General features: G+C 46.1%; 2 protein-coding genes, 1 long non-coding RNA gene and 1 other non-coding gene across 5 annotated transcripts; 2 read left to right on the forward strand and 2 right to left on the reverse strand.

Moving 5' to 3' along the window:
- Positions 1-10,185: 10,185 nt before the first annotated feature.
- Positions 10,186-35,764, reverse strand: LOC105609418 (uncharacterized). 2 transcript variants are annotated; one of them, XR_006059593.2, is made up of 3 exons: positions 35,536-35,764; positions 29,755-29,834; positions 10,186-14,510 (listed from the first exon to the last, which is right to left on the reverse strand). It is a non-coding gene; the product is annotated as an uncharacterized LOC105609418 (long non-coding RNA). The 2 variants fall into 2 exon arrangements; XR_009600329.1 differs by lacking the exon at positions 35,536-35,764 and adding an exon at positions 31,288-31,371.
- On the forward strand, positions 10,469-10,541 carry TRNAE-UUC (transfer RNA glutamic acid (anticodon UUC)). Its single transcript has one exon. It is a non-coding gene; the product is annotated as a tRNA-Glu (tRNA).
- A 14,513-nt stretch (positions 35,765-50,277) lies between the features above and the next one.
- DLX6 (distal-less homeobox 6) lies at positions 50,278-55,624 on the forward strand. Its single transcript, XM_027969101.3, has 3 exons — positions 50,278-51,124; positions 52,375-52,568; positions 54,395-55,624. The coding sequence occupies exons 1-3, from the start codon at positions 50,710-50,712 to the stop codon at positions 54,644-54,646; spliced, it is 861 nt and encodes a 286-aa protein (XP_027824902.2). The 5' UTR covers positions 50,278-50,709; the 3' UTR covers positions 54,647-55,624.
- Positions 55,625-64,973: 9,349 nt separating this feature from the next.
- On the reverse strand, positions 64,974-69,307 carry DLX5 (distal-less homeobox 5). The gene is made up of 3 exons (XM_015095203.3): positions 68,775-69,307; positions 66,656-66,840; positions 64,974-65,676 (listed from the first exon to the last, which is right to left on the reverse strand). Exons 1-3 carry the CDS (start codon positions 69,127-69,129, stop codon positions 65,347-65,349), a joined length of 870 nt encoding a protein of 289 aa, XP_014950689.2. The 5' UTR covers positions 69,130-69,307; the 3' UTR covers positions 64,974-65,346.
- Between the last annotated feature and the right edge of the window lie 1,555 nt (positions 69,308-70,862).

Raw genomic sequence — 70,862 nt, forward strand, 5'->3', positions numbered from 1 at the left:
TTTTTTAACCCTGAAAACCAATTATTAGAAATGCACTTGTCTCCTGAATTTGAATGCCCATTCCATGGGGAGTAACCCACTTACCTGGAAAACAGGAGTTTTCAGTTTATCCTTTTGGATTTGTAGTGTCTTAAAGATAATGTTTATTCCAGATCATCTTGGGGGATCAAAACCATTGTAGCATGGAGTCTTGGCACATAGTAGGTACACAGTAAATATTTGTTGAATAAATGAAAGACATGTACTCAGCAGAATAATTAATTTTAAAGAAATATGAATATGTAGAAAATCATATATTTGTTTTTATTCAACTCTTTCTAAATAGTTACATACAAGTAATAAAAGTACACAACTGGAGTCAACAATTATTTTGCATGCTCTTGGAACTCACAGCAAACAAGCTGGTTGCTATTCAGAACTTATAGAAGAGACAGTATCTCTCTATAGATCCTGCAAGCTTAACAGATGAAACACTTTGTTTTGGTATAAAAATAAAATAAAACCTATTTTTTCCACTTAATTGAATTATTCTATCCCTCCCATGATTAGGACAGCTATCCTAGAGAAGGGATTTAACAATGGTGTTGAAGAAAGTTTATCAATGACTTGGCAAGAAGTAAGAGATGAAGAGTTCTGGAAGCCTGTGTAGAAATGCTCATAGAAGAAAACAGGTAAAACTTGAGGAAAAGACATGAAGGAACTAATAATAATTTTTTTTAAAGGATAGTTATATCTGATGTAATTTCAGAGAAAAGCTGGGTAGAGGATACATGACACTTCCCTGTACTAGTTTGCACAGTTTGTGAGTCTTTGGGCAGTCTAATTATTTCAAAATAAAAGTTTAAACAAAATTTTTAAAAAGAAAACAAAGTGAGAAAGTTGAGATGGAGACGTAAATTGTCTTAAGACAAATTTCATGTACTTTGAATATGCTAAAGGAAACTATAGTGACTCTTTCAATATTCTTTACTCAACATTCAAGAAATATCTTGTGAGTACTTTTCTCTATAATAATCACTTTTCTGAATGTTGAGGAAACTGTGGTGAACAAAATAAAGCTCCTGTTCTCGAGGAGCTTACATTCCAGGGCATATATATATAACATGCAAACAATAGTCAAATAGGGGATGTGGGTTTGATTCTGGGGTCAGGAAGATCCCCTGGAGAAGAAAATGGCAACCCACTCCAGTTTGCTTGCCTGGAGAATCACATGGACAGAGGATCCTGGAGGGCTACAGTCCATGGGGTCACAAGGAGTTAGACAGGGCTGAGCAGCTGAGCATGAGTCAAATAGATATATAGTGCTTCAGATTATAGTAACTGCTCAAAATAAATAAATAAATAAGGAGTAAAGAGGCACAGTGAGATAGGCAAGTACTGTTTTATAAGGGTTGAAGGAAGGCGCTCTGATAAGGTGACATTTGTGCAGAACAAAAGGAGGGAACAGCCATGTGGATATCTGAGAAAAGAGCTTTGCAGACAGATGCTACAGCAAGTGCGAATGTCCTGAGGTGGGAGCATTCCCGGCATGTTCAAAAAGCAGCAGGGAGGTCAATATGGCCTGAGAACAAGGAAGGGGGTGATAGAGGATGAGTTCAGGGACATAGATAGGGAGAACTCAGGAAGTATTCTAGGCTTTGAAGACAAGGAGTCTGTAGGTTAGGGCCAGGTTGGGGTTTGGACATAAAACTTGAAAGACATTAGCATGGAAATGATACTCAAAGTCAAGAGGCTAGATGAGATCACCAAGAGAAGAGTTTAAATAGAGAAGGCAGGTTGACACAAGAACTGAGCCTTGAGCAGTACTGATACTTCAAGATGAAGAGGATAAAGAAGAAATGAAGAAGCAGCAGATTGTGAGATAGAAGTAAATCCAAGAAAGGTATCCAAAAAGCCAAGAGAAAAGACTGCTTGAAAAAGGAAAAGGTGATCAACTGTAACCAGTTAGTTGAGAGTTAGAGAAAATGAGGATTAAAAATTGACCATTTGATTTGGGAAGTAAATGTTGTGACATTTACTAGATAATTGAGGGAGAATGTTAAGGCTGAAGGCCTGAGAGGAGCAGTTGTAAGAATGACTGGGTGAAAACGAATATACTGCCCAAAACAATCTATAGATTCAATGCAATCCCTATCAAGCTACCAATAGTAGTTTTCACAGAACTAGAACAAATAATTTCACAATTTGTATGTAAACACAAAAAAGCCTCAAATAGCCAAAACAATCTTGAGAAAGAAGAATGGAACTGGACAAATCAACCCGCCTGACTTCAGACTATTCTACAAAGCTACAGTCAACAAGACAGTGTGGCACTGGCACAAAGAAAGAAATACAGATCAGTGGAACAAAATAGAAAGCCCAGAGATAAATCCACCCACCTACGGACACCTTATCTTTGACAAAGGAGGCAAAAATATACAATGGAAAAAAGACAATCTCTTTAACAAGTGGTGCTGGGAAAACTGGTCAACCACTTGTAAAAGAATGAAACTCGAACACTTTCTAACACCATACACAAAAATAAACTCAAAATGGATTAAAAATCTAAATGTAAGACCAGAAACCATAAAACTCCTAGAGGAAAACACAGGCAGAACACCCTCTGCAATAAATCACAGCAAGATCCTCTATGACCCACCTCTCAGAGTAGGAAATAGAAGCAAAAATAAACAAATGGGACCTAATTAAACTTAAAAGCTTTTGCACAATAAAGGAAACTCTAAGCAAGGTGAAAAGACAGCCTTCAGAATGGGAGAAAATAATACCAAATGAAGCAACTGACAAAGAATTAATCTCAAAATATACAAGCAGCTCATGTAGCTCAATACCAGAAAAATAAATGACCCAGTCAAAAAAATGGGCCAAAGAACTAAACAGACATTTCTGCAAAGAAGACATTCAGCTGGCTAACAAACACATGAAAACATACTCAACATCACTCATTATCAGAGAAATGTAAATCAAAACCACAGTGAGGTACCATCTCACACCAGTCAGAATGGCTGCTATCAAAAAGCATACAAACAATAAATGCTGGAGAGGGTGTGGAGAAAAGGGAACCCTAGGACATGGAAGCAACCTAGATGTCCATCAGCAGACTAATGGATAAGAAAGCTGTGGTACATATACACAATGGAGTATTACTCAGCTATTAAAAAAGGAACACATTTGAGTCAGTTCTAATGAGGTGGATGAAACTGGAGCCTATTATAGAGTGAAGTAAGCCAGAAAGAAAGACACCAGTACAGTATATTAACGTATCTATAAGGAATTTAGAAAGATGGTAATGGCAACCCTGTATGTGAGACAGCAAAAGAGACACAGATGTAAAGAACAGAGTTTTGGACCCTGTGGGAGAGGGAGAGGGTGGGATGACTTGAGAGAACAGCATTGAAACATGTATATTACCATGTGTGAAATGGATCACCAGTCCAGGTTCGATGCATGAAACGGGGCACTCAAAGCCAGTGCGCTGGGACAACCCAGAGGGATGGGGTGGGAGGGAGGTGGGAGGGGCTTTCAGGAGGTGGGGAAACATGCATACCCATGGCTGATTCATGCTAACATGTGGCAAAAACCACCACAATATTATAAAGTGATTAGCCTCCAAATAAAATAAATACTTAAAAAAAAAAAAAAAGAATGAATGGGGGTGGGGGAGAGTGAAAGTGAGGAGAGGAAGTATCTTTACAAAAGGAAAGGCAGATTTTTCAAGGAAAAGTCATGTAAAGGAGTATAGAGAAATGGGGAAAGTATTTGGAGAAGATGTGGAGTTTAGAGGTCAAATGGAGTTTTCACCACTAAAACCAAGCAAACAAAATAAAACAAATATTTGTTTGAGACTAGGAGAAGACTCTTGAGAGTCCCTTGGACTGCAAGGAGATCCAACCAGTCCACCCTAAAGGAGATCAGTTCTGGGTGAAGCTGAAGCTGAAACTCCAATACTTGGGCCACCTTATGCGAAGAGTTGACTCATTGGAAAAGACCCTGATGCTGGGAGGGATTGGGGGCAGGAGGAGAAGGGGACAACAGAGGATGAGATGGCTGGATGGCATCACTGACTCGATGGACATGAGTTTGAGTAAACGCCAGGAATCAGTGATGGACAGGGAGGCCTGGCGTGCTGCGATTCAGCGGGTCACAAAGAGTCAGACACGACTGAGCGACTGCACTGAACTGAGAGCTATAGCATATCTGTATGCTGATAGGAGTGACCTAGAAAGCATAGAAATTTTCTTGAAATAGGTGGTTAGATTTAATCCGAGTTTGAAGTCTCTAAAGTAGGAATGAGGAGGATTCTAGCTGCATCATTCTAGATTGATTTAAAGGGCAAATTGAGAAACTACCGCTAGCATTACTATCATTTCTTGGTCATGACCTTAGCTGGGCCCTGCTCAAAAGGGGGAATGTAGGAGAGCAAAGATAAAGGAACAGAAGGTTCAGCAAACTTCAGAGGCAAGGTCAAGGAAGAGATCTGAAGTCAATCTGTGGAATGTAAAAAACAAAAAATGGCTGACTGGAAGGGCTATTCTGGGAAATTTTGATTATAGGTGTGTAGAAGTCAAGTGCAATCCTTTTGTTGGGTTTATAAGTTTATACATTATTGTGAATTAGTATGTGCTCTGTGTAAAAAAAAATCAGACAATATAGAAATACACAGGACAAAGAAAATGAAAGCATGCACACACACTCTTCTCATATTCTACTCTTTAGGGGGAACCACCGTTAACAATTTGATGCATATCCTTAGAGCTGCGTATGGGTGTAGTTATACACATACATGTATGTATGTGTAATTAATTTACAAAAATAGAACCATATACTATCCATGCTATCCTGCAACTTGCTTTTTACACCTAACAATATGTCTTTTGTATTTTTCCATCTCAATAAAAAAGGCTTCTACCTCTGTCTTTATAAAACAAATATGAGCATATAATACAGGAACATGATACATTATATAAAAGGGACAACAGGGTATATATAGAATCTCCCTGCAATCTCCCAGTGGTTTCTCCCGGAGGCAACCACTAGTACTATATCTTTAAATGTTCTTCCACAGCTGGGTATTGTATATAAACATAGATATGTTGTATTTATATAAATGGTAAATTATCGTATACCTCATTGTATATCTTGCCTTTAAAATTTTAACTATATATCTCGGAGATCATTCCACTTACAGCTGCCTCATTCTTCTAAATTGCAACATTGAATTCTATCTTTGCTTAATCACATCTTATAACTGATATTTCTACCTTTTTGCAATGGAGTGAAATCAACCATAATGAGTAAAATTTAGAATTCATTCATCAAAAGAAAAGAGAAAAACCAAAATATAGAAAGACCAAAAAAAGGCATTTTACACCATGAAGAATTGTAGATTAAAACTAAGTCTGGGGCCTTGTCTATGTGGCATTAAAATAAATTCTTGGAAAGCAATTTGAAATTCTAGGTGCTAATACTTTTATTTTCAAAAAGGAATTAATCTTTTTAGTATGTTCAAGGATATAAAAATGAGAGCATCTATTTGTTTTGGATGCCTAAATCCTCTTAACAACCCTGATGAAGCATTTTTCTGAGACGAGTCAGTGAAGTTCTAGAAAGTCATTTTTGTTCATAAAAATGCCTGGTTAAGAAATCATCTTCCTCCATTTGATATTTGTCAATGGCTATTACAGTTGATACTATTCAGAGAGGCTGGCTTTACAGATATTCTGAATAAATTAATGTCACTGAAATGACACATCCGCTAGGAAACTCCAGGGGTATTTTTCCTTGTATATAAAATACACGATTAATTGAATTGTCTAAAGGACAATGTCCTGTGGTGGCTGGAGTCTCAGAATAGGAGTCCTCCTACTGTTCTGTGACCACTAGGTGTGTGAAGTTGCATTACCCAATTCTCTTTGCTTCAGTTTCCCGTTTGGAAGACAAGAGAAATAACTGTGTCTGGCGCCTCTGCCTCCCCACAGGCCATGCTGAGAGAAGCAGAAATGAGAGCTGCCACAGGACGGGAAGTTTTCCAGTAAGGTACTGTTTCCGTCATCACGTCACTGTGATTCTGACCTGGTGATGTTTCAGAGTAGGTTTAGAGGCAGAGAAATGCACATGCCAGAATCGACTGGGGAGAATTTTCCAAGCCACTCCCTGCATTGCTCCTTCCTTCCATCACCAGTTAAGAACCGCTGTAACTGAAGAAAACTTCAGTGGCTGGTTCCAGCAGGTATGGGACATAAGTATTAGATGCATGCTGCTGCTGCTGCTGCTGCTAAGTCGCTTCAGTCGTGTCCGACTCTATGCGACCCCATAGACGGCAGCCCACCAGGCTCTGCCATCCCTGGGATGGGGAATCCCTGGGATTCTCCAGGCAAGAACACTGGAGTGGGTTGCCATTATATGCATACACGGTCATTAAGGTCACGGACTTCTGTTTCAGGAAGAGCTAAGTTGAATGTTGACCCCACCCCTTCACTAACTATAATCTATTCCACCTTTGGAAGCCTTCACATCCTCACCCGTAAAACACCTGCCTTTAAGGTCGGTGTGTGGCTGCCAGGTAGCTAGTTACTGCTCAGTAAATACTGCCGTTGGTAACTCCAAACTTCACTGTCCACTCTGAATCATGGATTTAAGGTTTTATTATAAAGGTTTAATAGAGGTAGGATCGTTATACATCTATACACTTAAATGTAGAATTTTAAGGCTGGAAATAACTTTAAAACTATAAAGGTGACCCTCACCAAACTCTCAATTTGTGGATGGGGAAACTGGAGGCTCAAAAAGGCAAGTGATTTATCCAAGATTACAGAGACGTTGAAAGACAGGGAAGCCTGGCAGGCTATACAGTCCATGGGGTTGCAGAGTTGGACACGACTTAGCAACTGAATAAGAGAGATATGTAATAGAAGAGTCAGAACTACAGCCACATCTTCCGCCTTTCCATCCAGTACACCTCACTTCCTGCCTCTCGAATCACACATTTAATAAACATAAAAAAGACTTGCTTTAAAAAGTTAATGATGAGAATGCTGTTTCCTTTCAATGGCAGGGTCAGTGACATCATCACATAGAACAAGAAGAATCCTGTGGAATGGCCCTCATCCAGGCAATAAAATTAATAGCGAGGAAGGTGAGGAAAACTACATCTTATTACTGCAGAGGTGGCATCCAAGACAGAGAGGGGTGAGTGACACCCTGAGCTCTAGGGTCCAGAGACTTGAACTGTGAGGGGAGAGATTGGGAATGAGGAGGCGAGCTTCCAGTGTTCCTTGAGGCCCGGAATCTGCTTCCCCAGACCGGTCCTGAACTTCAAGCTTCTACGTCTCCCTTGAGGAGTCACATAATTTCCAAAATCTTCATGTTTTTTTCTCGTGGCTGCTTTTTCCTAACGTTCTCGACTCCTACTCTTTAACTAATACAGACACCAGTGTATCTGCAAACACGCACTGATACAATTTCCCTGCCCTGGGTGGACCACACCCACTGGGAGTTCAGAAAGCAGAGCAGGGGCAGTGACTAACACCAAGAAACCTTACATTCAAGTCGGCAGATGAAGGTAACAGATCAAGTCTGTGCCTCTAAAAACAGGCCTGAAGGATCTTCTGGGCTCCCTCAACAGGGCGGGGCACCAAGACAGACTGGGGAGCCGAGCTGTGAGTCTGATTCCCCAGGACCAAGCGCAGTGGAGGGGAAGGTCACAGAACTGGAAGCACACCCAGTCCAGTTTTGGACACCAGCCTGTCTGCCCACGAATGACCACTGCGGAATCTGAGGCAAGCGGACAGCGCCCAGAACCCCGCCTGAAGTCTCTGCCTCTGAGCGCGGCCCGGCCCTGCAACCACAGCAGTCTCCATTCCAGCTCCGGTCACCATCAGGAAGGCATCTGTTACCTCCTGCGAGGCCTCCCATTCTGTGGTTGCCAGTGTAACCCAACGGCCATAAATTTCAAACTCGGCTACATGTTGCCCTACTTCTAACTCTTAACTGCCTGCAACTCGCCCTTTGAGAAAACAGCTTTACTCCTGAGTGCTCTCTGCTAAATGAGTGCCACCTTGTCTCTTTCCTCCACATCATCATTATAATTAATAAGCAACAATATCATCCCTGGTGGTTATGTTCTTATTAGGTGTTAACTGGCCTCGCATCATTATCTCATTAGGCCTTTCCACCTAAATTACTTTATCAGCTTCCCTCCGAAGGGGGTCTGGTACTGTCTGGCTGAAAGGAATCCACTGTACAAACATGAGAAAGCGGAACGATAATCACAGGCATTTAAACCTAATCCAGATATTAATCTTCTTGAAAAATTAATGCTATTTCTACTACTGGGAATACTTTACATTGCTCTAAACCCTCTCATCCAATGTGTTTCAAGCAATATCCAGAAGCTTTTTAACTTAATCTCACTCGCTTTATGAGGAAAAAAAATGTTGGAGAAGATATATTCTAAAATACTTACAACAGTTAACACCTCTCCGTCCCCCGCCCCTCTGCCATCATGGCCCACATTTCTATTTGGATAAATTCTCTCCAGTTTTTTTTTTTCATTAAGAGGCTGAATTTCAAAATTTTATATGAAAGACTGTGAATAGCTTGGCTCACTGAGTCTTCACTTCAGTTGTTCTAGATACAATCTTTTCTTCAAACTCCCCTAACAGTGCTTAGCTTTCCTTTCCTTCAATAGCACTCATTTTGTAATTCAACATTTGGTAAAAGTAAGTAGAAGTAGAGTCGCTCAGTTGTGTCCGACTCTTTGCCACCCCACGGACTGTAGCCTACAATGCTCTTCTGTCCATGGGATTTTCCAGGCAAGAGTACTGGAGTGGGTTGCCATTCTACTCATAAATGGATGGAGAACCCAGACTAATACATTTCTCTAGAAATGAGTTCTTTCCTGAAGACTAATAACACTTCCTGCTTCCTCTATTGTCCGCATGATTTCACGTTAATCCTGAACTCTTTTCTTCTTTTCCTCCTTTATTTCTAGGTTAGGCATTTTCTCCAAAGGTCAGGGTTCATGTCTGCCCTTTCCATCTATTAATCATGCTTTGTTTCCATCACAATTGCCTCCTCTCTTCTTTGCCTTCCTGTGTCCCTCAATCTTCTCCCATGTAATTCATCATTCATCCTCACTTTGCATAGTAATTTCCTATTTTTAAATGTCTTATTATCTCATATTCCTCATTACCTACTTATCCTTCAAACTCTATTGTTCATTTAATTTTCTCACAGCTTGTGTAGTTATTTGGTTTGCAGCTTTCATTTCCATCCCTTCCTACTCACCCATCCATCAGTCATTTCTTTCCCTTCTCCTTCCTGCATTCCAAGTTCCAGGCTCTTTTTTTCTGATGGTGTGGATCATGATTTGAAATGGTGGCAATGAATCTTAATGTCCCCAGACTCTCTATTTATTAATTGTTAATATCAAATTATTCCATGGGGAAAATCCAGGTTTATAATTCTCAAGACTTCCCACAGAGTCAAATTCACTAAATCCCTTATTTTTTCTTGATTGGGGCTAATACAAATCTCAAATAGAATACTGCACAGTTAGTTGGTATTTTTCTGACATGTGCTGATCATTCTTTTCCCCCTTTGCAATTGAAACCCAGTATCGTGGCCCAAAGACCCGCTAATGTCTTTTGCATCTATGTCATATAAACCTTTCCTCTTAGAAAGTAAACCCCTTAATTCAAATCCTGCTGTCATCAAACTGGCTGTTAATGCCCAGCCTCTCCTCCAAGAAAAACATGATTTTATTTTTTAAACTTTCTGTTTGCATTTTGTTTTGTTTTCAGAACTTCACAGCCTTCAGAGCCGCCTTCCCTTTCTTCCTTCTGAAATCTCAGGATAGTTAATTTCAGCAAACTCTGGAGACATTTGTCCTTCCCTTTATTTCCTCTACTTTAGGATCCTGCCTCACCTCATCCTTTTCCAACAGATACCTTCCTATTGCAAGTGTATGACAGGGACCAGTTCTTGTCTTTGCACAGTCCCACCGTTACGTTCTTTCTCACTCCCCCTCTATCGCTTTATTTTACTCCATTCATGCACTCTGTTCCCATCCGTGAGCATAGCCAACAGTTTGAGTGGCTGCTGAATTTCTCCCAGCCTGTCTCCCTGGTCAGAGGGCTGCTCTCTTGTTCCCACGGTGCCCCTCGAATGCCAGCAAGAGAAAGGCACTGGGATCATCAACTTTATTATTGAGAACACCAAGGCAACTCGAGTAAACATACTGACCAAGGACAGTGCATTACACCATGATTAAAGAAAGAATTGGGCCAACGTCTCAAATCCTAACTACTTCTATATTGTACTTCTCTGGAGATCTGTGTTCATTTTCCAGTGGATGCTTATTGGATTTTCAATTCCATCACAGGTATATGATGGAATAAGGTTGTAACCACTGAAACCTAGCGTGCATTTCCATATAATTATGACTTTCATTCTAAGCTAGTCTGGGAAGTCCCTGGTGGTCCAGTGGTTAGGACTCTGCTCTTTCACTGCCGAGGGCCCAGGTTCAATCCCTGATTGGGGAACTAAGATCCCACAAGCTGGACTTCACAGTCAAAACAAAGAAAAGAAAACATCCTAAGCTAGCCAGAGGTACAGATCACTTGTGCATGGGAAATCCTGCTCATTGAATTACTTTATTTCTTTGAAAAGCATTCATTTCCTATGAGTTAATCATTTTTCATATGACCCAAACTATCTACTCTTTTTTCGAAAACATGACCCCTTCCCCATCACTGTTATATTACAATTTACACACGATTTCTCTTGAGGGTACAATATAATCTAATTTTCTTTATTATTCAGTTTGGATCCTGTTAAGTGAGACAGACATTCACTGATAAGAAGGAGCATTTAAATTTTGGCAAATAAGTTCATTTGTATTCTGAAAACTCTGCACCCCTCATATTTAATAAACTTTCCATTACAGAACATCACTTCCCTGGTGGCTCAGACGGTAAAGCATCTGTCTACAATGTGGGAGACTTGGGGTCGATCCCTGGGTCGGGAAGATCCCCTGGAGAAGGAAATGGCAACCCACTCCAGTACTATTGCCTGGAAAATCCCATGGATGGAGGAGCCTGGTAGGCTACAGTCCACGGGGTCGCAAAGAGTCAGACACGACTGAGTGACTTCTTCTTCTTTCCATTGCAGAGTAAAGGAACGCTGCAAAAGTCAAACAAATTTGCAATGGGGCCACTAAGAGCACGTTCAACTCTGATTCAGAGATGTTTCCGTTTATCTGTTCTCTGTCAATCATGAAATAAGAAAGATGAAAAATACAATTATGTACAAGGAGACAGAACTCCTAATTCTTTCATCCTAATTGAAGCAAAAGAATTTTAATTGCTTGAAAAACACAAGATTTTTGTTTCCTCTCAAGAAGGACAGAGAAAACAAATGTAAATTGCCTTAGCATCAATGGCTTGGAGCTACAAGACTTCAGACTAGGCAAATGAGAGGTAGTCCATCATTTGCATTTTTTCTTCACAATGGCCAGTATCCAGATATTTGGAAATATGAGATGTTTGACAAAATATTCCTTTTTCTGCTACAGCTCCTCCAGCATGTAAGAAAAAAAAAATGTTCCCTTTTCATTAGAATGTTTAGAGTCACATAGGTTTACTGATACCACTTCCACTCAGTGACAGAAACACTGCACTACAAAATTTGAATATGCTGCCAATTATTCCAGGGTCGATTTTCCATTGATGTGAGTTGTCATGCCCTTTGTTTCTCTCCTAAGTCCTTTTAGTCATCTGATCTTTAGTATATTTACAGGAGGGACAGTAAGAACAAGGAGAAGAGATGAAGTATTTGTCAATCCATTTAGTAATACAGTAGAGCTGCAAAAAACTGAAAGCGATAGAGAAAATTATGCTCTTGGCCACAGAGAGGTATAAGCATTAACTAGAGGTGTCAGTACAATCCTCGACCTCAAATGGGAAGAAAAATTGAGTCAAGAGTAATTAATTCAAGCATTTAAGCCAGACATTGAACCCCTTAAAACTATTTCCCAGGATAAAAATCTAAAAAAAAAAAAGTTTATGTCAGCAATTCTGAATGTGAAATTCCATTGATTTATTTTTTCTATATCTATATTTAGAGATATCTTTCAAACAGAGTTGCTAATGTTGGAAGAAACAAAGATGAAGAAAAGTTACTTATATAGGATTCACAATGAGGCAAGAATCTATAACAAAATCTTTTGGTCTGATTAGTGTTTTCCCTTTCCTTTTTAAAGAGGCCACCAGTCATAGTGAATATATGAAACACAATATACATGAAAAATGTCTGTCTATTGAGAGGGTTGTTTTGCTTTTTTTTAATTTTAGGAGCTAGTTAAGAGTCTCCTCACCTGAGCAAAGATGTATTGCAGAGAATGGGGTAGACAGTGACAGGACTGTATAGAAGATTATCTCAGATTTATCCCAAGAAGTAAAAAATCATCTCTTTATTTTATCTGGACATAGATCTTTTAGTGGTAACCCTGAGACTAGAGAATTACCTGGATGTGTGTTCCAAAATTGCTTGGGCAGAATGGGGACTCTGCCTGTAGCTGTTTACCCACCAGCACACTCCCCTGGGACATCTTCCAAAGGAAAGCCAGCAGATGAAAGGAAGGAGGATTTTGTCTCCTCTCCTGTGAAAGCTTTTGGAGTGTGGGAAGATGTCAGGTTTACCCTGTATCTCCAAACTTAGCTCATACCCAGCACCAAGTGTGTGGTATGTGCTCCATAGAGATGTGATGAAGGAAAGGATAGGGAGGAAGGCAGCAAGAGAAGAGAGGATGAAAAGGGGGATAAAGCCTCTATGAGTTCTACAGGATATGCTTCTAGAGCCTTCTCAGTTCCAAAGGGGAGAGACAGACTCACCATGTACTACAAGGTTGATAAACACCCCTCCAAAAAAAATAACAAACGACAATTGCAGAGCTATTTGACCTAACAACTTATGAACAGTTGGATTAGAAACTAGCCAGTTGTCCTGTAGTCTGGGGCTTGATGCTAACGTGTTCAAAGCTGGAAGGGATCTTGAAATCATTCAAGACAGCTCCAGGTAGACTGTAGTATGTAACTTGACCATGGTTACATAGCTTGTCAGTATTGGAATAAAGACTAAAACCTGGGTCTCAAAGTTTCCAGCCCAGCATGTCTCACACTGCAGGTTTCCTGTGTAAGGCAGAAGCAATAGCTGGTTTTATCCCTTCATATTTCCTGACCCAAGTCACTTAATATCTTCCCTTCCAGAAGTCCTACTAACCTTAACCCTTTCACTTAATACCATGGGACTTTAGCTTGCTAGGGAAACAGTTTGCAGTGGTTCACATAGATAGCATTTATAGAATGCAGACTTAGAACTCTTATAAAAGCTTGCTCACTAGGCATGATTAAGGCAACAGAAAATCCTCTATTAATTGGAACCCTGGACTTGAGAATACTTTTGCGCCCATTTGTTTTCCATAGCCAGTGCTCTTCACACTTAAGAGAAGCTAGAATGTAAGTTCCATGAGGGTAGGAATCATGCTTATCTTGGTCCTAAGTCTCCACAGTGTCCAGTAGATACTTAACTATCTTTTAAATTATTAAACATAACCACAAGTTCTATATTTCATTATTCCAAGAACATTTCTTGATGTCCTCATTTGCAAATAACTGACAATATCACCCTTCAGTGAAATGCTTTTGAAAATCTCAACTCCACTTGGTCTCCATCTAATTAATTGAACACAGGATCTGATCACCCAACCCACAAGAATTCAAGCTCCATTTGTCCTGATCTGCTCTGTTAATTAACAACCCTCACTCTGAGTGAGTGAAGACACACTAAGGGCTAATATTCTAGAACTGGAAGAGAAACTATCAATGACTGTATCTTCATTTCCAAGCCCTAGAGTTCAGAACAGAGATGAGCAGGCTAATAAATTGGTGTGTTTTTCAAACCACTATTTGTAGGATCTTTATTGTAGGACAGACTGAGTTCTGTGTGAGGAAGAATTGAGCAGGACCACTGCCCTCCATGGGCAAACAATCCAGCTGGGGCACCCAATTTACATATCTCAGTAGGAAAAACAGGAGCCCTGCAGTAAACCATCCCTCTGTTCCTCTATTCTGATTATTCCTGAGGAACTTAACAAACCATTTCTTCCAGCCCCAGAGTGCTCCCTAAAAGAAGTGCTGGTATATTTTCCTGGTTATATAAGCACACTGTGACCATTTTAGTATCCTTATAGGTTAGTTTTCCAAGCAGCCATCCAGCTGGTCCATCCTTAATCTGACCCTGACGGCAGCCATCACTTGAAACGAAGAAGGCAGTCTAGTTAGAAACTGCAGTTGAAGTTCCTCCTGTCTCAGTGGGGATAGGTAGCTCATCCATAAGGCCTTCTTGATGGTGGTGTCCAGGCGCCAGAGTTCAAGAAGCTCAGAAGCAGCGGTGGGGAGCAATATAAGAAAAGGCCACGCTCCTCCGAAGGAGTAGGTTTTCTGTCTCAGCAGCTGTAAAATTATAAATCAAAGATTAAAAAGTTAAGCCACTGCTCAAGTGAGGATCTTGGTAAATACAAGGCTTAAACAAAACCCGATGACGGATTCATTGGCATCAAAGTGAAGTCTGTGGTTTTTCAGACAATAGGGCAGAGACTACAGGAACACACAAAGGATGGCTAAGGATTCTCTGTACCTTTGTTTATTTTGCTATACCAAAGAAAGAGGAAAAACTGTAATGCTATTAAATACAAGTAAATCTGCATGTAGAATGGATGTAGAATGAGTGTGCTAGGGAGGGACGAACCAGGGGAAAAGGAAAGAGAGCCCGCAGAATCCCAAACCAGCCACGCTTTCTTCACAGTGTTTCACAGGGCTGACCTGAATGGAGTTTGATTTTGTGGCCTGAGTGAGAGCTGAGTAACAAATAGTATTTGGGGATAAACTTGGATTTAAGATGCCTTGCAAAGTGAGGAGTACAGTGACCCAAGCTTTGCCCCGTTCCTGGGCAACCAAAATGATTGACTGCCAGTGTAATTAACAAAATAAGAGTGAAAAGAACCGTACCCAGAGGTGGTCCAGGTGAAGCATCACTAGTGTAGGGTGTCTCTGCCCAAAACATCACAGGAAATGGATTGTTGCACCACTCCTGCAAGGTACTAGGCACAACTGCCAAATCAATGACTACCTTTGACTGTCATCCCCTCCCATACTGTGCCACTCTGTACACTTGCTCAGGCTCCAGGAACCCAAGTGCATGTGCTAGTACCCATCCACTGAAATTTTTTTAATCCCACAAATACTGAAGAGGAAGTCTTCTAGTGTCTAGATTTGAGCATTTCATAGCAGCGTGTTAACAACTGTTGGCTTTAACATTCCTATGGGATGTTTGCAATTTAAAAACAGACTTATGTATATGAAGCTCTTACTTAGTGTAATATGGGAAGAAGAGAGAGAAGGGCATGAGTGAGCAAGGAAAGGGGCAGGGCTGACCATGCTTCTTATCTAATCCCACCACCATTCCACACAAACCCCCAGCCTCCAAAAGTGGGTTTCTTCAACTTTGCCTCCAGTGACACTGAACAGTCGCTAACTCCAGACAGAAGCAGGTCCGTCCTCAGAGCACATGAAGGAAAGGATCCTTTAGAGCTGACATCCACACCTACAGAGAAGCCTCCTGCAGACACCAGTGATCATGGCTGCATTCCAGATGTCTCTCCTGGCCCAAAGCCCTTGCTTTACAAAGAGGCAAGCTGAAAGGTAAGTGGCTCATCCACTGTGACACAGAGACCAACTAAACAGTAGGGCCAACACTAAGTCTAGATCTCCAAATCCTACCCTACCCACCGCCCCACCCACATAAATCCCCGTGAGCACAACCCATTCTCTCTACTCCAAACACAGATGGGAGGATGAGGTTCTTCAAACTCTAGAGCAATATCTGGGTAGTGTCTGAGTAATAATTTCCCCTTCCTGGAAAACAGTCTGGTTCAGTGGGTCTCGGGGAGGCACAGGAATGTCACCAGGTGCCCTGGGAGATTCAGATCTGCGAGGTGTAGGAACCACCTGCGCTTCTGTTGTCAGCACCATGCAGATAGCTGGAAAGCCCCCCGGAGGGGCAGTTCTGGGGACACCCTCTGGAGCCCAGAGATCAAAGGGCTCTTGACCACTGGGGCACAAGTCAGAGCCCTGAAGACAAACACCAGCCTTGGAATCTCTAAGAAAGAATGCTCAGAATGTGCCAGAACATTCTCCTCTGAGGCCCTGTTGACTTTAATGTATTTGTGGCCAGTAGTATCCCAATGATACCCTCAAGGTTCTTGTATAACCAATCTTCTAAAATGTGCCGAGCCCCTACGTTGTGGATCACTGTGCAGAGGGGCTGAGATGCACAAAGAAAAGGAGATCAACAAGCATACGTAGGAAGAGCATCAACAATGCAGGCTGTATCATTGCAGACAGAACCAAATAACGCAGATCAGTATCATACAAGCATGTTCCATGTAATTCAGTAATTTCCCAACATACTACCTGGTAGAAGCTTTTGGCAGTTCCTAAACTGCCATCCTGGAGATTCTGACTCAGTGAGTCTGAGGACAAGCCCAGAATCTGCCTTTTTAACCAACCCCCCGGTAGATCCACAGATGGGCATTTGAGGTTCTTCTATCCTTTTCGAGGGCTGACTGTGAAGAATCCAAAGGAATCTAGCTTGGTTGCTTTTTATAGTCATGGTTTATAACGTCTCAGCATTCCTAGCCTACTCAGATTGACCCTTGGATGCATGTTTGTATGGCTTTGCTCTTCTTAGCTCAGTGTTGGCTTATACTATCTTCCTCCTTTTTTCCTCCTGTTTAGAGCTTCCTTCTTCCCGGTAGGAATTTGTTTTCTGGTAAAGGGTGCAGCTTGATTCTTTAGGGAAACACATGGGCAAAAGCCGTATGCTGTATGATTGTATTTTTATGAAACATCTAGAGTAGGTAGATCGATAGAGATAGAAGCCAAATTAGTGGTTGCCAAGGGCTGGGGGCAGAGGGTGGGGAAGTCTGAGGGATGACAGCTAACAGAGATACAGGGTTTCCTTGGGGGGATGATATAAACATTCCGGAATTAGATAGTTGTGATGATTGCACAACTTTGTGAATTTATCAAAACCCACTGGACTGTACACTTTAAGATGATGATTTTTATGGCATGTGAATTATAACTCAACTATTCAAAGGTTCGTGCAGGGACTTCCTTGACAGTCCAGTGGGTAAGACACTGTGCTTCCACTGCAGGGGGCGCAGTGCAGCCAAAAAAAAAAAAAAAAGAGCTCATGTAGAAGGATGGGCCCCACAGATCACACCCAGGTGGCTCACCTGGCTCCCTGGGACCTCACGACTATCAAGTAACATCTCGGGGAAACAAAGGCAAAATTTTGCCAGGGTAGCTGATGACAATAATAGCACCACTTACCACACACTTGCTATGTGGCAGATACCATAATATTAATACGTAATACATGGCCGTCTCAGATTACCAAAAATGTGAGTACTGTTATTATACTGTTATTGTCAACATTTTACAGACGATAAAATGGAGGGACAGCGGGATTAAATAACTTGACCAGGCCCATAGCTGCTGCTGCTGCTGCTAAGTCGCTTCAGTTGTGTCCGACTCTGTGCGACCCCATAGCCGGCAGCCCACCAGGCTCCCCCGTCCCTGGGATTCTCCAGGCAAGAACCCTGGAGTGGGTTGCCATTTCCTTCTCCAATGCATTAAAGTGAAAAGTGAAAGTGAAGTCGCTCAGTCGTGTCTGACTCTTGCGACCCCATGGACTGTAGCCTGCCAGGCTCCTCCATCCATGGAGTTCTCCAGTCAAGAGTACTGGAGTGGGGTGCCACTGCCTTCTCTGAGGCCCATAGCTAATAAGGGACAAAACTGAGCACTAGGAAGGTATGGTTAAATACGCACCAAAAGACTCTGCCCAAAACCATGTCCCTCATGGATCTGATATTCCCACCATTAATATTTGGGGAAAATAGAATCATAATAATAGTGATAAGAATGTAGTGAAGAATTATTGAATGCATTTCATGTTCCAATCCCTCTACTAAATTCTCTACATCAATTATCTCATATAATCTTCATAAAAACTCTGTGAGGTAGATGCTAATGTCATCCCCAATTTACAGAGGTGGAAGTAAGGCAGAGAATGCTTAAATAATCTGCCCCAAACCACACAGCTAGTAAGTGATGGAGCCAGGATCTGAACACAGATCCTTAGTGCCAAGTTATTTTGTCAGAGATCCAAATTTAGATTCCCACAGGGTCTGAGGATGAAAGAATGAATTGGGCTCCATATGTTTCTTGAAATGCCAAACAGTATCTGCTGCTGCTAAGTCGCTTCAGTCATGTCCGACTCTGTGCGACCCCACAGACGGCAGCCAACCAGGCTCCTCTGTCCCTGGGATTCTCCAGGCAAGAATACTAGAGTGGGTTGCCATTTCCTTCTTCAATGCACGCATGCATGCTAAGTCGCTTCAGTCATGTCCGACTGTGCGACCCCATGGACAGCAGCCCACCAGGATCCTCTGTCCACAGGATTCTCTAGGCAAGAGTACTGGAGTGGGTTGCCATATCCTTCTCCAAAACAGTATCTACCCATCTTTTATTTATCTATCAATAAGTCTATAGATACAGAGACATGATACAGTTTTCTCTTAATATTGTTAATATTGTTAATCCTTAACACTCTTATTTCTTAAACAGTCCGAAGAAAAAGAGTAGTGATAATGGCAAATGACACTTTGCTTCAACATTGGGGACATAAAAAGGAGTGTCGACAGCAGTCAAGTTGGAGGAAGAACACGCTTCATCTAAAGGGGCAGCCACCCTTCAACTCTTTGTTGCCAGGTGGGTAAACAGTGCAGTAGCGCCCTATTTTCCGAGAGAAATTTTAAAAAGACTTTTACATGAAATCTTTTGGTTTTTTAAAAATGGCAAAGAATTCTGAAGACTGTAGTTGGCCTGTAGTAGTCCACTCTCAACCTCCAAATAAAGTAAATTACCTCCGCCAGCAGCTCTATGTGACTGGAATTCAGGATAAAACAGCGACAGGATGAGTCCGGAAGGGTGAACAGGGCCATGCTATGAGAATCCTTGATGCACACCGGGGGAAGGTAAATCTCATTCTACAGGCTAGGGAAAGCAGACGCTGTGTTGTTTTGTTTTAGACAAGAAGTGGACTAGATCAGAAAGACATTTCTGAGAACCACGAAGGACAAAATATGTGGGGAAGATAGCTGAGACCAAACTGATGACAACCACAATTGTAGCCCAAACCCAAAGTGGTGCCAATGAAAGCAGAAGAATGACTTAAAGCGACTAAGCAAAGACCTTCCTTAATAAATGATGGATCCCCTTATATCAAAAGAGCATATCCATATGCTCTCATGCAGCTATAGCATCACTTCATAAAGAAAAGACCATCATCAAGAAGGAGGAGAAAGCAAAGAGAGCTATGGGAGAAATAAGAGGGGTTTCAGGATACAACTTGTTTGAGGCTGGGTTTGGCATGTAAAAAGGAAAGAAAATGTTCTTGGCTAGCAGGGAGACAGTCTGAAAACTGCCTAGGAAAACAAAAGAGAACAAGAAAAAAAGAACACATACAGGAGGAGGTTAGGTCTTTAAAAATTAAGAAGATATAGGAAACCAGCAGGGGAAAACGAATCAGGCAATGAAGACCAGTGAAGGTCCCTAAAGTCCATATTTAATACAGATGACAGAAATCAGGCAAGGCATTCTTAAAAGATACTGTAGTAAAGGCACCAAGGAGATTGCTTTAAGAGAGACAGAACTCAAGAATAGAGACCACAATATAAGTATTCATAGGGAATAGAAGCGGAGAAGGCAATGGCACCCCACTCCAGTACTCTTGCCTAGAAAATCCCATGGATGGAGGAGCTTGCTAGGCTACAGTCCATGGGGTCATGAAGAGTTGGACATAACTGAGCGACTTCCCTTTCACTTTTCACTTTCATGCATTGGAGAAGGAAACGGCAACCCACTCCACTGTTCTTGCCTGGAGAATCCCAGGGACGGGGGAGCCTGGTGGGCTGCCATCTCTGGGATCGCACAGAGTTGGACACAACTGAAGTGACTTAGCAGCAGCAGCAATAGCAGGGAATAGAAGAGAAGAAAAGGAAGGCCAAAACACAGGGAAGCATTTTAGCTACTAGAGATCAATAGGGAAAGATGAATTTTAGAGATGTCAGAAAGGAAAATATGACAGGATTTTGGAATATTCTCAGAGAGAAAATAAGAGCTATTCTGTAAAAAAAAAAAAAAGAAAGAAAGAAAGAAAAGAAAAAGATCCAAAGTTCTCTCTCCACAATTGCTTAAGAAGCAGCCCTAGTATGGCCAAAGATAATACCAAAGCCACATTCCAAGGGCATGAGGGGGAGAATGCAGCTATCAGAAAGTTCCAAATGGGAAGGGAATGAAAAATTTCATCTTTACCAAGCTTGCATTTCATTGGTTATAGCGTGGCCCAGACCAGAATAAAGTGTGCCCCAGAACCAGCTTCTTCAGAGGTGACTTTCTGATAGTCCAGAACATTCTGAAAGAACTGCAGCTGTCACAGAGGCAGAGTCTTTAAAAGGAGGAGCCTTCACCAGAATCACGGTCCAGAGATTAAAAAGGCCCACTACCAAGAAAGATCTTACTTCAAAGCATGAAGGTGTACATTAAAGGGGTAGAAATACAAGGAGAAAGGAAAGAGCAGTAAAAAGGGACTATCACTGATGTGTGGGTCATATAATACCTGGCAGCTTATGTACAGTATTTAAATCCCACATCAGAGAGGCAAGGTTACTCCATTTGGCAGGAGAAAGTGTAAAATGCACTATTTACAATAGTTACTAAAAGCCACATAGATGATAAGAAAATCTTACTGGATTTTCCAGCCCATGCATTCTCCACTATACCACACTGTTTGACTATGGGCCATCTTCCACCCAGATTACTGCAAAAGCCTTCCCAACAGGCACAGCTCACCCTCTCCATTCCACATCCAATATAGAGCCCAGCAAGAGCAATCATTCAAAACCACAAATTTCATCGTGGCACTGCCTTGCTCAAGCCCCATTAAATTCCCTTTGATTTTCAGTGAAGTCCAAACTACTTAGCATTCCCTACAAGGTCCCTTGGGATCTGGCCCTGCTCACCTCCCAGGCCTCATCTCAAGCTCCTCTCATTGCAGGTGACAATTCAATGATTCTGAATATATTTAAGTCTCTGGAATGCACCATGGATCATTCTCACCTCCAGATCTTTGCACACTGTCCCTAATGCCTGGAGCACTCTTCTCCCTGACCTCCTAACCTCTCCTTTTAGGTAGTCTAGATAACAGTATACTATTTTCTCACAAAACTTAACACATTTTATTGGCATTCTCTCTTATCTGTTCTGAGATCCCTGTACTGTATCCTCCTCTGTGAGTCCTCTCCTGTCAATTAGCTGCAGGAGGAATCACCCTGTATCTATCTTTTTCACTCTTGAATCCACAACACCCAGCTTGTTCCACCAGGTGCTTATCAAGTACTAAGCACGTATGTTTTGAAGTGGATAATCATTTGATAAGGCAAGGGCCATCACTAGTTGCTAAGTGAAGTTACATCAGTGTAAGCCAAACCCCAAAAGCCCTACTCTTGGCATTTGCAATTTATTGTCCACTGCTGAAGATTCTTAGACATTCTGAAAATTTCACTGATATTTTTTGGAACATATGACCTCTATGCTTCCTGTGCCCAGGGCTACAAATAATTCCAACAACAAGGTTCACTTCTTGCCCTAAACAAGCTTACCGTCTAGTGGAGGAGGTTTCATTTTCACCAACATGTTGCAACACACGTTCTCTTTAAATCCTTCTAAGGCCCAAATGACTTGGGATTATCAAGTTTATCAAGAATTTGGTAATTGCCATTTGACCCCTAGAGGTTCACAGCAGGCTTGAGGACTGAGGCCAAGTCTTACTCATCAGTATCATCCCAGTGGTTATATAGGGCTGAATATATAAGAAGAGGTTTACAAATCACCAAATGAGTGAAAGAATACGTGGACAAGCGAACAGTCAAATAAGTCAAGTCTTGGAATAAAGCTTTGGGAACTGGGTCCGAGTCTTAGTTCTTCTCCATCACTAAACAGATAAATGACTTGGTGATAAGTCCCCCTTATCAAGAACCAGCCCATCAGACACACATAGATACTGACCAGCCTGCAGAGTCAGTGGAGCATGGGGGCAGGGAAAGAGGAGCAGGGTAAAATTTTTTAAATCGTTCCCTTCTGTTCCCTCAGGTTCAGAGCGGAGATGCTGTGGGCAGAAAGGGCCCATGTAGGGTATTGAGATGGCTTCACCTGGCCTGCTACAACTCCAAACCTGCTCCCTGAGGCAGGCGATAAAGGTCAAAAAATAAATATGTAGATAGATCAACACAGTGTTCACCACACACTTTCACTACCTGGAAAGAAAACGCTTTGGTGGCATATTAAATATATTAATAATCACCAACATGAATAAATATCCAGTTGAAACAGACATTTGCTAGTTTCTGTACCTTTCAAAATTAGAACCAAAAATCTGAACAGTAACAGCTATCTAAACAGTATCCTTTTCACACACACACGCACATTCCTGAAATTTTCCTCCCTGTTGCCATCTTGTTAGTTATTTGAATAAACATTATTTCTGCCACTCGTTTTAGCACCAAATAATATGTTGTAGTCAGTTAAAAACTTTCATCAAAGGAAAGAGTATGGTACTATTTTGACACCAGACAGTCCTTTGCTTTTATGTGAAATCCCTGTGTTGCCTGAACACTGTAAGATTTTGCTTTTGTGCAGACAATCAGCAGGTCATTAGCAAATCCCATACAAATCACCCTGGACTCAGGATGGAACCCTGGGGACCTGAAGCCGTAAAAGAGAGAAGATACGGTGTTGTTTGCCTCTGATGACTGTTTAAAAAGTATGATTGCAACCACAGGACAGCTTAATACAGTAGAGCTCTGAGCTGTCCACAGGGCAAATTCTGATTAATGGTATCAATAATCGTTACAAATTTTTAAGTTTTGGTGGAGCACTCCATTGTATCCTACTATTACAGGACAAGACCAAACAAGCTCTTTTATGAAATGACCGTGTTTACTGTTACTTTACTGCCTCTGGTTTTGCCTGTTGGTGAACATGATACAACCTATAGTTTATTCAAATAGAGGGTGGGCAGGAGTCCTGCTGCATATTTAGAAGTCACATGAAGACATTTTTGCATAAGAAAGTGAGGGTGAGATAAACTGAAATTCAGTTTATGAGCCAGAATTCGTCACTTTCACACATGCACATCTGCGTGCTGAGACTCATACATGCACAGGATAAGGTCTATTTCACTACATCCACATCTGGCAATGATGCAGGCATAGTGAAAAGATTTCATATTCCCTCAAGAAAGCCCTTAGGCTACAAGAAAAATCATCCCACATCTAATAAACCCATCCGAGATATATCTCCCATATGGTAAAGCCTTATTTTGTTTTATTCCAACAAATTGGTCCTTGGATTCCTCTCACAGCTGTTGCTGCTGTTGTTGAAGCTGTGTTGAGCCCTGCAGTGATCATGATGTTGTGAACAACAGCCAGATCCCTGTGTCACTGGACTGTGCAAGCATTAAGTGATATCACCTGTGAGGAGTACTGAGCACTCAAGATATTTAAAGGCCTGATACATAAAAAGGGCTTAACAAATGGGGGTCAAAAGTATTTTTTGATCAGAATATTCTGAGAGTTTAGTCTCAGGAAAAAAAATGCAAGTAGATTCCTAAACCAGATTACCAAAAAAATCAGAAAGCTGAAATAAGCCAACATAGAAAAAAGCTTTCTCCTTCACTATTCTCTATCCCAGTTCAGTTTGGCACGAGAAACGTTGGTGTGTGCCACCGGGGACACAAAGGCAAACGTGGCCACTCCCTGACTTCCTGCTAGAGGAATAGCACTCCGGGGCTCTTTCTCAGTGTGTCTGTCCCCACTGCAGTGGCATTTAGAAGGCGTATGCATGCCTGTGTGCTCAGCTGCTGCAGTCGTGTCCGACACGTCGCGACCCTATAGACTGTAGCCCACCAGGCTCCTCTGTCCACGGGGTTCTCCAGGCAAGAACCCTGGAGTGAGTTTCCATGTCCTCCTCCAGAGGATCTCCCCGACCCGGGGATTGAACCCGCGTTTCCATGTTTCCCTCACTGGCAGGCAGGTTCTTTACTACTAGCGCCACCTGGGAAGCCCAGAAAACTTATTATATAAAGCTTATAGATAATATAATTCTATAAAAAGAAAACATGTGCTCTTCTTAATAGTTTTTCCCAGCTTTATTGAGGTATAAGTTACCAATAAAATTATAAGATATTTATATATTGTGATGATTTGATATACGTATAGGTGGCTCCGTTGCTAAAGAATCTGCCTGCAATGCAGGGGATCTGGGTTCAATCTCTGGGTCAGGAAGATCCTCTGGAGAAGGCTATCCACTCTAGTATTCTTACCTGGGAAATTCCATGGGTAGAGGAGCCTGGCAGGCTATAGTCCATATAGTCCAAGAGTCAGACATGACTGAGCGACTAACACTTTTCATACATATCTTATGCAAGCATTCCTCCATCTAGCTAATTAACACATTCTATCACCTCATATATTCATCTTTTTTTTTGTTGTTTTGGTGAGAACATTTAAGTTCTTTAAATATCTCTGCTGCTGCTGCTAAGTCATTTCAGTCGTGTCCAACTCTGTGTGACCCCATAGACAGCAGCCCACCAGGCTCCCCTGTCCCTGGGATTCTCCAGGCAAGAACGCTGGAGTGGGTTGCCATTTCTGTCTCCAACACATGAAAGTGAACAGTGAAAGTGAGGTTGCTCAGTTGTGTCCGACTCTTAGCGACCCCATGGACTGCACCCTACTAGGCTCCTCCTTCCATGGGATTTGCCAGGCAAGAGTACTGGAGTGAGTTGCCATTGCCTTCTCCGTTAAATATCTCTAAGAGATGGCAAATTTTAATTATACCACACAGTGTTATCAATTATAGTGAATATGTTACACATTAGATCCCCAGACCTTGTTACCAACCCTTCCCTATTTCCACCACCCTCATCATAACTTGATTAGTTTTTTCCTATTTGAGGGGGTCTCCTCCTTCATTTACAGCTTCCATAAGTAGAGGAAATATCTTTTTACTTTGTTTTGACTACCAGAATTGGTGGATGTTTCAAATGTTCTCAAAATAAGTGTGAACTAAATGTATGCTCAATTAAAAAAAAAGTTTATTACAGCAAGACTATAGTTATAACGCTTACCTTATATATAAAATACATTACAGCTATCACCAAAAAAAAAAAAAAAAATTCACCCATATCAGGAGATAGTTCTAATCCTTTTGGTCTACCTGCATGGATCATCTGCAGACATATGGCCAGATTTCCTCAACACTTTAAATTGTTCAATATAATCACTTGTCTCATAGGTGAGGTTTTCGCACTCTCAAATTTTCCTTTCAATTTTCATCCAATTTCAGCACATTCCTTTCTGAAGTTTAAGCAAGACAAGAGGCCTTGCCTGTTCTGGGTTAACTCTGGGCCATTCCTGGCAAACTTGGGACGCGGGGCAGCACAGCTCCTCCTGTCCATCTTCTGCGCCTTACTAGCCTTGTTGCCCTCTGTTTTACTTTCCTCTGAAGTTTTTCCCCACTTTTTGAGGATGAATTTAAAAGCCCCCCTTTTCCATGCTCTAAGACGAGGAACAAAGAGAGAAAGATAGGGCTAGAAGGGTGAACAAAGAGGGAAACACAGGAATGTTGAGGCTCCTCAGGCTTTACTTAACCTCAGTTTCTTTTCTTGCAGATGGCCAGAAATGGATGGACATTTTAGAAAGACTAACAGGGAAAAATTACTGGGAGGAGAATGTTGTAGAGATGCTAGGAGAAGAGACATTGTTAAGGAAGTAACCTATCTTGACTTCTCTTCCGCTAATCTCTTTCCACAAGTCACCTGCTAGTGGGACTCCTGGTGGGGCTGAACCCTTTGAAAGCTCTGGGTAGATAGAAAGGATGAATGGCATGAAGCAAAAATTCCACTCTTAAAAAAAAAAAAAAATCCAATGTCCTTAGGGACTCTAGATTCATTGCTCAAGTGCTTTCCACTGCGCCCCACCCACTCTCCCAGGTCAACACACACCACCAGGCCATCCCACACCTGAACTTCTGGTTGAGCCAGAAGAGCACTGGAAGTTTGGAAGCAGGGCCAGAAACTCAGCACAGCGCTGGCCTCAGCCACCACCTCTACAGTGCCGGGAATCCACCATCCGCAAAACAACCTCCAGAAAGCTCTGGGGGAGGAGCAGCCAGGAATGTCAGGAGCAATTTGGGTTGGCACCAGGGAAGCCTCACCCACTTTCCCACAGGGCTCCAGTCTTGGCTACGTCAGAGAGTGCAAGAGTGTCCTGACCCTCCTCCCAACTTCCAGTTAAACCAGAAGCTGGACATTCAGGGGAAGGGCCAGGAATGCGAACAACCAGGTACAGGGACATCATTGCCAGTTTCCATCATGGCTCACAAGCACAGCCCAGGCCATACACGTGTGTTTGTTGAACAGAAACATTCAGAGAGTCTGTTTAAAAAGGAAATATTCTACAACAGACTTTGAGCAATAATGGCTGTCCTTTGTTGAGCCCTTATGGTGTGTGGGCTAGACTCTCTATGCAGTAGGTCATTGACTCTAACAAGCACTGTAAGTCTCTCCATTTTACATACAAGGAAACTGGGGTTGAAAAGAGTACAGCAACTTGATTCAAGCTACTAAAGAGACAGATCCCATGATTCCATTCCACATAGATCTGACTCCAAAGCCCATGTTTTTGATCAGTGTGTATAGAAAACCAAAATTCTACAGCTCTAAGAGTACTCTTCCTGGATAGGACTTTAAGGCATTTTGACTTTGTTTTGTTGGAGGAATAGAATTCAGTAGCCAGATAGCACATAGTATCCTCTATCTGTCAGTGCCTAAGGCCAGAAAAAGATTCTAGTAAGTCAGATAAACAAGCATCAGAGATAACCCACTCACAAAACAAAACTTGAGGGACTGTGTGGGAGGGAGTGTGAATTCTGGGTTCAGTCTGGCTCATAGTTAATTTATCACAAAGGTAAAGTCATTCCCTTGTCTTTCAAGGGCAGCCAATACCTGAAAATAGACCTACCATGAACTTCACTCACAGCTCTAAATAAACAGGCAGCCTATTAACATGCGACAGGAGCGCTTCACTTTCCAAGTCACATTTTTATGAAAGATACTGATGAACTGACACCAAGGAGAAGTATATCAATGCACTTAGCAAAGTTCTGGAAACTTCCTGAAGAAAACAGTAGATGCAAAAACGGAGACAAAGTGAACACTGCCTTTATGTCCGAGGGCCCCAGCTCCTAAAGTAAGAGCACCCTTATGATTTTACAGCAGTTTCAAGAATAAATGTAATTGATAACATAATTATGAAATAAACATGTGGAGACACTTTTTTCACCTTGAGAATTTTCAAGATGATGACTTTGCAGATACTAGGACTATTTATGAAAGATTCTAGTCAGCCCACACTGCTATTATTATTCCTCACGCCAAGTGCCCAAGGATTCCCAGGAGGTTCCTGTTTGTATACGTGGTTATCAGGGGAGTGCCCCCTGCTAGTGGAGAAAGAATGACCACAGAAACCAATCAGTTAACATCCCCACCCTCTCAAGACCTCCTGACCCATTGTCACGACTGCTTTTCCTTCCGTGAACTAAGAGCTAACAGCAAGCGTGCACTTTCTCACCCCTTGCTATCCTACAGGCTCCTTCCAGGAAAAAGGATGCCCTTCTAAGAACAACGGTCCTATGAAACAAGCAGAATGAAGAAAATCAACACCATGTCTACTCCAAACTCTCTCAAAAACACAGATACCTAAGATCATACCACATAGGGCCAGGCCTACAAAGCAAGCCAGCTCCTCATGTGATATAACTTAGAATCAAAAGATTCCAGGGTATATATAACAAGCTACTTTCATTTATTTATTCGATCAGCCAATATTCATCAAGCACCTGTGTGGAGAGTGTCTAGACGGTAGAGACACAACAGTCATAGGGATGCCAGATTTAGCGAATAAAAATCTCATATTTTAGCTGGCAACTCCAAATGGTCAGCAAGAGATAATGCCTGACCACAATGCATTTATAATCTAGGGTCCTCTGTGACACGTGTGGTGTGAAAGTTGCTCACGTGTGAAAGTTTCTCACGTTAAAGTTGCTCAGTTGTGTCCAACTCTTTGCAACTCCATGGACTATACAGTCCATGGAATTCTCTAGGCCAGAATGCTACAGTGGGTAGCCTTTCCCTTCTCCAGGGGATCTTCCCAACCCAGGGATTGAACCCAGGGCTCCTGCACTGCAGCTGAGCAACAAGGGAAGCCCTATGCATTCCCTAAAAAACTTTAAATCCATGAACTCTTTAATGCACAAGCTGATTTTTCTGATTAGCTTCAAAGTACACAAACAGATGGAATAATATACAGAAGAGGTTTGTTTTTAAGGGAAAAGAAGAGTTAGAAAGGTTCAAGGCAAGGCACACAGGAGTAGATGTCACAGAGGAAGTAACAATGATTGACCAGAGATAATGCAATGACTCTGCGTCCCCAGTTGGGTGGCAGAACGTCATGTGAAAGGATCCGAGTGAAGAAATTATTGCTGAGAACTCAGCTTGTTTCACCTGCATTCCAAGTTAGTGACGAGTTAGCTGAAAATGTTGTCAAGGTTGGTAAACATTTCAATTAGACCTGAGCAGAGAGCATAGAGTGGGATCCCATGCCAACTTATGGTTTGGGGTGGAAACCATACAAAATGTGGTGGTTTTATAGGGTTTGAACCTGAAAGCAAGCAAAATGTGGTGGTTTGAGCAGTGTTTTTCTTGGAGTTTTTTTAGGTACTCAGGCATAAAAATTCACAGTCAAGCTTGGGAGGTCCAATCTGAAACAATAAAAAGTTTTCACACTATCCTTTCAGCAACCACAAGAAATAGCCTTCCAAGAGAAGTTGTTGACTCTTATTTTAATATCTTTTAAATATGGTTGGTAGATGAACCCGTTAGGCCATATTTATGTAGCAAAAACTGACTTTGATATTTGAAGGAAGGAAAGAGGCTGTCTTTTTCATATCATCTACATAGGAACAAGAAAGTAGGGGGTTTTATGCATGCCATTGTGTTAATCATAAAGTCAGTGAATGACTAATTCTCTTGGCAAAAGTTTCTCGGTCAGCCTGCTGTGAGCAACTCCATCACTTGAATCTGGCGTGAAACCGGGAGGAGTAAAATATTTGTTTGTTTTATATGTCAGTTATTAAAGTCACTGCAAATTCTTCACGGAAATATGTGGAGCATAAATAAATAGGAAGTGGCACAAAAGAAGGGGCAGAAATGGAAGGGTCCACGTGCATGGCAAATCTCACCATCTCCCTTACTTGTGATTTAAAGCTCCATGGCCTCTTTAAAACTCAACATCATTTTATGTGTGATGCAAAAAACGAATTTCTGTCTCTCCATTTTCCCCCCTTTCCCTGATCTCCTTTGTCTGGGCAGGTAACTGAAATGCCTCACGGGAATGTGTGAGTGTGGGGTTAGGGCTGCCCTGGCCTTTGAGTAGGACAGATGGCATAAGAGTACCTTGCCGGAGTGCAAGAAAACAAGCTGCACGACCTTTCCCAAGCTTTTCTGGCAGCATCTGTGAGGCTCCTTCTCTGGACCTGCAACCAAATAAAAACATTTACTCTGTTCTTCAGTTTAGAGCTAATATCCCTTCATCATCATCTATTGTTCTCACAATGGTGTGGAATTACTTTTTTTATTTTTAAATTTTGCACTCTTATTTTATTTTTGAGGGAGCTATAGGAAAGATTATAAACAATAGTTGCGGTTTACCTGAGCAGAACAGCAGGAATCATCATTATTATCATTTAACCCATATATTTATTGTTATTCCAGGAAAATCTAGTTAATTTGGACCTTGTGTCTTTAAAATATCTGATAATTCCAACATGGCGAATCAGCTTAACTGTTCCTTTGGTGGAGGAGAGTTTACAAATCTAATTAAGTAAGCTTTGCAGGGGGTGATTAATCTTAAGAAAACAAACTGCTTTCAAACACTCCAGTAATAACTGTTTCTGACAATTAATGAAATGATTACAAAGAATTCTGACCTACTCATTGAAGCAGACCCAGTTATGAGCGCTCAGCTGCACAGTACTGGTCCCTGGCTTGTGTCAATATTTTCTATATCATAGGTTACAATATTCTGTGTTCTTATATATCATAGTTTATACTGCTCTTCCATCAGATTAGCCTTCTATAGTGAGGGTTTCCCTGGATTTCTTTTCAAGAGTTGTTGCAAAGATATCAGTAAAATAAGCCTGGATGGTCTTTTGAAGATGTTTATGATCCCTGATCCCTCCAATCTCTATTAATGACTTTTTCTTATACATATGTCCTCTAAACTAAGGAAATAACTGGATTCATTGGGAGCCCACTTTACCAGGGCATCGTGAGACTTAAAACCTCATCGTTAACACCTATATAGATAATCCATATCACTATTCAAGGAACATGTCGTATGGTCAAATGCGTAAGGATTCAACAGGTAACCCAGCTTGTCCAGGAGTTTGTCAGTTAAAATAGGAAATTTATGAAGATATTTTGTCCTGAAAATGCTGACAATTCACTACAGAGTTTCAGGTAAATTCTTCATACAGTTAATTATGGGAACAAAAGTTATGTTCCTTTGAGCACTCTCCTTGAGGGATACTAAGTGAAAAACTAAATATAGAAGAATTCACCCAATTATAACTCATTTACAAATAAGAAAAACAGGAAGAAAAGGCTGAATATTTATTCATTAAACACACACACACATATATATATGGCATATTTACTGCCCATCAGGCTCAGTTGTGAGCTCTGAGAAAGAAAGATAAATATGATATTGTGCTTGCACAGCTTGTAATCTAATTAGGGAGACAGATAAAGCAGCAATGACAATAGAATCTACAAAACAGAGGCATAAAGACAGACACCTAATTTCAAACATCAGAGAAGACTCCCGGTAATATCGGTCCCCAGCTTGTGTAAACATTTTCTATACCATACGTTACAATATTACAGCATTACAAATAATATAATAATATACAGTATTACAAATAATACCTAAGGTGGAGAGGTGAGCAGTTAGCCAGGGTGAGTTTTCTGGAATAAAGGGATGCCATATGCAGACACAGAAGCCGACGGGCCTTGTTAAGCTTTATATGACTGTCAGTGTTAAGCATTAACTAGTATTCTTCACATACCCGCTTTTCACAAAGCACCTTGTTAAACATTTTATAGGCAGTTCACATAATTCTACCATCGCCAGATAAGTCAGTTCTATTGTTTTTCTAGTTACACAGAAAGGAGACTGAGGCTCAAGACTATCCAGCAGTCGGACTCAGAGCCCTCCGTGGCCACCCTAGGCTCTGAAGCCTCCTCAGATACAGCAGACTACAGAGTGTGCCTTTCCTCTACAGGCAGTGGAGAGCCCCTGGAAATTTTAGGTGAATCTCCCAAAAAAGTAAGGCTAACAGTTTTTCATAAGAAAAAGATCCCCATTCTTTGCCAAGTGTTGTGGGTTTTTAAAATCTGTTGAATCAATACCTTGATTACATCTAGCTGAATTTGATTTCTACCTTGTTTAGAAAAAGATCAGTGACTTTAAAAGGTCCTTTTGTGCATCATAACCCCAGAATCAGGAAGTAAAAATGATGCTGCCTCCAACAAGCAAGAATGGCTACTGCCACATGTTACTCTGACACGCCACACGGAAATCCATGTGAGTTATCACACAGCATATACGGCAGACTCCATCATTTATTCCTATTCTTGTGGGGGTAGGGTCAGATTTCTAAATCCAAACACTTTAAATCTGAATACTTCTTCTTTGCTTTTAATTGATGGTTTTTAAAGGGCAAGATTTGCTTAGAACCATGTTAAAGATATAAGACTAGAGGCACAGTGACCTAAAATGATCTAATTTTCTAGAAAATTACTACTTTCTACAAACTGTATAAACTTTAGTTTAAAAGACAAGGAGGTCTATTCTCTCTTTTTACACCCATGAGACATGCTAGGCTCTTAGGATTTGGGAAAAAGGAAAAGAGCAGATTGAAGAGATTAGAATTTTTGGCAAAATAAATAGAATTAAGAAACAATGCTTATTTCCATCTTTAAGGACTGACAAGTAATCCACATTTGTTGATTTTCCAGAGAGAAAGTATTTTCAACTTCAGAATACGTGTAAAGTAAGCTTACAAATGAACCACAGAGGCAGGTTAAGTCATAAGTAAAATGTACAAATCAGCTCATATGAACATGACAATATATTTTTCAGCTAAAATCACCAAAATGAGCATTCCTGGGATGCTTGATGCAAGCATCTTTATGTATCTGCATCCAATAAAATATCTCTAATATCTTGTCAAGAAATAGTATGGTAGCTTCCACAACAAATTTTCTAGAACTTGATTTTAGTAGTTGCAGAATGAGATTAGAGGCATGGATTAGGGAAAAGGGAGGCCACCAAGGTGAGAGCAGACAGTGAGTCTGAAAATAACCTCGACAACTCACAGTATACAATCTATGGCCACTAAAGAGTTCTCTGCTTAAATAATCACTCCTGGGTTTCTTTTTCCTTCATCTACTTTCTCTTCTTGCTCTCTTCCTTCCTGAACTCTCTCTTCCCATTTCAGTCCTCCTTTCAAGCTGTGCTCCCAAGCCAGTTGTCTAAAATCACTTTCAAAGGACACATTTGATGCAAAGCAGTCTAAAGTACTTTGTCCTACTTATAAAAGCATTTGGGTAGCCTCAGCGTCAGTGTGATTTGGGCTGTCATGGAGGCTGACCCATTGAGGTTAAATGAAAATCAGCTATAATAGGAATGATTGGAAGGAGAAAAGGGTTTATTTAAAACAAACAAACAAACAAATTCAGATATTTGCATGTGTTCCTCCCATTCAACAAGTTCTGAAGAAAACTGTGTGGCAGCTATAACTTCATAAGCAATCTCCTGCAAGATAATGTTGAAGATACGACAGAAAATTGAGAAATAAGAAGGATGTGTATATAGCACAAACGTTTATGATTATGTACATATGACTTGTGTTGAGTATGTAACTCAACTCTACTAACTAACTGATTAACTCTATTTATATATTTGAGGAGTGGTTTGAAAAGCACTGTAAAATTTATCTGAGTGTATATATGCAAGCAGTGTGAAGTACTGTATTGTGTGTATAAATATTAGGTAGCATAAAATAAAATATTCCTGTAGATGTTTGTTTAGGGACACATTTGGATTGAGCGAGCATTATAACAAGAATTTCTTTAAAAGCCACAAAAACATCACACCTTTTAGTTTTAATAAAGTCTAGTTTTTGGCAGTTCTTTTATCACACCTGTCATCTCCTAAGCTTTGCTTAGCCAAAGCACTCAGACTTGAATTTTGAAATTGTCAGTATAGGCCTTCTAATCTTTAAATCTTGAATTATCTAAGCAGATTAACTGCCATTATTCTATGCCTACAGGACTCAAGGGTAAAGAAAGCAAAGGAAATACAACTTTTTTTTTTTTTTCCAGGCAATTAAGCTCCTGTGGAGGTGGCGTTGGGAGCATGTATCTGAAACATGGTCTTAGGTATTTTCGTAAATAATCAAGTAGACAAGATGAGTACATTAGCTCCAGTAACAGGATCCATAAGACAAAAAATGGCTCCATCTAAGAAGTTTAATAACCCAGCTTTTAAGTAAAAAGTTATTCATAGTTCATAGTGACATTTCCCAGTTTGCCAAAATGCTTGTCCTGAAGCCGAGAGATATCATGGAGAAACAATTGGGAAAAAAAAAGAAAAACTAAATAAAGGAAGGGAGCTCCTTTTCACAGCAGCATCTATCTGTGTGGTGACCTGATTTCTGCCGTGATCTCCCTTCAGAGATCAAAGCAGGATTAATGTGATTCTTTACTGTTTGCATTTCACATCTCAAAGCTCTGGAGACTTAAGCAATAAGTACAAATGCAGCCTCAGAACACCACAGAAACCGAGTTTGAATGGGGAGGGTTAACAGCGGCAGAGGCTAGCTATGAAAAGTTACTTGGGGTTTGAAAGGCAATACAGAATTCAGAGTATTTTGTATTTTTACCCACATTTGCTTTCTCTCTTCTCTTTTGCTGGGGCAAGGCTTTTGGCTAGTGGACGAGGCCAGCACTGAGTGCCATGTTAGTAAGTCTCCACAATGACCTTCTAGCTCATTTGGAATGTTTTGCAGCTGTTAGGACACATGAAAAGGAAGGGGATCCTGCCGCGTGTTTTCACACGAAAACACTTTCACCTTACAACCGGCTTTTCCGCAGAGGATTTAAAAGAGGGGAAGATCTTTTAAAATATCAAAATGTTGAGCTTTTATGTCCGTGTGGCATTTCTTGGATGGTGGAACTTCTCAAGAGCCTTTCCACCGTTTCTGAGTGCTTGTGCTTTTTGCTGAGAAAAAAGGCAAGTCCCCTCTTCCTGGAGTCTCAGAAGGGGAAGGGAAAAAATCGCTTTCGTTTTGTAACGCTTAGTGTACACATCACTTGGAGGGGGAGAAAATGCTCCCCTCCAAACTTGACTGTGATTTTTAGCTGCATTACCTAGAAGAGGGCGCGCCAGAGAGTAGCTCAATGCGCAGTTTTACAGGGACTCGGGGAGAAGCGGCTTGCGGAGGTGAGGGCGGGGGTTGGAGCGGAGGCTCTGTCAGCCAGGGATGTGACCCCCACGGTCTCCACTCCTGGTTCATACACTTCCACCCCAAACTCAACTTTTCCGAAACTCTGCCCGCCCTGACGCACAGACACCTACACACAAGGAGAAGCTACTTCCCCACACCGACAGCCCATTCACCCAGCTGAGCCCAGCTTTTGCCTTCGGGCTCAGTCGCGTTCACTCTTCCCAGATCCTCTAGGTCAGCCCTCGGAGACCATTTCTGCCCTTGCACCACCTCCTCCCCCTCCCGCCCCGGGCTGGAGGCCGCTCTCCAAACCGGTCCACGCTTCGTGGCCAAAGCCCAGGAAGTGGCTCTAGGCAAAGACGCCGCAGGACGGACCCAGAGGGGTCTCGACATCACCCGACACTGGGGAACTGGAGGTCCTTCCCGCGCGCACCCCGCCCTGGCACCCACAGAGGTTCCACCTCCTTCTGCGTAACGTCCTGGCGGAGCCGCAGGGATCTTGGAGCTAGGCTCTTTCCCTGGCAAGGGGTGCGGGGCGGGGAACTGGGGGGGTAGGGAGTGGGGGTCCCCTCGGCTGGAGCCCAGCCGCCCCGCCCCAGCGCCCACGCCGTCGCCCGCGCGTCCTGGCGGCGCCGGACTCCCGCTGCCCGCCCCGAGCTGGTACCTGGAGGGGAATCCACCGAGGAACCTTGTGCATTGTCTCAACTAGAAAAGCAGCCGGCCAGTGGAGCTTTCTGTCCGGAACACAATTCCCAGGGCCAAGGATAAGGGAAAGGAATGTCTTTCAGTGCCTACACACTCTACATTCACCTCTTTGTTTTAACCACAACAGAAGCCAATTGGACCTTCTTAGGCCGTTTCTTTGCTTTCTGTAGCGTCATCTGACGGTGTTGTTAATTGTTTACTCCTCATCGTGCTAATTTATTAATGGGGACATTTTCAGCTGGAACAAGGTTTGTTCCGGAATCCATAACTAGGAATCAGTATGCCTGGGAGGGGGAGTAACTCGAAAATTCAACCGGAAAAGTTCGGAACATCAGTATCAACTCACTCTCTGCCCGTCTCTTCTGATTTTACACTACGATTCTCTCTGCAGTCCTGGCTTGGCCAACGGTCACCTATCACTCGGAAACAATCTTGTAGCTAAAAGCAGAGTAGTTGGAGACCCACGACTCAGTTAAAAAGTGTTGTTTTAATATTGACTGGTAGGGTTTTTTTTTTTTTAACAAGTTTAAAGTAAAAACTCATATACAATTCGTCGCTGTATTTTAAAAGCCTTTATATTACAGAGAATTTTTTAACTGCCGGTGTCTGACTTGGGGGGGTGGGGGAATGAGAGAATTCAATAAAAAGTTATTCAATTGTTAAAATAGAGTGGGAGCTCTACAAGCTGTATGGATTCTGTCAGGGCATTGCTAATGTTTTTATATATATTCGAGTGGTTTGGACTTAAGTTTTCATTTTTTAAATGCTATGTTTTGGGGGTGATCCCTTAAGTTCCTATTAATATGTGATCTTTTTAATCTAGTAAAGAATGTAAATTTTTAGGAAGGGAAGCACAAGGCTTCGGTGTACCTCTGTTTCATAGTCTTTAAAGAATATGTGTGCACGAACTCTTTAGACTTGTATTTGTCAACTTAGAAATAAGATTTTAAAGGTAGATTTGGAAAATTAACTTGAAAGAAAGAGGGTGACTTTTATCTATTGGGGAGCAGGGAGGGTGTTTAAATCAGGGTAATTAAATTACAGTGTCCTAAAATGTGTAACACAGGTAGAGGGCTTTTAAAAAACGACTCCATCTAACTACACATATATACAAACTAGTAAGTCCATAACCCCTATTGCCAGCCAGCATTGCCTGTAAATTATCTTCAATTGGAACTCTGCTGAGTTTATCTTCCACTGTAGTTTGGAACTGTGTGAAGGTATATATGTACGGGATCTATGTATATATAATTCTTATATTTTATATATATTTAGACATACATTCTTTTTTAATGTTTATGTGGTTAGTCACTTTAAGAGCATCAAAATAAATGGTACGTTGGCTTACACTATCTCCCAGGTATTCCCAAACACTGATGAACAAAAATCTGTATATCGGAAATGAAGAGCTACCCATTTAAAGAAAAGAATGGAAAGGGGAACTCGATTTATTCTCATTTGTTTATCGCTAGACGTTCCCCCCTCTCTGCAAATTCATTTGAATAGCTTTCAAGCCGGAAAATGGAAATGTGTCTCCTGCCCTCTATTTCAGCGGCGGCGGCAGCGTCCTGGCAACAGCGCAATTTTCTATCATCAAGGATAAATGGCATCGAACAGAACATTCTGATAAAAAAAAAAAAAAGAAAGAAAAGGAAAGAAGAAAAAAAAAAAAAAGCCTCAGCCCAAGGAGCCCATGATTGCTGGCCTTCCTGTCTGTCATCCCTTTACAAAATCCTCTCCGCAAACCTGAGCGGCATGCTGTCAGAGCTAATAACGTCTTCTGAAGGGGTTTGGGGGGGGGGTGGGGGGAGGACATAGTCTTCTCTGCACAATGTTCCCATTTATTAAACCGAGTGCTTATTTTTAAATTGCAAATATCTTTGTTTGGTTCACTGCAAATTAAAGCCAAGATGTAGGAAGTTACATGATGCAGCTATTATTCGTGTCCTATCAGAGAATCAAACCCCTGTCTCCCCTTCTATGGTTAAGGTCGGATGAGGAGGAAGGGGGAACCTGGGGGAATCCAGGGCAGGAGGTTTTTTGGTGGAAAAATACAAATCCGTTCGCCCTGCAGGTAAGCTGAGAGTAATTGAAAGCCAGAGGAGCGATACCTGTTTCTACCAGGGAGAGTGAGCTGACTGCGACACCGAGAGCGCGTGTGGGCGCGGTCCTCGCCGCGACGCGGCACGCGGGTCAGCCCCAGCTCCCAGCAGAGCCACGAAACTGTCCCGCAGGAGGCTTTGAACTTAATGGTGGCTATTTCTCGCCTACTGCGATGTCTTTCCAGAAAAGGGCATTCTGCTCTAAGGAGATAGATCCCTGGGGTCCCTGTCCTGGAGAGGTCTAGAGGACACCCTAGGGGAGATCCCCGAGTCGTGCACTTCTCCAGCAAGGTGGAGGCTTAGAGCCGAAGAGCAGCACCCCACACATCCAGGCGGGCTTGCAGATGCTGGCCTTGGTTCTTCATAGCGGCCTGATGCCTGAGAGTGGACGGTCGGGCTTGACTGGTAACCGGCTCTAGCGCCTGCCCAGTTCCAGGGCCAGCCACACTTCTGAGCTTTGGACTGAAACCCCCACGGCTCAGGAGCGGGAGCGTGGTGGGAGGGTCAGGGGGTCCAACGGAATGGGGAGTAGAGGTGTTGACCCTTTCTTCCTCTTAGAGCTATCGCTAGGGAATTTTTTTTTTTTAATCTCATTGGGAGGTAAAAATGAGGGAACGGATCTAAGACGAAGAGAGACTCCATTTAATATCCTTTAAAGCAAGGCAAAAAAAAAAAAAAGGAAAGGTATGTAAAGGTGTGAAGGATCCTAAAATGCGGAGATCCTAAGAAGCAGACCGAAGTTAGGATTAGCAGGGACGAGATGGGTGCTGGGGGAGACGGGGGCGGATGACGAGTAATCAGCTTGGTTTGTAAAGAGCTCTGCGGCTGAGAACGGTGGGAGGAGGGGAATGATGGGGAAACCTTTGTTTAATGAGGAAACCTAATTATTGCGCATCTGGAAGACCTGGTCCCAACTACAAGCTGTAGGCGGGTACCGCCCCCCACCAGGGAAGCAGTGCGCATGCCCCAGTCTTTGGATTTGCATGATAAGGTGCACACGTGAGCCAACTATGGCGGAGCCCCCGCCCGCGGCCAATAGGATCCTGCTCTTACTGCGTGTCCGGGTCACACTGACATCGCGGTCCCCCCACAATAGGCCTTTAAAACCCACTTTAAAAATAAAAGGGATGTTTTAGTATTGATTCTTGCAGTAGCACGCTAGATTTCTGTGGAAAATAGACATTTTTATAAACTGCACATACATTTACTACAAGCAAGGGTTAAAGTATTCACAATTTAAGGGGGGGAAAAAAAGAGTCTGTTCAAAGAGCACTAGCGGGAAGTCAAGGAATCCTGGGGACTGATGCCTTCAGAGCCCTGAGATTTGTGTCAGTATTTTATCTGCCCAGCCTGATCTGTCGCTGTAAAATCACTCCTAGCTCATTGATCAAATGAGCCTCAGAAGCAGAAATATTACATGTACAAGCCTGGTTTGAGAAAACAACCCCCAACTGGCCTCCTTCTCCACCCCCATCCTTAGACCCCATTGTCCCTGGGCCTCTAGAACACCTGCGGCTCCAAGCCTCTCCCTTTTTCAGACTTTTCTCAGAAGTGGTCTGTGTGGTGAAATCCCTGGGTAAGCGCGTCCACATCTGTGAAATGGGGCTAATCAGGGCAGAAGGAACTAGAAAGGTAGAAACGTGAATCTCCAGCCTGTCTGGGCCTCTCCCACCTCCACCCAAGCTCTGAGGCTGGAAGGATGAGGTTGATTCTCTGGGGCTGCAGAAGGGGTGGGCCAGCTGGGAAACATTACCTAGCAGTGCCCGGTCTGTGCACCCAGCGCTGCTGCCTACCCTTGCAGCACTGTCCTGACAGTTACCAACCACCCTGTCCTCTTCCCACCATACAGCCTTGCCAGAATTACTGCCCACAAATGGGCCTTCAGCATCCCAAGAGTGCTTCTGTCCATGACAGGAAAACTGCTTGTTCATATCACTGAAATAAAACAGGTGGGGATTATTATTTGCAGTTCCTCTCCCCTTTTGTGTAATTCACAAGTCTCCACTGTAGGATTAAGCTTCAAATGCATTTGGTCAGGTACATACTTTTTAGTGCTTGTTTCAGACAATCACATGCTTAAAACCATCCCAGCAGTGCCTCTGTTTGCCTCTTCTTCCACCTTTCTCACCCTCTAGGCCCTTCCACTATAACGTAGACTGTTTTTTTGTTCTTGAGGGTGTGAACCAGAGTTCCATCCCAGCCCTCCGAGGTGCAAGCCACTAATGAGTGGCTACAAGGTCTTATCTGCTCATCTAAGATCAGTAGTATCTAATCAAGAAGCATTAAGTTGACATACTGTTAAGCATTTAGCTGCCAACATCCATGTCTATTTGTGAAGGAGATACCCACTGAACCTTCAGAAGTGCTGGTTGATACCCTCTGAATAGAGCAAAAAAAATGTTATCACAACTGTGCTTTGCAGAAATTAAGCTTTCTCCTAAACTGCCCCAATAAAAACAGGCTTCAAGATGAGATAGCCATGTTGTATAAAATACTTCCGAACACTAGCTTTGAGGATTTCTCTTAAGCTGACTTAACTTTGTGCTTTAGGAAAATAATGGTGTATTTGAAAGAAAATATAAACCTGGGGGGAAAAGTCCATTATCCAATCAATAATTTTCACTGCCCACAGTTGAAGCAAAATCCCTATCTTGGGAGTGGCTGTGAAAAGTGAAGGAAGTTTTGGATACAACTGAACCAACATAATTCTCAAACTCATGTCCCAGAACTTTGATGAGAACTCACTGTCATCTTTGGGAGAAGACCAGCAGACTGGGAGTCAGATGGGAAATACTGAGGTGCAGACAGGACAGTGACCTGAACCCAGCCTCTGCCATAGCCTCAGCCTCTGGAGCTGCTGTTCACCGGGATCTCCTCAGCTTTAACCCAGACTGCCCCGCAGTCTCTTTGTCTCCCATGTGTGCTGACCTTAGGGTATTTCCTGGCTCCTGCCCGTCCCAGCAGGTGTCAGTAGGCTTGTTGGTAAAGCAGCTAAGCTGGGAGCATGTTCATTCCCATATGGACTTGTTTCCCTCTTAAGTGAGGACTTGTCAAGTTATAGGGAAATAGCAAAGGCAAAGGCAGGTAAAAGGGAAGATATTGAGGACAACTACAAAAATGCAATCGATAGCACGAAGGCTTCTGGAAACCAATGCTACCTCCTCCTCTTGGAGGAGAGCTCTGCCCATAAGTGAGCTGGGGCAGAGAAACCTTCCCCTTCCTGTTTTGGGTCTCCTCCCGGTTAAAGGGATGGGGGAGATTTCTTTTTGTCTAGTGCAGGTCAGCCAGGGAGCAGGGCAGGGACTCCCAGTCCTGCTCCAAGTTTTCCAGGAACCCTGTCTCAACGTCTGTCTCTACCTGCTCTCCCGATTTAACTCTGGTGCCTGGGACCCTCTGACCATGCCTTAGGTGTTACTCTAAGGACATTAAAGATGCTGCAGGAAGCTTTCTTCTGTCTTCCAAAGACTAGGCAGCTAACCCAAGCCAGTCTGCAGGAGAACAGGGCAAGCATGCCTATCCAGGGCTGGCATTTTCAAACAACCTGGATTACAGGCTGCGTCTTGAATATGAATTAGCCTTCTGCGCTGGTGTGACTCCGTTTTGAAACGCAACTTGTCAGACTGTGGTTTTAATTAAACATCTTCCGGTCCTAAAAGATTACATGTTTTGTAAAATATATCCTAGCATGAAATTTACTTCCACCATCTGAAATTAGGTACCTTGTAAATGTTTTCATAAAAAAAGAAATAGGAAGGGTGTGTGTGAGAGAATGGAACAGTTCATACTCGCTGCGTTTCTTTAAAGCGTCCTGCCAGCCGGCCCAGGCGCCGGACAGGTCCCAGGCCGCCCCGCCACTGGGCCGGGACAGAGGAGAGACCGCGCGCCCAGGACACGCGAGTAACCCGAACCCGCCCCGGCAGGCGCGGCCCAGCAGCTTTGGCAGTTGGAGACAATTCAGCAGTCAGACAAGTTAATCCCGCACTGATTTGTTTCGGATCCATCTGCAGGACGCCGGACGGCGCCTTCAGCTGCTGCTGCAGACACCTGCCTCCCTCTCCACCCGGGGCCGCTGCGCCCGTCCGGTGAAGCTGAACAGAAGAGACGGGAGGGTGCAGAAGGGCCCCAAAGCAGCACTGCAGACAGGACTTCATCTCGAATGTCCAAGTCCTCCTTTAAGAAGTCCTGACTAGTATTTAGAACAGCAGCAATGTTGATCGATAGCCGTCCTAAAGAACTGTCCATAACTGTTCCAAAGCAATCTCAAAGCTGTCTTGGACGGAGAAGGACTCCCCCCCCCCCCACCGCACCCCCCCCAAGGCTCTCTAGCACCTACCTGGCGGCGTTTAACTTCCAGGTAGCCCTCAGAGAAAAAGGACCCTGTTTTCCCACCTAGGGGCGGGGAAGGAGCCTGCGCACGTTGCGTCTTTCTATTCCGCACAGAATTAAGAGCTGGGCCCTTGAGGGATTCCCTTTTCCTAACTACTCTCTGAGGATCCGGCCACTTCTGGCGGGATTTGCTGGGCTCGAGTAGAACTTGGCGCCCACGGGGTGGGGTTGTGATGGGAGGAAAAGGCGGTGGTGGTAGGAGGAAGGGGACGCATCTCCTTTCTTTCATATAATTGGGGTCGGCGAAACCAGAGGGGGGTAGCGCGGTAGGGAGTGTTATTTACCGCCCTCCACCTGAAATAAGCAAGACCAATAAAGCGCCACGCTTTTCGCCCTGTTTACTCCATCCTCATTCAGTGATTGGCAAAACAGGCCCTGAAGGCAAAGGCAATAATTGCTCCCCGCTCTCCTTACTAGGGAAAAGTGTGTAGGCATTTGAAGTGTACTAAAAATAAACGAAGGAGCGAGAAAATGAAAAGGGGACAGTGACAATTGGCGGCAATTAAAGCGTCTGCGCCTGTTGCTGGAGGAGCGGGGACCCACAGCGGTTTTTGTTTTCCCAGGCCTGGTGATGTGACTAACAGGGAATTTTTGTCCCTGGCTGTGTGTGTGTGGGTTTGCGTGCGCGCGCGCGCGTGCGCGTATTCAGCAGCCAAGGAGGCCACTGCAAGGGCCGGGTGCGTGGGTAGGGGGCGGGCAGCCTGGGACTGCTTCTGGGCCCTGAAAACCCGTTTGGCCTTGGGAAAGAGCCAGGTCCAGCTCCCCCTGCCTTGCCACCCGGTCTCCAGCGAGAGCCTCTGTCTAGCATTCGGCCGCCACCTCTTCCAGGAACTTTGGGACAAGCTTTCAGCTCTAAGGTGTCTAACCTTAACCGGTAAAAACATAATAATACTAACTCGTATTTCACCACCACCAGAGATGCAAAGGATAGGAGGTGAGGAGGAAGGGTAAGGGGGGCGGTTAGCCAAATCAAAGCTTGGGAGACATTTTGACAGAGCGCTTGAAACATTACTCTTAATTTTTGGAAGGCTTTCAAGAAGAGAAAGAGGGTGGGGTGGAGAGAACCACAGCTTTCTCCTGTCACTGGAGCATCCAAACAGAGAGGGCTCCAACCTCCCCACACGGAGAACACACAGTGGGAAATTGCTTCAAGATACATACAGTTAGGGCTTTCTTTCCCCAAACTCTATCTGAGCCGTGAACTTTGGGAGGGAAGCGGGCGTCCTGGGTGTCAAAAACCTTCATTGCCTAGAACCGGGGGGATCGGAAGGGTAATAATCGCAGGCCCTGCGCTCTGTCTGGGCCTGGCTCTGGCCGCCCAGCCTCTCGCCCAAACGAGGGCCCCAGGTGGATCCGCGTCCCCATCCCTACCTCCGCCTCCTTCTCCCACCCTTGTCTAGGGCCACGGAACGGGGTGGGGGCGACACTGTGCAGCCACCGTCAAGTCCAACTCGGGCTGGCTTCAATGAAAGCTGGCAAATCCGGCGAGTCTCGCAGAAATTTTCTTCGACCCTAATTCAATTTTAAAGCGGATTTTTACTATTAAAAACGCTGCCGAGCAACACATTGAATTAATCTGACTGTACGGTTTTAATTACAGTGAGGCTTTCTCTACAAATCTGTACAAGACAGTGGCTGGCTCAGGGAGGATCTCTGCCTCCTGAATTCCATTATCCGGCCCCACGCGCCACGTTCCCCGCAGACAGCGGCGCGTGGGAGCCAGCTGCTGGCACAAGCAGTCCTGTGGCCCTCTGCTTCTGCCCACCCTGGGGCTCCTGTCCTCCCCCGGCCCTTCTTTCACCCCAGCCTGAAGGAGAACCCTGGAAGCCCGCCTGTCTGTTGGCTGTGCTGATATCCCAAAAGGCTAGACTGGCTTTTAAACTCTTGGGCCCAAGACCTTTGAGCCTCCAGAGCCTCCTTCTTAAAACGACTCGTTGCTCCAGGGAGGGCAACCACTGCTGTAACTTTTGAAAGTGTCCTCCAGCTCCAGCTTGGCAGGTGATGCCCTAGATGTCTGAAGGAAAAGCAGGCTAAGGGGCAGGGGCAGAGGGGAGAAAGAGGTAGAGAAAAGGAGTAGGTGGGACAGCAGGTTTGCTGTTCTGCCATCTCCCTAACCCTCCCCAGACAGGGCTGTTTCGATCAGCCTTAGTTTTATTTGCTGAACAACTAACATTGTGGGACAGTGGTCCCCAATGAACAGGATGGGGAAGGAAAGCTGATGAGAGGTACTCTCAAAATGAAGCAGACTCACACTCATTCTCCTGCTCTTGTTTTCCATCTCTAAGTCCCTTTCTTTCTACAGCTTCTGCTCTTCCACTCTCTCCGCTTCCCCCCTCCACAAAGCCTGTGGGAAGAAGGATGATGAACCCACATATGAACCCAAACGTGTGTCCAAATGGACCCAACTCAGTGTGTAAAGCAGCAAAGGCAATGAGCTCCAAGGGAAGGGGCTCACTTGATGCAGAGGGAGGGAGCATTTTTGCTCTCTGTGCAAGACCAGTGAAAACTACTGAAAAATACTATTTCATTCCCCTGGATGGGATGAGGGGGGAGGCTTTCTTTTTCTGAGATTTATGTAAAAAGGATTTTATTTTGAACAAAAGAGAAAAGGCAGAGTTAGGGGAGTGAATTTGTTTTAATAACCCTCACTTCTAAGGGCTCTCAAACTAGTTGTCCTCTAAGGAAAGTTTTGCTAAAAATCTAGTAAGTTACTTTTCCTTTTATTGGGATGTTAGAAAACAAAGGGAATATGTATTGGCATGAGCAGGAAACTCACCAGAGCATTGACAACTGAAGGGTAGTCAGGTACAGAACAACTCTCTAATGAAAATGGTCTTTCTTTTTCTCTTGTAAGTAGAAAATCACCTAAGGACTCACATGATAGCAAGAAGTTCCCAGCCCAGGTTTTCTGAGAAGTTGTCCCAAGCTTGGTTCTCCCTTAATGTTGAGGCACCTACTGAGACTTTGTTATTGTTACTGCTGATGAAGGGATGCAGGAATTAAAACAGAGGGTGCTTCAAGGCATTTAGGAAGACACTTGGCCAGCTATATTAACTCCTTATTATGCCTAAAAATAGTCTGCCATTTCCTGTTGATGCTTGTTCCTTGCCACTCACTCAGGGCGGCATTCATCCTCTAATGGTCAGGGGTCCTGGTTTCCAAAGACTGCCTTGAATGAAGCTGACTTCTGACATCTCTGCCTTCCCACTTCCCCAGCTGCAGTTCTCGGCAAGGCAAATATGAGGGGCTCTGCTTTGGTTTATCAACAGATTACAAACAGCACCTTACAGCACAAACAGCATCTAATTCTAATCTATTAATAAGTGCTTAAACATTGTTGAGTTCTTTTTTCCTTGGACTGAGAGAAAGAAGAGTATTTGTGTATGAGAGATGGTCCTAGGCTTGATAAAAGACAGGAAAAAAGGGAAGGAGGGAGAAAGACCACATACAATCTTCAAACTGAGGAAGACAGAAGAAAGTATTGTCCCCCCACCTCCCCGCACCACCCCCCTCCATCCATACTAGGCCCAGCATGTTGACTCTCTCTGTTAAGAAAACTTTGGATGGTCACATAGCCTGGAAATGTGGTCAGGGAGAGGCAGAAGGTGTCGAATTTGAAAACCTGGAGTCAGATTTGAAACCTGGAGTTGAATTTGAAAACCAGGTTCAAGATCTGGAAGAGGAGCCTCCAAGTTAAGACATCCTTAGTTGATAGTCCCCAAACTGGACAGTCTAGAAAAAGTCTGTGACGCCCCCAGTAGGTGTCACCGGTCCTTGCCACCCATGCTGTGGTCTTCTAGCTAACTGTTCTCAGGCCCGGGACTGGATAGATGAGAGAGATGTTGTCCCCAGACTTCAGTGAACCTCTTTCTGTGGAAGGTATAAACAGGGACCACTTTCTAGTTGCTTTAGGGGGAAGCCTGGGAGCTGAGGGTGCTAAGACGGCATTATAGTTTTATCCCTAGAGAAAACAATGCCGCAATAATCAGTGCTTTCTTGACTAGTCTGATACTTTTGACTCCTCCTGAAGATACCATCATTGGCCTGGGCCAAGAAGTTTGGAAAAGGGCAGCTCTCATGTTCCTCCCTCAAGCTTTCCCAGGTGTCTGTGTTAGGAGAGGGGGGGAAAGGTGCCTGGGTTTGCAGGATATGAAGCACTCTTTTCCTACACATGTACACAAACAAAATTTCACATTGAATGGGGAAAAGACTAGCAAGAATTTTTTTTTCCCCTTACTAATGTCTCCCGTTGAGAGGGGGGTTCTTAGCATGGCCATGTAAATCAATACCGAGTTATTTCTTTGAATTCAAAGGCTATTTATCCAGGTCTAATTTCTTTAGAATTAACGTGATAACTGAGCCCAACTTAGCAACCAAAACCAGTCAGGCCCTGCCTGGCTTGAATGTACTTCTACAGCCTGAGGAAGCTGCAAACCCTCCACTGGCACCCAACCTACTCCTTGACCCATGTGCTGCTGCAAACACTGGTCCATCGATAGAACAGCAGGGTACTTTCCCACCCAAAGAGCACCCTCCTCGCACGGTGGCCTTGGGCACGCTGACCCCCACACAGGGTCCTGTCCTGGCAACCAGTTGGTTATTTCTCTCTAAATAACACTGACAGCCGGAATACAAGCCCCAACACCTCGGTGTCTTAAAGAGTAAAAGGCATCTTAGGCCTCCAACCCTGCCTCTTTAAACTTTTTAGTGAATGTGACCCTCACCTCCCCGTAGGCCCTAAAAGAGCCAGAGGTCTGCACCGCGCTGGCTTTACTTCTATTTTGAATGATAAAGACTTCTTAGGCCTCACCTGCGCTCCTCCTCCCACCACTCCCCTGGGGTTGGCTCGGTTCCCCCCACCGGCCAAACAAAGAGGTCAGAGCCAGGATTCGGCTGGTGGCCAGCAGGGCGCAGGAGCCTAGAGTCCCTGAAGTGGGCGCCTTCGCTTGGAAGCCCTAAGGAATCTGGGAGTTCTTGACTCTTGAGGATGGGCTGGAGGTGCCGGCTGGACCGGAACAAACCAGGGGTGACAAGCCTTCGCTCACTACTGCCGCTCAAGACCCTGGGCGAAGGACTTAGCCTGGTTTATTTGGAGAGAAGAAAAGGCAGGCAGCCTGCAGCCAGCCACTGAGCCCCGAACTCCTTGCCCCGAGACCACCGAGACCGACGGCAGAGACTACACGTGGCAGGCAGCCCCTCCGCGGGCCACCTTGGCACTCGGGCCACACTAGCTCTTCCCAGGACCCGCTGGAAAGCCCAGTGCTCGAGAGTGCAGTTCGGATTCTGCCCTGCAAGCACGCTTAGAGACCTCAGTGATGCCGGGCTGGTCCCCTCATCGTTGGTCCGCTCCCCAGCCCGTGGCTGCCTGAGCCCACTCTGGGTCGCTCCGTAGGTCTTTACGCAGAAACTGCCCCCTCGGTGCAGTTGCACGCTCGCTCCTCTGGGACACGGGGTTGAGATTTTATCCTCTAATGGGTGAGGGATAAGAGCCCTACTACTCAAACATTTCCAGCCCTCCGTGCTTTCTCGGGTATTAAGCAGACAGGAAAAAAAGAAAAAGAAGAAGAATGCCAGTAAAGGCCGCTATGCTCTGAATCTGGTGCCCAGTGAGGGGACCTTGACCGGCCGGCCACAACCCGCCAGGCTCCGGGTGCCGCCAGAGTCAGGGGGAAGCCGGCGAGGAAGGCAGAGCACCTGCGAACAGAGAGAAACACACATGCACGGGGCCGGGGGCCGGTAGGGGGGGCCTTCACCGTGTTAACAGCAAGCTGCAGGGTATAAAGCAATAAAACTGCCACGTCTACCTGCTGGCTTTGAGGACCTTACAAACAAGCTCGGCGCGCAGCCCGGGCGCACCGTGCACACACCAGGGGAGGGAGGAGAAGACCTTCTCTTTCTTTGACTTTCCCTTCTCCACCGCAATCCCCCACAGATGCACACCCTACACACGTCTCCCCCTCACCCAGCCCACCTTTCATTTTCCTTGGAGCTTTTTTGTTGTTGTTTTAATTCATTGCCGATTTGTAAACGCGTGGATCGGGTTACGGGTTCGCGTGTTAAAGCGAACCTCTTGTTAAAAGGAGGGGAACAAGGCACGCCACTTAAAAATGAATTCAGAGTTACTGAACCGGCTCCCAGGACTCCAAAAGTTAAGAGCGGCAGGCTAGGAAAGGGAGGGGGAGAGGCGACTAAACGCTGCTGCCCTGAGAACCTTGGAAAACTCTCAGGCAGCCAGTTTCAGGTCATCTGATAAGATGGAGGAAGGAAGGAGAGAAAGAAAGAAAAAGAAAAAAAGAAAAACTAGTCTAGCCCTGCCTTGAGACCCGGGGCTGGGAGCTGGGAAAATCAATTAGCATAAGCCGCTATCGGTCCGCGCAATGAGTTGGAGCTGCGGGACTGCAGTCACCCTTTCTGAAGTTACCGGACGAATGGCACCACGAAATTCTTCATTTCTCAGGACCCTTGGGTCACCATTCCTATGGAGTTCAAGCGAGAAGGGTGCAAAGAAGAAGGCTCGCGTAGTTTTCCCAAAGGCAGACCTACAATGTCCCCACAACCTCTAGACACGTTGGCCCGGAGTTGTTAGATGGTATGTTTCTTGGTGTGGCCAAAGGCTTGGGGCTTGGATCTATTCGCAGACTAAAAGTTGGCGCCGAGCCCATAGGGGTCTGCATCCCTTGCCCACCCAGTCCCGGTCCACTGGCAGTGCCGACTCCCGGCGTCTCCCCGAGGTCCCAGGACTCTGACCCAGGCAACACCCAGGCTGCCCTCCTCGGCGCCCGATCCCCAGTCCAGCTCTCCTACCTGGTGGCCGGGCCTGAACGGCATGCTGGGGCTCTTCGGACTCTGTTCAGTCTGGAGACTAGAGGGAGAGAGGCTAGATCCGCAGCCCTGGGCTGCTCCGAACTTAATGTCTTTCCCCAGTCCATCTTTGAAAGAGAAGTGGTTCTACCACCTGGATGTGCGGATATAAATCCCCTTGCAAATAATAAATGGATTAATAATAACAAGGTATGAAGTTCTTTTTATAGAAAAAAAGGAGAGAATTGAAACTAAATGCGGCAGTTAGACAACCATTTTGATAAGAGGATAATTGAGGCGACACTGGTGTATAATTAGAGGATAATTTATGCTATATCCACTTTTATTCCACCTCCCAAAATAAACCCAGTCCATAATCATTACAGGCAAATTGTTCTGAATTTTATAGCAGCAATTTGAACAAAGTACTGCAGTTAATCATGGGAGATTTTTGTGTATTCCTGATTAGAACTCTAATTGCCTCCTTCCAGAAAGTAAAAATAACTGTAAAACGACTCTATTTTTATCATTAACAATGTTGACAATAAAATAAAATCAATTGGAATTGTAATCGAGAGACAAATTTAGGACGAAGGCACTTTTACTTGGGTAGTTTATATTGTAATCAAGATTTGCCAAACCACTAACCGCATGTATCATTTGCATATATTTGAAAGCATTACAGTAGCTTCTGTTTTCAATAGGAAAAAATGCATTACTGTCAGTCCTCCAACGATGTGCTTTCAGAAGAAGCTGCTGCGTTCTGAGGGGGAAAAAAAAGATTTCTCCCCCTTGTTTGTTCACTCTATAGGAAATACAGCCTGAAACAGCAAGAACCTCGCCAGAACAGAGTTTAATTTTTCTTCTCTTTACCCCCTCACCCCACCCCACCCATGGGGTCGGTACCAGGTGTGGGGTTTTTCTTTCCTTTGTGGTTTCAATAAAGTACGTCTAGAAAAATCCACGGTGACAGGGCGCTCCCGCGGGACTGCAGGGGGACTGGGGGCGGGGGGGGTAGGTCAAGGGAGGGACCCCTGCTTTAAATGCAGAGGGCACTGCTTCGAAACACAGGCAGCCTGCTAGGGTGCGAAGGGACTGCGAGAGAGCAGCCCTCTGCCAGGCAGTTCCAAGGCTGCGGTATTGAGAACTGAGGCTCCGGGTTTGGGGGTGCGAGCTGCGGCGGGAGGCGTCGGCGACCGGCCGGGCGGAGGCAACTCCCTCCTCCGAGGCAACTCCCTCCTCGGAGGCCCCGTGCACGGAGCCGCGCGGCCCCCGGCTGCAGCTCGGGGCAGGGATTGGAGTTGCCGAAGGTAGGCGAAGAACTCGGCGAGCGGCGCACACACCAGTGGAAGCCGTGCGCCTGTGACGTCAGGGGGCGACTGACCAATGGGGAGGCGCTGCCCTTTGGAGACAAACCATTCGACTCGTGGCGTCTGCATCAAGTCTGAAAGCAGACGCGCAACTTTCGCAGAATCCACCTTAAAATCTCTGCCTTAAACTGCACCAGCCCCCAAAAAATCCAAGGGGGGAAAAGAAGGGGGGGAGAGCAGAGTCCCCCCTCCCCCCTCTCCTCTCCCATCCCTCCCCCTTCCTCCTCCCTTTGAGTTAACAAGGCCCCGCTCACTATATCTCTTTATATTAAAAATATATATATTAGAGACGAGCGAGGGAGAGGGAGAACCACCTCCGCCCCCTCTCTTTTTAAATTTTTTTTTAAATTTTTTTTTTTTTTTTTGCAAGGATCCTAAGAGCTAAGGTGGCTGCAGAGGGGAGAGCGGCGCGAGCCAAGTGGGGGAGGGTGGAGGAAACCTGGGAGAAGGCTTTCTCCAGCCCCCAAAGTTTTGATGATGACCATGACTACGATGGCTGACGGCTTGGAAGGCCAGGACTCGTCCAAATCCGCCTTCATGGAGTTCGGGCAACAGCAGCAGCAGCAACAGCAGCAGCAGCAGCAGCAGCAGCCGCCGCCGCCGCCGCCGCCGCCGCCGCCGCACTCGCAGCAGAGCTCCCCGGCCATGGCAGGCGCGCACTACCCTCTGCACTGCCTGCACTCGGCGGCGGCGGCGGCGGCGGCCGGCTCGCACCACCACCACCACCAGCACCACCACCACGGCTCGCCCTACGCGTCGGGCGGCGGCAACTCCTACAGCCACCGCTCGCTCGCCGCCTACCCCTACATGAGCCACTCGCAGCACAGCCCTTACCTCCAGTCCTACCACAACAGCAGCGCGGCCGCCCAGACGCGAGGGGACGACACAGGTGAGAGGCCGCTGGGGCAGCTCGCTTCTCCCGCCTCCCGGCTGCCCCCCACCCCGCCCGCCCCGCTCACTTCCTCAACGCCCGGGCCTCCGCCGGCCCCCTCCCCCAGGCGGCCCGGCGCGCCCCCGGCCAGGCCTGGTGCGCGCCCGCTTGCCTGGCGCCTGCCTGCCGGCCTCGCCGGGCCGGGCCCCTTCGCGCCGCCCCGGACCCTAGGCTTCCCTGCGGCTCGACCCGCCTCGTTCCCTCGTCTCCGGCGCGTCGCTCGGGCCGCGCCTCCGGCTCGGCGCAGGCTTCGCTCGACCAACTGGCCCGCACTGCGCTCTCCAGCCCGCAGGGTCTGTGCGCCCTTTTGCCTCTCTCCTCCCCTCTGGGTTTTGACCCACGTTTGGCAGGACCGGGGACATTTCTGCGTTAGAATTGGGGAGCGTGTTTTGCTCTCCCACCTAATCTGGGCAGCCGGTGGCCTACTTTGCGTGGGGCGCCCGGTGCGCTTCGGTGACCCGGGGGGAAGCTGGCATGGCCTCCGGCTCTGGTTAAGCTGGTGACAACTGGGCTCTCTCCCGCGGACTTTGAGATGTCTCCCACCCCCACCCCTTACGGGGCCCCCTCCCTTAGGTTTTTGATAGCTGCTGGCTACTCCTTTGTTCGTGGAAGTGAAGCCCAGGGCTCAGCACTCGTGGGGGACAAAGTTGCCGCGTGAGGCTCAACCCTCTCCGGTGCTGATCTGAGCCTCTGGTAGTGTTTTGTTTGGGTTTTGGTCCCTCTCGGCAGACTCATTTGCTAACACAGCGAGGTATCTTGATGCACCCGGCTTCGAGCTAGTGACATCAAGCCAACTGGCCGCAAAATCACTAGGGTGGCTCAAGCACACCTGAAGGCGCTGTAAAGCCAGACGGAGGGGGCCCTGCTCCTCGGCGCTGAGAGCAGCCGCCCCGCGGCGCCGCGCACCCCGGAGAGCGGCCGGCGCCGCCTCCGCTGCGGCGGAGCTAGGCTGTTTGCCCCTCGGCCCAGGGCGCTCCCTTCACCCAACCACCGCACATTATTAGAGCCAGAGTCAGGGTCTGAAAGTAGCTTTTGCAGCCGCCGGGATTACCCAGGCACTGGGAACCCAGAGAGGTCAGGATGGCTTGGGGACGCTTCGAGGAAACTGTTCATGGCTTTGATGAGTCTCGGCACAGGCCAGGCCAAGCTCGGGGAGACTGCAGCAGTAGCCTCACGGGTGATCACTCCTCTGTATCCTTTGCTTGCAGATCAACAAAAAACCACAGTGATTGAAAACGGGGAAATCAGGTTCAATGGCAAAGGGAAAAAGATTCGGAAGCCTCGGACCATTTACTCCAGCCTGCAGCTCCAGGCTTTAAACCATCGCTTTCAGCAGACTCAGTACCTGGCCCTTCCCGAGAGAGCTGAACTGGCAGCTTCCTTAGGACTGACACAAACACAGGTAATTCCAGAGAAGCCCTGAAATGCTGACCCTCACTTGCAGATCGGGCAGGGAGCTCATCAGGAGGAATTCTTGGCCTAGTCAACCAAAGATGGAAGGAGCTTAATGACAAATGCCTTTGCTCCAGTTATGCACTTTTCTGGGACAACACAGTTTGGAATAAATGACCTGGTATTGAATACTGGATTGGATTTGCACATCCTCCCCCACAACCCTCAGCGACCCCACCCCAGCCTAGTGTCCTTTGGTGATCAAACTCGTTGTTTAATCAAGTCCTATTCCAGTAGAGCAACACAAAAGAGAGCAAACAAGTAGGAGAAAGAGAGAGAAAAAGATATTAAGACCAGGAGGGCAGTATAAGACCCATGTTTCTTAAGGATCCTTTTGTGGGCCCTGGGACTTAATGAGGATTTCAACTCATTGACATTGAAAGAATTATGAAGTGCAAAGGATGGGTTAGCCAGACATGCACAGGTTCCAATAGGATTTGGTAAAGTGACCAAGGTGAAAACTGTTCATCCTAGGATGGGTGAGGTGAGTCTTTCTGAAAATTGTCCTCAGTTCAGTTGGTTAAATCATCCTGGTTGACTGGCTGGTGCAGGCTAAGGAATCTGGATCACAGAATTTGGGCATAATGGCAGAGCTGGAGATCAAAGAGGAATGTACCCAAATTATAGCAGGTGAAGCCTCAGTTAAGTACAGTTGCTGAAGTTCTCCGGTCTTACTAATTTGAGGGGCATTTTAGACTTCACAGGAAGAGGTTTTAGATAGGTATATTAGGACCCTTGTCATAGAGCCAGGCTGCAGACACCTGAGGTTTTTGTCCCTGTCGATTAACTTGGCTGCATGGGGTGGTAGGCCTCATCTGAAATGGATGCTCTTCAGCAAGGGGATGTCGGGTTTCTGAGACCCTGGCTGGGGACTGATTGTATGCTGAGACTGAGAATGACCGTCTCAGCACAGATGCTCCTTAAGCTCGCTCTTCTCAATTCAGCCTGCTTTCTTTCGCCATGTTGCCACTGGAAATATTTGGGGCTTGAGATGAAGAGATTCCTGCTATTCAGTAACTTGTACTCCTTTTGGAAAAGCAGATTCCTAAGGCTAAGTAATTTTAAAGGTAAAAGAAGCTGTACCGTAGAAGGCCCTTCTTCACATAAAGTAGATCTGGAATGTTAGCTTGGATACGCTCCCATCCTAGACTCCTGGTTCGCATTTAATATTCAGGAGCCCTGTGACTTTTAGTGCCTGCCCTAACAATCATGACCACGACTTGACTAAACAACATACCAAGTAGGGAATGAATGAGGCACAGTCCCTCATCGCTGCAGGATTATGTCAGAAGAAAGGTGCTCCAGGTACAGTGGGTGGCTTATGCAGTGTATGCCTATGTATGTATATTCAACGCGTTTGGGTTTTAATCTGTTCTTAGTCGTTTGCTCAGGGCACATCCAGACTCTTAGAGGACGTGCATCCAGTTAGCTTTAATCTGAAAAATTCACCGTGTAAAAATCCTCCAAGTTTGAACCTGGCTATCTCCTTGGCCTTTATTCTAGTTTTATTCTTACTTACGCTGTTGTTTCAAACCTAGGCTTTCATCTAACTGAGGAGTTACAATGACTTTAGGTATCCGGACAAGATACCAAGTAAACGGCGGGGCGTAGGGTGGGGTGGGGTGAAGTGGCGGGGAGAGGGGAGCGACTAGAAAGGGAGGAAGGCGGGGTCTTGAGGGCTTCGCGTTTGCGGGTTGTCTTTTTTTTTTTTTTTTCACTATAGGCACCGGTTCGATGTTTTTCGGGCCTAATGATCGCTGCTGCGTTTCTTTCTAGGTGAAGATATGGTTTCAGAACAAACGCTCTAAGTTTAAGAAACTGCTGAAGCAGGGCAGTAACCCGCACGAGAGCGACCCTCTCCCGGGCTCCGCGGCCCTGTCGCCGCGCTCGCCGGCGCTGCCTCCGGTGTGGGACGTTTCCGCCTCGGCCAAGGGCGTCAGTATGCCCCCCAACAGCTACATGCCTGGCTACTCGCATTGGTACTCCTCTCCACACCAGGACACGATGCAGAGACCACAGATGATGTGAGTTATCCAAGGGCAAAAGATACCCTAGGGAGACGTCTGAACAAGGCAAGGAGGATCCGGGACCTGCTTGCATCTGCCAAACCGAGCCGAAGGAGCAGGCTCGGGAGAACTCTCCTGTGTGGCCAGACTGGGCGCTTGTTCTCTCTCCTCTCCCACCCCCTCGGTCTCTCTCTCACACTCTTCCTTTTTCTTTTCTTGCCTCCCTCCTTCCCACGTTTCTTTTTTAAATTCCTTTCTCTATCTGCCTTTTCCCTTGAGCAGCCTCAGTAATTGATTTTGAATCTTAGAGAGAGAGAAGGAGAAACAGAGAGACTGGTTTCTAAGCCAGTGCTCCTGAAGCCTCTCACTGTAAGGATATTTTCCCTCACCCCCTGGGATCCAGGCTCTGAGCCTCTTTTACTCTTTGGGAGTATCCATCAAAACGACTTTTTAAAGCAGACATTTTCCCCCACCAGAAGAATCTGTGCAAACATGGCAGCGTTTTTACTTGTTTAATGAGCTTAAGACATTACATGATGAAAAAGAAGCAGTTTGGACTCCTGCATTTTTATTTACAATCCCAGACTGACAAAAAAAGAAAGAAAGAACAGAACAGAAAAGAAAAAGAAACCCTAACAGCCCTTCTCTAAAAAAAAAAGGAAAAATCGGCTGTAAGATTAGAACATTGCCACGAAAGGAATGCTGCATGTTTTATCAAAATGCAATGAACAAGAATGATGATTTAAACAAAACAAAACCACTTTCCCTCCACCCCTACCCCCAAACCCTGAACTGGAATCAGGAAAGACACAGGAAACAACCAAAATCACCATGCTATTGCTTTGATATCTTTACTAGGTGAATTGGTGGCATTCACTAAGCTAATAGGGACATTTATATCAAGAAACATTTCTGTATATATTGTTGAATTTTAGTTGTACATATACTTTGTATGTTTTTGTCTTCTTTCATATATGGAGTAAAAGCCACAAAACGCTAAGAGTGTCCTGTATATTTCTCTTTGTGTGTCTCTGTCTTACCACCCCCTTCTCCCTCCCCCCAGTATATTTTCTATCACTCTTAAAAGAATTCCTATTTCCTAATATGGGAAACCCTATATATAAACATCAAGTGCCTGCAAAGATACCAGTTTGCAGCACTAACCTTTGTCTTAAGTACTTTAACATTAACCATAGATGTTTTCTTAACTTCCTTTATATATTCTATTTTATTGTAATTTCTACACATTTATCTATTTTTAAGAATCATTAGAACGATCTAACCCCAGGTTAACCTCTAGACAGCCAGTAGTTTCCAGTGCTGAAACTGAGTATTCTCCTTTCCCTTTCCTCAGCCAAAATAATACAGCTGTATTTGTCTTTGTTTGGAAGCAGCTTTTTGTGTTTTTTTTTTTAAAACAAACAAAAAAAAAGGAAAGAATCAGAGGGAAAAAAACAAACTAAATGCACAATTATGACTATTTCACTTTTACAACCCTTTGCAAGCTAACTAGATAGGAAAACACACAATCTTAGATGAAATACATCCTTCCTTCTGATCTTGTAGAAAGCACAGAAATAATGAAAATGAAAAGTCCTTTCGTCATGCAAGCAGGAAGCCCCATACTGCGAGAATTAATGGCTACAGACCTGGGCATCCTTCAAATTATGAACCTTGAAACCACTGAGCCATTTATCAGAAGTCAATAGAGATACTCAGAGTGCTCCATATAATGACAGCGACTTACAGTCGTGCAAAAGGACAGTCACTATAATTAGACACAAAGCAAAGACTACTTACCAATATACCCGTTCCTTTTTTTGTTGAGCAACTTCCACGCTCAGTCAGTCTTCAGAATGGTTTAAAACCGATCAGTCTTGTCATTTTCTAGCATTCGTATTGTTACATTAGGAAAAATGTTTTCTTTTCTTTTTTCCCCCTTCCTACTGTGAAACTTTGGGTTCGTAGCTCCCCAGGATCAATTCTGAACAAAGCCTCCAGCTGCAGTGCCATCCAATTTGAAGCAGACATTGGGGACAATTTAAGGTTTTTATCCACAAGAAGGTTTTTTTCCATTCTCTTAAATGCAGCCATAATTAGAGTAATTTTTCATGTAGCCCGCTGATTACAGCGTTTTTACCGTCAAAGATAATTACCTGTAATTTTCTTCCACTTTTAATACTAAAAAGCCATCTTTATTTAGATTCAGGAACAGGAAAGGCGAAACAAAAGAGGGAAATTATTCTGTTATTCATACACAAATTGCAGAGACGTAGGACCTAAAATTGAAAATTAACCAAAATTATAATGCTGAAAAGAATGGAAGAGGCTGCAGAAGTACAGCTGGTAGTGGGGCTTTGCTGAATTATTCAAATTACGTTAGAGAGAAAGCTACCATACATCGAAACCAACACTGATTTTTCTTTAAAAAAAAAAATCACCAGACACATGCCAAACCACTGAGAGTGCATGGAATTCTGAAACCCAGAAAATGCATTTTAACACATTGGAGATTTTACCATGATGCTCCAGTGTGGATCCATCTCTTAATACAAGTTTAATTAAACAGGAAGTTCTATCAAGGGATCCTCCCAGGAACTGGCATTGGAAATGGGCTTCCTCTGGGTCCTCTGAACAGCAAGGGTTAATAATTCTCGCTCTTTAGAAGGTATTGACCCCATAGTAAATTGATTCCCCAGAGAGGGACTGGTAGGAGGGGCGTGGGTGAAGTCTCAGCGCCTACTACGCCTCCCCACGTTCGAACTTCCCAGAGTTCGAGTTCTAGAGCCTCGTTCTGACAATATTTTTCAAGTTAAAAAAAAAAAAGGAATAATGGTTGGGAAGAGTGAGAGTGAAGGGGAGAAATTTCTTCTCGGTGCCAATAAGCATCTCATTTATTTTTTGACATAATTTAGCACAAACGTTCCTCCGGAGAAAGGCCTTTCCGTTTCTGTGCTGAGGTGAGGGAAACAAAAATTTCTCAGGCTCCTACCCATAAACTCTCTAGCTGCTTCCAGCATCTACAGGGTCAGGAAAGAGCATCATCTATAGATAGAACTGCACCGCGTCTGCAAGAGTCTTCCTTGGCATGTCCCTAAATCAAACGGGTTCCCTGGCTCCACAGGTCGACTCTGCATCTCAGCCAATCGGGCCTCCAATCCCAAGGTCTCGGCACTGGGGCCTCTCAGGCCACAGCTCTACGGTCAGCATCCCACGCTTTCCCCCTTCCCCTGCCCCCAGCTTGAGGCAAAGACACTGTAAAGCAGTGGTTTTGGAGGCCAGATATTCCGGAAACTTTCTCCCCAATATAGGAAGGCGTCAAAGGGACTAGAAAGTCGGAAAGATTCAGACTACACCTGTCCGCATATCTGTGATGCTAAAGGGGCATTTGTCCCCAGCGAGCTCTATTTGCAGACTCAACGCCCCCAAACTTAAAACCATCACCATGTTTAAGACCTCCATGAGTTTGTCTAGGACTAGTTTTGAGTAACAATGTTTCAAAGTATATTTCAGCCTGGAATCTCCAGCAGACTTCCCTTCATACCTTACAGAAACCTGGTGCACGTCCCAGTGTCCAGTCACAAGCTGCACCAAGCATCAACAGCACAGAAAGCAAAAAAGACAGATCGACTTCTTAAGGATCCCATTCTCACCCAAATCATTGTCACTCACCAGAACCACAACCCTTTTACTGTTAAAGGTCAGAAATGAAAACCATCTCTAGAGCAAAATTGCAGTCCATAACAAATCACAACAGCAATACATACAGCTTTGTGTGAGAATAGAAATATGAGCTGTGTCTTGTAGTATGCAAGAAATAAAAACTTACCCCCAGTGAATCTCTCTTAAGCAATGATCAGGGTCTAGAAATCTATACTGAACAGAAGCAGAGGAGAATATTTTTCTGAGTCTCAGGGCAGAAGCTCTTTCTCTATATTCTTGGTTGAGTGAGCACATCCAGGTGTGAAATTGTTTGCACACCCCAGCACCTCTTATATTGCCAGCAAAATTAGCTGTTATTACTGTCACTGTTTAGTGATGGTTAGCGTGATACAAAAAAAAAAAAAAAAAACTGCTGTAATCAAGACCTGGCGCATCTTTGCAAATTACAGATAATTGTAAACGTCCAGATTATGATAATAGCATCCTAATCCAGCCTGCAATATAATTATTACAGAGTGTTACATCTGAAACTGTCCAGTAGGGCTAATTCAGCCATTATTTAGACCCTATTTTTGTACTGCAAATGGGTTGCTGAGTTGAAAATGTACGATTGTAATTTCACAGGGCACTCAATGAGTAATGGTATAGGAAGAGGAAAATACAAAAGTGAAATGTGAACAGTAGCGATCAAATCAAACCCTGAAGGACAAAAGACTGTTTGATTCATATGGAAAAAGAAGAGCGGGAATTAAGAAAATAGCAAATCAGTGGTCTGAAGCACTACGTGTCCAAATCTTCAATATGTGGAGGGCTGATGTGTTTGCAAGGGCTTCTACATCTGCTGCTGCCTGGTGTCTGAAATAATTTTTTTTTTCTTTTTTTAAAAACCTGTCTTTCCCCCACTTTTCTCTCCTAAAGCATTATATTCCTTTTTTTTTTTTTAAAGTGCCCCTCCCCCAAGCAAAGAACATTTGTCAGTTTCATCATTGTTTCCACCAAGGCAGCCTCAGAAAGTGCCTGTCACTTGTTTATGAACATTTTCTTAAATGAATTTTCAATCTCTCCTGTCATCAGAGCAAAATGCCCTGGGTGTTTGTAAGTGTTCCTGAGCTTCATCTCCATTCTCTTTCACTGAGAACAAGTCATTGAGAGTCCTAAAGGATATTAGCACAAAATGTATTAATTGCTGCTAATTAAATAAAGCCGGATGGGAAGCCCTCTTCTCTACTCACCTTGGCTGGCTATAGGCTTTAATCCTATCATTAACTTTTACTAATTAACCCACCCCTTCTCATGTCAAGCAGTCCAGCTGCTTCTTTTGCTACCAGTCACTAATGTACTTCTTTTTGTATTCCAGAAAGTCTGGTGTTTTTGATAAAGAACTGGCCCTGCCCCCAGATATGGTTGTTAAAGAGCAAGGTCAGTCTCCTTAAACTGGAGGGACAGAGGAGAGAGGGAGTTAGAGAATTATAGCAAGAGAGTCTGGAGAGACACTGGAGCACTGTGCTGGTTCCACAGTGAGAGCAGACTCTGGGTTCCAGCTGCTGCCTTCTGGAAGGTAAACCCTGCCCCGGCTGAAATTTCTGGTTCCTGGTGGGGACGTCCTGGTCAGGGAGACCTAAATCTGGTATGCTCCCAGTAGCTCATTTTTCCCACCATGAGAACTGAGAATTTCCTATGCATCTTTTCCAGCCTCTAGGACAGTGTGTGATGATTCTCCTCCCACCACCTAGCGAACCCTGGAGCTACCCAGCCAGGCCCACCCTGCAGGGTGGCAAGCAGACTTCCTTAGCTCCTGTGAATTTAAGGGCAATAATGAAATGTCCCCTGTTTAGTGACCCCTGCTTACAGATGAAAGTTGAGTCCATATCCTGCCTCTTGCCCCGCCCTCTTCTCCCACCTTGCAAATAGCAAACGGCAGAAATAGTCCTTGAATGACAAAGAGCTTCCAGGGTTTTCTCGCCTTTGCAAGGAAAAAAAAAAAAAACAACAACTTTAAAATAAACCATAGCTTGGACTGTTTACCGCCTTTCACCTTCACCTACTTCTTAAAATATATATATATATATATATATATATATATATATACATATACATATACACACTAGACTGTGCGTGGTGGAGGTTTGACAGAGAATCCTTGCTGAAACTTAGAGGGTGTGTGTGCGTGTGTGTGTGTAGAATAATGTTATGAAGCCACTTTTTTCCCCTTCCTGTGGCGAAAGGTCGTAATGTGTGGTATTTCACTATTTTATATAAATCTTGGTTTAGGATGTGGAACAGACTCAATAATACGTGCGCTTTTGGCAGAGACTCCTTCGGGTCCCCGTAGAGCAGAAGTAAATACGAAGTCCCAGCGAACAAAAGAGCAAAGACACTTAATTGCTGCAAATCAGGACTCTCTTCTCTTTTAAAGAGAGACTCATGTAAATTCCCTGGGTTCCTATCTTTATGGTTAGAGCTCGACCTATAAAACAGGTTATTACATTACAGCCGACAACACTGGATGATTGAAAGGGAAGTCTCCCCCCGCCCCTCCGCAGTCGACACTACGTGTACTTTCTGCCCTGTACCACCGGGGAACCTAAAGCTTGTCAGATGCAAAAGAAAACGGATGGGGCGGGGGGTGGGAGACCGGACTGCGTAGAAAAATATTTAGCCAATCCCACATGTGCTACCGCTGTTGGGGCTGTTTTCGAGGCCCAGAGTTCGCTGTGACTCTGAAAAAAACACGTGCAGTGTGCAACACTCGCAAGCAACCTGGGCGAGCGCGGAGGGCGGGAGCAAGCCGCAGCGCCCCCTCCCCAACCTCCCCGGAGGCTGAAGCCTCCGCCCAGCTGCTGTGGGAGGGGGCGCTTCTGGGCGGAGGAGAGGGGTGACCGCAGGCGGATCCGCCGGCGTGGCGCGCTTCCCAGAGGTGCCGGAGGGCGTCTGCCCTCAGGGCGTGCCTCAGGGGAGGGCTGGAGCGCTCCGGGTTGGAGAGATCCCAGTGGCCAGGGGGAGGCGCGCCAGCCCGGGGGTTGCGGGATGGGGCGGGGAGGGGGTGGTGGCTGGGTAGCCCTAAAGGTCCCTCTCTTCGAATAAAAGAAGCTCTGGGGAGGGGGCAGGAGAGGGGTAAGGGGTAGTGTTCCAGGAGACGTCCCTCGCGCTTCGGGCTGGAGAGCTCCGGAGACCGAATAGTGTCAAGGCCAGAGGAAACTGCAGGGCGCGCTGCGAGGAGGCGAGCGCCGCCTGGCCTTGGCGCGCTGTGGGCGACTCCCAGGACGGCGCGGCCAGGACGCCGCGAGCCGTGGGGCGTCCGGTGGGATCAAAGAAGCCAAAGGAGGCCAGCCGGCGCGTCTGGGATTGTGGGATAAGGGGCGGGAGAGAGAGGATTGGCATGGGCGGGGAGAGCCTGGCCTGGTCTGGCCTGGCCTGTGTGTCGTCGGAAGGGGGTGTGTGTGTGTGTTGGTGTGCAGGTCAACACGCTCCTGCCCGAGGCCGAGACCTGGGTGGATCCGAGTGTGGGTGGACGGGCTCTCGGGTGGGTGCCCCACCGGGAGCGAAAGCGAGAGAGCGAGATCAAGGGCAACGAGGTCTGCGGGTTCCTGTGTGTGTGTGTGTGTCAGGCCCTGCGGCTCAGCACTGGAGCCGCCTGGCACCCACAGGAATGCGGCTTCTCTCAGCTCCCCCGGCCGCCCCCTGTTCCACAAGGAGGTGGCCGCCAGGAAAAAGGGGGGGAAAGGGGCAGAAATCCGCCTAGCCCAACACGAGCCTCACACAAAGGCCAATTTATCTCACCTTTTACAGGAGGGCCCGGGAGGAGGACAGGGCACCAAAGAGTCATACAGGCGTGCCAGCAGGCGTGCCCCTCGGCCTCCTGGGCTTTGTGAGGAGGTCTGCAGATGGAGACAGGGGCTTGGGAGTACAGGGGCGCGGTGAAGAAGCCCACGGGAAAGAAAATGAAATCTGGGGGTGAGCTTGACATCTCGGGAGCAGCACACTGATAGCTAGGCAAGTGGAGGTCGGAAGGGGCAGGCAGAGGTCAGGAGCGAGGGGTCGGGCATTTGGGGACCATGCCAGCGGGGAGTGGTACGCGTTTACATTAGATATAGGAGTAAACAATGGAGGGAAGAAGGGAGGGTGGGAGGAAGGCGAACATCACACGGATATTTTTAGTCTTTGCTGAGGATCTGTTATTTTTATATCCTTGGGCGCGGGACTGCAGGGAGTTAAATTCCCCAGGGAGAATCCCCGCGGTGCCAGGGAAAACCCGCTGCAGACTGGTTTGCCAGAATATTTTTGTCCACGACTCCTAGACCAAGTTTAAAAAAAAAAAACCGCGCGAGAGAAGAGACCATTGCGAGTGGAAGAAGTGAGGTTAGCACAAGGGAAGGAATCCTGAAACCAAGTCTGTCCGCGCAGCGCTCCGCCCGCCCGCATCGCAACGAGGCTCCGATGTCCTTAACGACAAGCAGTGTCAGGGCTGGGGGTGGCGGGGTGGTCAGGAAAGAAGAGCTTTCCTCTTCTTTCCGGGAAGAGTCCGAACTCGCACTTGCCTCTGCTTGACCACGACGGACTAGGTGGGGTGGTAGTGAAGGAATCCCCTTTTCAAAGCCAGGGAAGGAGAAGGGGAGATGATGGGGACGCCTGGAAAAATATCTGCCCTCTCCACGTGTAGAAAAGTAGAGTGTGCTCCAGGCACATTCTTGCCCCCCGCCTCAGGCCACCAGCGGGTCCGCCCCCTCCAACCTTCCCGAGCACGCACCCTGGGGCTTCGAGGGGCGCCGGCGCTGGGGGAAGTTGGCACTCGGCAACCGAGGGCGCGGGATTTCTCCCAGCCGGATCCGCCAGATATAAAACGCTGGCTTTCGGTGTAATGGAAACTCCGGAAAGACTTACAAGCCAAGAATGAAAAGCAGGAAACGGAGCCCTCTACCTTTCCCCCTCATCCTCCTATTCTCTGCCAGGGCAGAAAACAAAGTGGGCTCCGCACGGCTTTCCCCCAGGCGCGTCACCACCCGGACCTTCTTTCGAGAAAGACTAGCTGGGGGGTATCAAAGGCGGAGGCAACTTCGAAAAGGGAACCGCTTTGGGGGTGGGCGAGGAGGGGGTGGTCCACAGCCCTGGCCACGGTCCACGAGCCGCCTTGGAGCTAGGCAGGGTGTCCTTACAAGACACGCAAACCTTCGAACCCTCCTCTAGGCCTTTCCAAACTGGCAGGTAAAGGCAAGAGAAAGAGAAGGAAGGAGACGAGCAGAGGAAAGAGAGAAAGAGGCGAAAGAACACACAGGCAAATTCCCCTCAGGGCACACAGCGTGCCTTTTCAGGTCTAGTCTCCCAGCCCTGGAAAAACCTCAGAAATCCTCAGATGACAGGATGTAATTTTTTACGTTCTAATCTCTCCACTCCCCACCCCCAAGAAGACTCTTTTGTCAAATTTATTACTGCTGACTTCCTAGCTGTAAAATATAACTCATGCATCTTGTAATTTCCAACAAATGATTTCCCTTGGTGTCCCAAGGAAACAGAATCAGGCGGACTAAGGGACAGTCATTAGGACATCTAGAGTTCTGGCCTGAGAGCGAAACTCTAGACCCGAGCCGTAGCTCTCTGTGGTCATACTGCTGACATCCATGTGCAGAGGTGCGGGGAGAAGGACGGGACAGAGGCCAGGGTTGCTGCAAGTCCATCCTCTCCGCCCGGGAGAAGGCTGCACAAAAGAGAAATCCCTGCAAACAGATTCAACTTCCCACGATTGGACCCTGCTTTGCCACTGTTTTATGTAAAAGCAAAGCAAGGGAGCTCCTTCCTGAAAAAACCGGAGTGGTAAAGAGGTTGAAGGAAATAAACTTATGTTTGGAGTATTATCTCACACGACGTGAAATCAACGTGGGGCTACAACGCTTTCCTTCCTTTCCTCCAGCTCACAATTCCCTTTCCTGGCCGAAAGAACCCCCCCAACCCCCACCCCCATCACCACCTCCCCCCCACCCCACTCCCCACATGCCCTGCTTGGCCTACTGATTTAGGTACATCATTGTTTTCAAGTCCTGTGATCCTTTCCTCTCGTGAAAGAACTCAAGATAAATTTCTATATCATACATTAGGGAGTCCAAGGCACTACCATTTGCCACACTGCAAAGATTTCAGATTTAAAAAAAAATGTAATAGGAGGGGAATTTTCTTTTTCTTTTTTTCATTTTCTCATCTCTGGAAGCTCCCTTTGAAGGGAGTGTAATTTGTCTAATTGCTCTGGCAATACACTGAGGCTGATGGAGGTGGGGGGGGTGGGTAGCCTCCACCATAATTGCTTTGAGCTTAGAATTCAGAGTGGTTATTGAGGGATTTCTGCTTCTTTCTTACTCACACACAGAGAGGGAGGGCTGTATTTAGATTTCAGCATTACTTTCTACCTGAAACAATTTGAGGTTAAACTTAAAATTATCTAAATGTTTTTGTGGTTAGGCAAAAAATCACCTAAATATATATTATATGGCAGTACTCTAAACAGGCCACATATGTAAATAGACATATAAAGTACAGCATCCAACACACACACATCTACGGTTCTGTATGCATGCACCCCCATTTTCTGTTTTCCTTTTTGCTTTGTTGTATCTCTACAGTTTGTCTTCCTTTAATAGCCTGCACAAAATGTCACTAGCCCATTGTAAGGGGGGCAAATGGAGTATCTTTTAGAAACATTTTGTTTTCATGGTCGAAATAATTTTATTTATCCAGAATATACAGCTTAATTCTTCTATCTACACTTATTTACATGGTTAAAATAACATTGAAAAAAGTCTTTTGAAAAGTTGAGGTCATAGATTTCAAGGCACCATTGATAGTGTCCACAGTTGCGCAAAAATGTTCGTCTGTAAAAAAAGGGGGGACGGGGTCCTTTGAAATGCAATAACTTACATGCAAAAAAAAAAAAAGCTTTACACATGAATTTTTTTTGTTTCCGTTTTTCCAAACTTTCCCATATGAATTCCTTTTTTTTAAAAAAAAGGTTGATTTTCTAAAACAGCAAAAACACAGTAGTCCCAAAAAAGAGAGCAAGAGAAAGCGGCCGGTCTAATAGAGTGTCCCGGAGGCCAGCGCCAGCGGGTGCTGTAAGGAGCCGGGCGGCGGCAGGTGGGAATTGATTGAGCTGGCTGCGCTCGGGTACCAGGAAGCTGAGTTCTCCAGGTAGCTGGACGCAGGGGACTGGTTGGAGGTCGGAGGGTGGGCATGAGGGTGGTGGCTGAGCGAGCGGGACGAGCCCTGGGGCTCCCACACCGCTGGAGACTGCGGCGAGTTACACGCCATAGGGTCGCTGGAGCTGGGGCTATGCTCCGGGGGCATCTCCCCGTTTTTCATGATCTTCTTGATCTTGGATCTTTTGTTCTGAAACCAGATTTTCACCTGGGTGGGGGGGGAACAAAGGCACACGTTACCGGGACGCTCAGGTGCTTGCCCGCGCGCCTCCCCCAGGGCGGGGACCAGAGGCTTAATTCGGCCCCCAGGAGGCCGGACACTGGCGTCCCCCCGCAGCTGGCGGCCTATGGTGAAGGGGCTGGACCCAAGGTCACAGTCTGGATCATGGGCCCCAGAGGGGCCGCCGCTGGCGCAGGACCCCAGGCTTCAGTCTTTGGTTGGGGCCGGGGGAGGGGGCGCGAGTGTCCACGCCGGCGAGAGCGCACGTGTAACCCAGCGCTGGAAGCACGCAACGCGGCGCCACGAACGTCTCCAAAACAACCGCTCGGGCGCCGTGCGCCAGGGGCGCGTCCGCGCGAGGTGGGAGGAGGACCGAGGAGTGGCCTCCCCGCTGCCCGACCGCCTCCTTTTCCTCCCACTCCTGCTCGGCTTCGAGGGCATTCTTTATTCTTCCGTCGGCCCCCGTGGGGTTGCGGTGGGAGTGAAGGGGACCGTCCAGGGCAGACTTTCCCGGGCCACAGCGCCCCCCACCTCGGGCCCGCCGCAGGCGCAGGGCGTCACCCTCTGCTTCCGGCCGCCAGCGCGCGGCCTGAGACCCCCGCGCGGGGGCCGGGCCCTGCTTACCCCCGCTGCTCTGCACTGTGCGGAGCACTAGACAGTTTCTTAAAGCTGCGAGGGTGTCCTCGAGACAACCCTCGCCTTGTTCCCAATCTAGGGAACTGGCCCCTCAGCCCCCGTAGACTCGAAGGGCGGGGGGCTGCTTCTGGGGATGAACGACGTCTCGCTGCCGTCTCCACCACTCACGGCGACGCCACCCGGCCTAGAGGGGAGGGCGCGGGGTCAGTGTCTGTCTGCGAGTTTCTCGCGGGCCCTGATGAGTCGGCTCCAGCCCGCCGGGACCGAACCGCGCGGCCCGGCCAGGCTTGCAGCCCACCGGGGCTCTGGCCCAGGCCGCGGCCGGATTTACCTGTGTTTGCGTCAGTCCCAGCGAGGCGGCCAGCTCGGCGCGTTCGGGCAGGGCGAGGTACTGAGTCTTCTGAAACCTTCTCTGTAACGCGGCCAGCTGAAAGCTGGAATAAATAGTCCTGGGTTTACGAACTTTCTTTGGTTTGCCGTTCACCATCCTCACCTCGGGCTCGGCCACTTCTTTCTCTAAATAATCAAAACAGACCCGGTTAGAACTCCTTGGCAGACAATGGCCCTTTTGCAGAACTTGCGAATACAGTCCTTGAAATTCTTACCACGCAGCCTTCACTCTTTTCCCCATATCACCACCTTTACTTCACGGGACAGCACCCTCCCCGCCTCCCCCCGACCCCTCATCATGTAAAAGGCCAGGTAGCCTGATTAATTTCCTTCTCTGTTTATTCAGGTTCTCCTGGGTTTTTGCAGAGCGTCTGGCACAGCAAAACTCCCTTCTTGGCGTCCGGGATTTAGCCCTTGCAGCGGTTCTTGCTTCCCCCGGATTCGTTTTCAATCCCACTCTGTGTTCACCGACGGCTCTAGGGTGAGTTTTGGGCCCGTCTCTCCCGGGGATTCAAGCGAGGAAGCCCGGACTGTGGTCCCCCTTATGTCAGCGTCTGTTCGGGCGCCCACAGAGGCCAGACGCTTGGGCAGGGAAGACGCTAACCGAGGTCTCCAAAGTTCAAAGACCCACAAGCAAACTGCTCCTTCAATTCAGAGGCAAGCGGTCCGAGCCGCCGCAGACAGAGGGTCGATTATGCAGCCCCCATAATCTCCCTGCAGATCTGCGAGGGCACAGATGTGTCTGGTTTCTTTTACAAATAGACTTAATAAGTTCTTGGCCAAAAGGAAAAAAAAAAAATCTTTCATGTATGCACGAAGCACAGAGCCACTGAAAGAACGAAGACACCCCACTTCTCCTCCCCCCGCCCCCATCCACCCACCCACCACACTGGCAATCTTTTAAAGTTTATCAAGAGTTACAATTTGAAAAAGAATCTGCGGTGGGGTGTTTTCGTAGGAAAGGGGCGGCAGATCAGGACGAATTTAGCAGACTTGGTAGTATAGACTTGGCGGGGCGCGGGGAGGGGGGTGGCGGGAGCGGAGACTCTCCGAACGCGTGTTTTCCAAACGTGCCCTGGGGCCACAAGTCCCCTTTCACAAAAGTACTTTCTTATCAAAAGTGCCCATCTCTGAAAGGGGCGGAGACCCTCTCCTTGGGGTGTGCGTGTGCATGTGTGTGTGTGTGTGTGTGTGTGTGTGTGTGTGTGCGCGCGCCGAGCTCCTGGGAGAAGGGCGGAGGATGAGGACTGTGGTCTCCATTCTGCCAGAGCAGGGGATGCTAATATTAGCAGGATTATTAATGTGCTGGTGGGAAGAGATCAAACCTGACCAGCAAAACCTCTCCAAGGAGACCTCATACCGCTCTTACCGCCCAAATTCACTAACCCTCAAACTCTCCAACTAAGTTTCAAGGCAGACGAAAAAGGAGACGCCTTGAAAAAGGAGATGGGAAGGAGAAACAAATTTTAGGCACCCAATGGAGAAAAAAAAATATTGCTCCAATAACGTGACCCTTCAGCAAACCTCCTCCACCTTTAAATGGCTTTTTGTTTTTGGAAATGCCTTGGATAAACCGCAGGGCTCTCGGCGCGCTCTTCCTCTGGCGGGCTAGGGCTCGCGGGCCCCCACCCTGCCCCGTGTGCTCAGGGCACCCATACCACGCTGGCTCGCAGCTGCTCCCAGACTGTTCCCCACGGAGTCTTTGAGGCAGCCATGCATCCCGACTCCCACCGATCGAGCTCGCCTACCCCCCTCCCGCCCCCGCCCCCGCTCCCAAATCCAACAAATAGCCTCCCTACCCCCTTTTCCAGCTTAGCCGGCTTCCTGACCGGGCAAGCTGAGAATCCAGCGACTGAGCGGTCGCCTGAAGGGACCGAAGAGAAGAGACGCTGGCTCGAACAACCCCCTCAGGCTGCCTCTGCTAAGAATCTCTAAAATGCTGGCCCGGGAATCTCTCCCGTTCGTAAACTCGGCCCCCACTCCCTTCCGCCGGGGGCTCCCCCATGCCCTACCGCGTCTCCCTCCCCCCGAAGCCTGACTCCCACCCCCACCCCCGGTACCTGGCTGGCTGGTGGCGCTCGGAACGCGGTTGTAGGCGCCGCCGTACTGGTGGTAGGGGCTGGCGTAGCTGTAGTCGGCGTAAGCTTTGGCGGGGTAGCTGCCGGCGGAGCCGTTCACGCCGTGGTACTGGTACTGGTACGGGTTGAGCGCCTTGCCGTAGGAAGCCGAGGTAGGAGAGCAGTAGCCGTGCGGGGCTCCCCCCGGGGCGCTGTAGTAGTCGGAATCGGTAGCCGACGACTCGGGCAGAGTTGGCGATTCCTGAGACGGGTGGTGCATAGCTGCGGCCGTCTGGAACGGGGCTTGGAAGTCGCCGGATCGGATGCTGGGGACCCTTCTGTCAAACACTCCTGTCATCGCTCGCTGGCGGCGGCGGCCCGAATTGGCTGTGGGGCTGCTCTGGTCTAAGCTGACATGGCTGTAGGAGCGAGGGAGGAGGAGGAAGAGGAGGAGGAGGAGAGGCGGCGGCGGCGGCGGCGGCGGCGAGGAGGAGGCTGGGAGTCGCGGAGGCTCTGTCTCGGGCAGGCTGACTGCTGGCTGAAGCGCAGCACAGCCTTGGTTAAATCCTTAATTGCGCGCTTACGCACAGCGGGGTGGATCGGGTTCCATTGGCCAGGGCCTCCTGAGCAGGAGCAACACCCTAACTCGTCCAACTAGTTTTAGCACAACAAAGCATTGCTTAAAAAAAAAAAAAAGAGGGAGAAAAAAAATGAAGGGGTGGGGGGAAGACAGAGAGAGAGAGAGACAGAGTTGTTGCTTGTTGGGGGAAGGAGGGGTGTCTCAGGCAATCTGTTTCCAGTGAATTCTAGAGACGACGCAGAAGCCCCAGCACCCAGCTCTGTACTGTCTGGAGACAATGTGTTCCAATGAGCAGCCTCAGAAAGTGCACATGTTTTGGGATGAGGTCGACCACTGTCTCTCCTTGCTTCTCAGCTGCACCAGGGGCGAATGTGGAATTGAACACTGAAGAGTGGAGATGTGGGACAAAGGCAAAAAGAAACTGATGAGAACAATATTTTTAGTGGGGTACTGGGAGCTAAGTTGTAATTTACATGTGCTGAAAATTTGCGATTTGGGGAAAGACAGACAAATCTGGAGCAAGCACTTCGTTTGCCCGAGATGAGTTTTATTTCTGAGAGGGTGAGACAAGGGTGCTCAAGAGGCACAATAAATGGCAGGAAGAGTTCCTGCAGCCCCCGGTGCCCACAGTGACTTTAAAAATCACTGCCTTAAGCACAAATACTTTAATGACTCCTAAAGTGCTGGTCCCCAAAAGGTGCAGGCAGCCCCACATTTTGTCCAATATTCTAGTCTATTTGGATGCTATTTGAATAGAGGATCTATAATTCTGTGTTCAGCGGCCAAAGACTCCTGCAAAAGTGAACGGTCTACTTATGACCTGTCCTCAGGGACTTAATGGGAACCCGTGGAACACTGGAAAGTAGAGATAAAAGCTCTTTAGGGAAGTTGGGTGAATCTCATGGATTTCCCACTCCCAGCTCCACGGAGGTAGAACCAAGGGCCTGCTTTTTCCTTCCCCAGGTCTGGGTTCCTTGCAAAGAGAGAAAAGGCTCAGGAATCAGACCCTTGATGTTTGGGATGCAGAGTTTGCTTTTCATGACATGTCGTTCTTGCTCTAGCAGTGATCTAGCTGGGAGATTAGAAATTTAATATTAGTTTACCGCTCCCCACTGCCCCTCTCCTCAAATAGGCCCCTCACTACAGGAGCTGGATCCTGATTTGGGCCCTCCCAGCATCCTCCTCCAGGGGTCGGGAGATTTGGAGCCTGGGAGCTTCACACCACTTCCAGGGTGGATGGCCTCTTATTAGTGCTTCCTCTCTGCCCCCCACTGCCAATTGAAGAAGAAAATACCTCCATTAATTGTGTCTTGTCCTGGTATAACTGGGGAACTATTTTGGCTCAAAACATGCTAGCAGGAGAGTCGAGTGGTGGGGGCAGGTGTGGAACTTGGTGCCCGGGTGCCAGCCACATGCCAGCCGGGTGCCAGCCTGGCTCTGAAACTCCAAAGCTGAGGAGCAACCACGTGTGCACCAACTCCCTGCCTCTGCCATCTGGGCGTCGAGAAACC

Source organism: Ovis aries, chromosome 4 (genome assembly GCF_016772045.2).
Source record: "Ovis aries strain OAR_USU_Benz2616 breed Rambouillet chromosome 4, ARS-UI_Ramb_v3.0, whole genome shotgun sequence".
Classification (NCBI taxonomy): Eukaryota; Metazoa; Chordata; class Mammalia; order Artiodactyla; family Bovidae; genus Ovis; species Ovis aries.

Excerpts from the sequence above, each read along its gene's own strand:
- DLX6 (XM_027969101.3), top strand. The coding sequence starts at position 50,710 with ATGATGACCATGACTACGATGGCTGACGGCTTGGAAGGCCAGGACTCG. Across the intron at positions 51,125-52,374 it reads GACGCGAGGGGACGACACAG|ATCAACAAAAAACCACAGTG; the intron begins GTGAGAGGCCGC and ends CTTTGCTTGCAG. Across the intron at positions 52,569-54,394 it reads TAGGACTGACACAAACACAG|GTGAAGATATGGTTTCAGAA; the intron begins GTAATTCCAGAG and ends GTTTCTTTCTAG.
- DLX5 (XM_015095203.3), bottom strand. The coding sequence starts at position 69,129 with ATGACAGGAGTGTTTGACAGAAGGGTCCCCAGCATCCGATCCGGCGAC. Across the intron at positions 66,841-68,774 it reads GAGCGCCACCAGCCAGCCAG|AGAAAGAAGTGGCCGAGCCC; the intron begins GTACCGGGGGTG and ends TTGATTATTTAG. Across the intron at positions 65,677-66,655 it reads TGGGACTGACGCAAACACAG|GTGAAAATCTGGTTTCAGAA; the intron begins GTAAATCCGGCC and ends CCCCCCACCCAG.